This window comes from Rutidosis leptorrhynchoides, chromosome 4 (genome assembly GCF_046630445.1).
Source record: "Rutidosis leptorrhynchoides isolate AG116_Rl617_1_P2 chromosome 4, CSIRO_AGI_Rlap_v1, whole genome shotgun sequence".
Classification (NCBI taxonomy): Eukaryota; Viridiplantae; Streptophyta; class Magnoliopsida; order Asterales; family Asteraceae; genus Rutidosis; species Rutidosis leptorrhynchoides.
The window spans coordinates 185,026,683-185,098,771 of NC_092336.1; the positions used below are offsets into that span (position 1 = coordinate 185,026,683).

General features: G+C 37.4%; 3 protein-coding genes across 3 annotated transcripts; 1 reads left to right on the forward strand and 2 right to left on the reverse strand.

Moving 5' to 3' along the window:
- Positions 1–9,346: 9,346 nt before the first annotated feature.
- LOC139841278 (uncharacterized) lies at positions 9,347–10,165 on the reverse strand. The gene has a single exon (XM_071831503.1). The coding sequence runs from the start codon at positions 10,163–10,165 to the stop codon at positions 9,347–9,349; it is 819 nt and encodes a 272-aa protein (XP_071687604.1).
- A 9,869-nt stretch (positions 10,166–20,034) lies between these two features.
- On the forward strand, positions 20,035–27,964 carry LOC139841279 (uncharacterized protein At4g26485-like). Its single transcript, XM_071831504.1, has 4 exons — positions 20,035–20,208; positions 26,931–27,039; positions 27,366–27,600; positions 27,682–27,964. The coding sequence occupies exons 1-4, from the start codon at positions 20,035–20,037 to the stop codon at positions 27,962–27,964; spliced, it is 801 nt and encodes a 266-aa protein (XP_071687605.1).
- A 10,248-nt stretch (positions 27,965–38,212) lies between these two features.
- On the reverse strand, positions 38,213–40,256 carry LOC139843267 (uncharacterized). The gene is made up of 2 exons (XM_071833335.1): positions 39,597–40,256; positions 38,213–38,905 (listed from the first exon to the last, which is right to left on the reverse strand). The coding sequence occupies exons 1-2, from the start codon at positions 39,657–39,659 to the stop codon at positions 38,459–38,461; spliced, it is 510 nt and encodes a 169-aa protein (XP_071689436.1). The 5' UTR covers positions 39,660–40,256; the 3' UTR covers positions 38,213–38,458.
- Positions 40,257–72,089: the final 31,833 nt, after the last annotated feature.

The window sequence follows — 72,089 nt, forward strand, 5'->3', positions numbered from 1 at the left end:
TGATGAATTTTGTTAAGAAACCACGCTAACTGTTCCTAGCTAACTGTTCCCAGCTAACTGTTAATTCCGTATTACATTTGATTTATTTCAATTTACATTCTCGCAATTTACATTCTCGCAATTTTATTTATCGTCATTTAATTTCTGTTATTTACTTTTACGCACTTTAAATCGGGACACATGTACACAATACGTCGGATTAATTCTGAGACAATACGTTGTACACGAGTCATGATATATATTTATTTATTTTACGTATTTTAAATAACGGAACACGTATACAAGGTTTCGACCTATCATATCGACCCATATATATATATATATATATATATATATATATATATATATATATATATATATATATATATATATATATATATATATATATATATATATATATATATATATATATATATATATATTTCGGAACAACCATAGACACTCTATATGTGAATGTTGGAGTTAGCTATACAGGGTTGAGGTTGATTTCAAAATATATATATGGTTTGAGTTGTGATCAATACTGAGACCGGTACACGGGTCACGAAACGTATTAATTAATTCGAATATTATATATTAAATTATATATGAATATATTGGATTATTGGACAATTGGACTGCTAACTTTGGACAATTAAAATGAATTAAAATATTGATTATAACATATAAAACTAAACAATTCTTCAAGTTTGCCACTTGATTCCATCTTAAACCTCATTTGTACCTCGACAATTACAATCCGCATTCAAACCTTTCATGATTCTTGGAAATACCTCAATCGAGAGGTTGAACCAACCGCACTTCATCTACGAAAGAAAAGATTTATGCATATAGTTATGCACCTGAAAAACTCTTGAACTCAAAGTCATAGTTTAACACGTATCCGTGTTGAATCCTTTACCATTTATTAGCAAAACCAACCTTACGATTTCTTTTCAAGGTAGCCAATTTTGTCACAGCTTCAGCGAGTCAACTTCGACTTTTCAGTCGAACTAGTCTTATTATAACCTCGACATATATACGTTATCCTTTAGCCGTCGTTACTGAAGAATCTTTTATATTCCACGACATCATCAGCGGATGTACCAGCAGCTCGTCATCTCTTGGCGGAATCAACAATCGGTATTTTGAAATCTCGCAGCATTTTATTTCAGCAGTTACAAATATTTACAACGTCTATCCCTAAGAATTACATACTTCGAATGTGAAGTTTCTGAAAAACACCCTGAACTGCGAACTAGTTCTTGAAATACTGATGAAGCAGCAAAAACTGTAAACGACTTTAACAGTTAAAAGCTTGAGGATAAAGAGTAGTATGGTTGGAACCGGAAAACGGATTGAGCAAAGTATAAAGGAGGCTGTGGACAAATCACAAGGACTGAACCTGCTTTCAAAGGATCCAAATGATTCAGTGCCTGCTGAAATCATTAGCAAACACTTTACTCCTTATTCTAAACCTTCACAGACAAATCTTCTTCATCATCCATTGATGATAGAAAATCTAAGATATCATCGTGCCTTTCATTATAAATATCCTTGATATTTCTGAAGATATTTCCATAAGCATTTTTTATCTGAGATCATTTATCTCTCCGTAATATCTGCGTTACAACATAAAAGAAACTGTGTTAGTTTCTAAATTCTGAAATCTCGGAGTTTAAAATTTGAATGTTTTGAGGTAGTGTTGGGAACTGATGCATGAATTAGTATAATATAATGACACTTGATCAACGTCATTATATTACAGTAATTCATGTTGAGTTTCTAATGAAGCATGATGATTCACAGTACCATCATCATGTGCCATTTACATGACTCTTACATTCTATCTAATCTCTAAACAAATCAAGAAAATAATTTTCTAGATGATTCGGTCTTTTCCAGGATATTCTGGTAAATCACTAAAGAACCAAATCTTATTACGTAAGATTTTCTTTAAATCCTTAAATCCCGAAAGTCAATAGTAACTACGTCATCGGTTGAAACGAATATATTTATTTACTCATTTCACACTTTTGCGATAGCTTCATTTATATTCTTCGCGTAATCGAATCGTTTTATCCACATTACTTAATGATGATAAAACTCCATATTCACCTCATATTCATCATGAAAACATTCTTATTATTATCCATGACGACCTCTATCAAATTTCGGGGACGAAATTTCTTTAACGGGTGGGTACTGTAACGACCCAGAAATTTCTGACCAAATTTAAACTTAATCTTTATATGATTTCGATTCGACAAGCTAAGTCTGTCAAACTGAGTCTACAATTGTTGAATTATTTAAATAGATTCATTTATACCTTTGACCATCTCCGACGATTCACAAACCATTATTTGTAAATAGTTAAATATATATATAAACAAGTAAATATAAATAATTCGTCTGCATTGCATTACTGTGTTATTAAGATTCACATGTTTTATTTATATCATATTAAAATTTAGATATTATATATATACACTATTAAATTTACACCGTGAATCAATAATAAATGTGATGTGTTTGTTGTTTATCTCTTTTATCTATCATTCTCTTATGATATATACGCATATATCATATATCATATGCATATATAGGAGACACATAAATATATACATATACACCCATTGATCTACTGCAACTTTCACAATCTTCTTCACCTCTATACCTCGTGAACCACTCTCTCTCTTCCTATTTCAGTTTTGTTTAAGAACCCACCACCGTCACCATAACTCGCCACCCTAGCTACACCATCGGCTCACCCTCACCATCACCCATAAAACACTACAAACAGCCAACACCACCACTTTTTACCACGACCACCCAACCACAACACCACCATGAACTTTACCCTACAAAAACCCACCACCTTTGTGGATGGTAATCATCGAACTACCTTTCTATACCTCTTCTTCTCTCTTAGTGAACCCGTCACCTTCATTTAACAACCACCAACTTCACCTTCATTTTCGTAACCACCTCCCTTGAATATCTGCAATAACCGTAACTCTTTTTCTACTATTAATGACCTTCGGTTGTTGTCACTATTGTGGTTGCAATTTGACAAAACCCATTACACCTCTCTCTCACTTCGTCTCTCTCTCTTCCATGTTTATCCATCAAGAACCACCTTACCACTTAAAACTCTCACCCACTATGCTAGACAACTATCACCACAAAATCCATAGACAAACCATTTGTTTTCTTTTCCTTTTCATTGAAAACGACCACCAATCTCACCACCACCATTAGTTTTCTGTTTTCTGTTTTGGTCCCCATCGTGAACACCACCACCATTGTTAACCACCTTCACCCCACCATGAATAAAACCGCAACCACCAATTACTCTCTCTTTCTCTCTCTGTCCGAAACCATGAACACCCCACCCGTCTCACCATGTTGATAAAACTTGCTGTGTTTTTCTGTTTTGTCCAAACAACCACCACGGCTCATGACTATTTACTACTACTGCTACTGCTGCAGCACGTTTGTATTTCCGTTCATGTTCCAGTGATTGCTATGCTTTGATCTTTTGTTTGCAGCCATCTAAATGAAGAGATACTGCATCGTTTTTCTGTTTCTTCTTTTATTTAAATAACGATGAAGTTTGGTAGTAAAATAAGATGAATATGATGAAATGATGAGAGTGATTAAATAAAGATGATACATTTAATATGATATTGATGATTGAACAACTTTGATGATGATGTTTTAGTCGTTTAATTAAAAAGTGAACCGGCTAGACCCCACGTTCATTAAACAATACCGATTTTGGATCCAATGTTTCTCTTTTCGGTTTGAAAACGGATTTAGTTCAACCAAACGAAATGGGTTTTTGATTTTGGGCTTCCTTTTCGTTATTAAATGAAATCGAGCTTGGGCCGTGAACCAGCTTGAATTGCTGTCGGATCAAATAGTAACAGATAAATGATGATGGTTAAGTTTGAGTATGATGATGATATGGGTTATATAGATGTAATTCCGGATTAAAACAGAAAATCGAAATAGATCGGATGGTTAAGGGTGTTTGCGTGGAACGAGGGGGGTGCGGGTTCGAGTCTGGTCTAGGGCATTATTTTTAGGAACTCACTCTTCTAAGGTTGTAAACTTATTCTTATTCTTCTTCTTCTTCTTCTTATTATTATTATTATTATTATTATTATTATTATTATTATTATTATTATTATTATTATTATTATTATTATTATTATTATTATTATTATTATTATTATTACCACAAATATTATTACTATTAACATATAAATTTTTTTTTTATTTTTTTTTTAGTAGCATTATCATTATTATTAAGATTAAAAATATTTTCATTTTTCATCAACGTTATTATTATTATTATTAGATTTATCCTGATATTTTTAGTATTATTTTTATCATTAGTATTAGTAGTATTATTAATTAATCAAATAAAGATTTTTTTTTTATAAAAATATAATTATGACATAAAACATGACTATATTAATATTTTTGTAATAAATATTAATTATCTAGTTTAAGTATATAAAAATAAATATATCTAATGAGGTTATTAATGACACATTAAAATAACAACTATATTACTAATATAATGAAAAATTTGTTCGAATACCATTATATGTGTTAATATATATATATATATATATATAAATGATATAGGTTCGTGAATCCGAGACCAACCTTATACTTGATCAATGATGTTATATGTATTTTTACTACAAAATACAGTATGGTGAGTATATAGTCCCTTTTAAACTCTAAATATTTTGGGATGAGAATACATGCATTTTATGATTTACGTTATGGACACAAGTGATCAAAAATAAATTCTATGTTGAGTTGTACCATGGCATATTTCTTTATACTTGGTAGCTAATATTTACATGGGCCAGTGTAAACGCGAATCCTGTTGATAGATCTATCGGGCTTGACAACCCCAACCGGGCTGGACCGAACTAAAGGGACCATTGTTGCCAAGAGAGCAAAGAGGTGACTAGGTCAACTAGTCAACCCTTCACTCTCATCCATTCATTATCTCTTTCATTTCCCTTTTTCTTTAATACTTCCACAAAATCTCTCAAACACCAATCCAAGAAATCATCATCTAAATCAAATCGAGCAAGCATCAATCAAAACAAATTACATTTTTGGAATCCTTGCAACTTCCTCTTCGATTCCATACCGATTACATCTCATTTGGATAACTTTCTAAAATCACTAGATTTTGTGTTCTTGATTTTTATAAGTTATAAAGTTGTTAATTAGTGTCTATGGCTCAAGTCTAACATGAATATATGATTTATATGTTCGATTTTGTTATTTGAAGTAACTAGCATGAACATAAACTTTGGTGTGTTTGATTTGGTGATTTGGTTGTCTGAATGATGTTAAATGTTATAAATGCATGTATTAAATGTGTTCCTAACATCACTAACTTCAATTTGATGTGTAGGTTGCTTTAGAAAACTTCATAAACTTGATTAGTGATTTTGGTGAATTTGGGTTAGGGTTTTGTTGATCTTTAAATGCATATTTGATGCATTGAATGCCATGAATTATTGTTAGTAAGTAGTTAGTTGAATTACATGCTTGATTATCTACAAAACGGCGTATTATATGTATGCATTAAATGTCCGAATCATAAATGTGCATTTATGAACTTGAACATTAAATGATGAGCATTAATTTGGCATTTAAGTTGGAAAGTCGATTATTGCAATTGATGTTTTTGGTTGACGAAATGTGCTTAGTCGCGTTCTTTGTCAAATTACCTTTCCAACGATATAAGATGCGTGTCATAAGTATTTACGGTTTGTGATTTGTGTTTGATCGAATTTCAGAAAAAGACTTGAACAATTGAAACTGACCGGGTACCAGCACCCGTTAAATGCTGCGGCGCGGCAGCCTTGGGTCGCGGCGCGACCTAAGGCGTGTTCAGGTTCTGACCTACATGTCAATTATACAAAAAATGTTTGGCATGCTATGAACCTCCGATTCACATGTAACTTGTTCTAACATACTTATATATGACTCCTAACCTCAAAAAAATAGTTCGGGACCCGACCCGAACGCGTTGACTTTTTCGTTGACTTTGACCGACAAAAGTTTGACTTTTTGTCAAACTTAACCAAATGATTATGCAATCTTTCTAACATGATTCTATACTTGCATCTTGCATGAAACTTGACAATTTGATTCACATGCTACATAATCGAGTCGTATTGAGCCATAGGACTAATTGAACATCTTTGACCAATCGTGACTATCGTTATTGATACAACCTATTTGTTTAGGTCGAGACTAGCATTGTTCTTGCACACGTTACTTGTTGGAGTAAATTTACATTCATACACTCGAGGTGAGATCATAGCCCCACTTCTTAAATACTTTTATACTTTTAAAACCGTGGGATGAGAAAACATATACATTACATACTTATATATACTTTTCACATGTATATATATACTTTTCATACTTTGATACTTTGAATACTATACGAAAGCAAAGAGACATACGAGTTAGAACGAAAATCCTCAAGTTCAATTATCATTAGTTACACTTGTAGGGTGTAAGCGAGAAATTATGTTGTGTGGCCATGCGGGTTTGACGAACCCTCATTCAGAGGAATGAAATGTACTTTCGATGTATAGTGTAGGTTCTAACACTATTATGCAGAGGTAAGATTCAGTTAAGCTTGATAATTGGGTGTTCGTGATACAAACACATCTTTTGAGATGTATACGCTTGATAAACGATTTATACTAAACCTTGTGATACAAATATACTTTATGCATACAACTATGATTTCACCAACGTTTTCGTTGATAGATTCTTTTATGTTTTCTCAGGTCCTTGAATGCTTAATGATACATGCTTCCGCTCATTCTTTTTGATACTTGCTTTGGATGTCAAGTATACTTGCATACGTGGAGCGTCTTTTGACTACTTTCAAATTGTATCGCATATGTTTCATTTGTACTTTAAACTTGATTTGTAACTAGTTGTCGAATTACTTCGTAAACTTTGAAACATCCATACTTATGAAATGAATGCAACATGTTTTTTGGTCAAACGTTATCTTAAAGACTTATGACTATGAAATGGGACCTACGTAGACGGCGCCGTCAAACATGATTTGGTTGGGTCGCTACATCCACATCATCCACTGACATTGCCACCTGCATCACATCACGTTATAAACATTAAGGAAAACTGATCATTCCTGAGCACGTTTTGCCAATAAATTGTAGTGGCGTTTAGGTTTTATAAGCGCAACGGCTTGATACCTGTACCACATCAGTAGATTTTTGTTCGATAAATTCAATCCATACTTCCTTAGCAAAGTGGTTGAACCTCAACGAAGCAAGCTTGCTGAGGGCGTTAGGTTTCTTGTTCATTGACCGTGGCACTTGTGTGATTGAAAAAGAGTCGAACTTGTTGGCCATTTCCTCTGCTAGTTTCAAATACTTTTGCATGGCTGGGTCTCTGGCTTCGAAAGTTCCGTTCAGTTGATTCACTAACAGCTGGGAATCAACCGCAACTTTCAATGCCTTAATACCCATTTTTTCTGCTATGCGTAACCCGGAAAGTAACGCTTCATCTTCGGCTTCATTGTTAGAAACGGGGAATGCAAACCGTAAGGAGTAAGTGTGTTCTTTGCCATCTGGGTTGGTGAGTATCAAGTTGGCACCAGCTCCCTCTGAACTAGACGCTCCGTCAGTAAACAGTTCCCATGTCACGGCATGGGGTGTAGCTTCATCAATAAGTTTCAGTGGACCCGGATTGATGAATTCCACCATGAAATCATCCAGGATTTGTCCCTTAATAGCGTTACTCGGTGCGTAGCTGATATCGTGTTCTCCCAGTTCAATTTCCCATTTCGCCATTCGGCTAGACATCTCCGGTTTGCTTAAAACCTGCAATGGGAATGTAAGAAACGTTCTTTGTTGAACTTGTGCGTTCCAATGGCATCTTACCTGTTTGATAGGTGAATCAGTTAGCACCAAAATGTGATGCACTTGAAAGTACCGCCTTAACCTCATTGTGGTATGAACTAAAGCGTAGACAAGTTTTTCAACAGGGTTGTAGTTGACCTCGCCATGCTGCAAAACTTTACTGACGAAGTACACTGACATCTGGTTCCCATCACGTTCTTCTATGAGTACTGAGCTGATTGCTTCGGCACCCACTCCTAAGTACACAGTCAAAGTTTCTCCTGAAATTTTGAAAATGTTAGTGAACAAATACACAACGTTGGTACCGTTAGCCGAAACGAATACTTTACCCGATACCGGAGCTGTTAGCGTAGGTAGGGTTTTGAATAAGGCTTTCATTTCCTGGAAGGTGCTTTCTGCTTCTGGTGTCCAATTGAAACTTTTTCCTATACTCGCCTTTAATACTTGAAAGAACGGTAGCGATCGTTCCGCTGCTTTTGACAGGAACCTGGATAACGCTGCCAGATTCCCATATAAACTTTGAACCTCCTTCTTCGTTCGTGGTGCTACCATGTCGTCTACAGCTTGAATCTTTTTTGGATTTGCCCTAATGCCGCGTGGCGTTACAACGTGACCAAGGAAATTGCCCTCTTCAAAACCGAAATTACACTTCTCTGGATTAAGTTTCATATTAATCTTTCTCAAAGAATCAAATGTTTCTTGGATGTCCTTAAGGAGAGCAAGTTCCGTATGACTCTTGATCACAATATCATCAACGTAAGCTTCAACGTTGCGTCCGATCTGGCGTTTGAAAGCAGCGTCAATCACTCGCTGATACGTTGCTCTGGAATTCTTTAGTCCAAACGGCATCTTGGTGTACCAAAAGATGCCATGGTCGGTGTGGAATGATGTCTTATCTTCGTCTCCTTCAGCCATCTGGATTTGATGGTATCCTTTATAAGCATCGAGGAAACATTTGAAGCGGTACCCAGCAAGCGACTCGACTTTCCAATCAATTTTCGGTAACGGATAATTATCCTTTGGGCATGATTTATTGATATATTTGAAGTCAACACACATGCTCCATGATCCGTTAGCTTTCTTGATTAGGACTGGGTTTGCCACCCAGTTTTGGTAGCGGACCTCCCTTAAGAAGTTTGCATCAACAATCTTCTCCATCACTCTGGGTAGAAACGCGTTGCGTTCCGGTGCTATTCCTCTCTTTTTCTGCCTTACTAGTGTTATGGTTGGATTTGCATTCAAACGGTGTTCCGCTATCTCCCTTGGAACTCCTGTCATGTCTGACTCTTGCCAGGCAAAGATGTCCGTGTTGTTGGATAACAATTCACATAGGGCACTTTTAGTTTCCTCCGAAAGAGTGTTACCAATTTTGATGATCTTCTCGGGAAATGCAAGATTGACTATGACGCTCCCTACTGTTTTATGGGTGTCGTCTGAATAACAGGTTGACTAACCTCAGCGCAAACTGGGGCGCGATCCGAAAATAAAGTTACAACGCCTGCCATGGTGGGGAATTTCAACATTCCATGAACCGTAGAAGGTATGGCGCCCAACTCTTGTAACGTTGTTCGTCCTAGAATCACGTTGTACTTGGATTGGCTACGAACCACCACAAACGTCAGCTGTACGGTACAAGACCGGTGATCATCTCCTAACTTTACCTCAATACTTAAACATCCCAAAGGCCAAGTTGTTTCACCTGTAAATCCCGCGACGGGGTGCAACGACGGTTTAACCTTATCCCACACGTCCTGTGGTAACTGCAAAAAATAATGTGTGTAGATAACATCTACAGCGCTATCCGTATCAATGTAGATTCGTGATACGCGACAGCGTCCGAGCTTAGCAGTGACTGTTAAAGGTAAGTTCTTCGGACAGACTTTCCAAAATGCTGGGAACGTGATTGGTGCACATTCCCATTCTTCTAGCGCTTTGGCTTTCCTAACGTGACCTGAATGCCACATTTGTATCATGTGAATGTGTTTTTCAGGTGCTTTATCTTTACCTTTTTTCCATGCAAACTTTCTAGTTGTGGAACCTCCTTTGTTTGAAGGTTTCAAAGGGTTAAACTCCCCTAGCTTAAGTCGTTCAATGATAATCTTCTTCAGTTCCTGGTAGTCGTCGACGTCATGTCCCTTATCCTCGTGGAAAATGCAGTATTGGCTTTGGTCTACCTCGAAGCGTGGCTTCATGGGTTTGGGTGGCGGGAAATCTCTGCTTACTTCTTCCATTGCCAAGATCTCCTTGGGAGTTTTGGACAAAGATTTGATGAGGGGTTCTTCCTCTGCCGACAATCTCTTGGTGCCATATTTCTCATAAGGGTGGTGGTTACGGCTATCGAATATACTTCCGGGACGGCTTCTACTGCTGCTTCCGTTGTTGCCTTTGTACCGTCCTCAAGAATGCTGGTAGCGACGGTTACCCTTATCCTCCTTGTCATCCTTGTTGCCAAACTTATGATCCGCAACAGTTGCGTCAGCACAATCTTTGGATTGAATATAGTCGCGTACCATTCTGACGGCATCTACGAAAGTTTTGGTAACTTCCGCCTCATGGAATTAACTAACGACAAGTGCCTGATCTGACATATCCCCATTATAAAAGTGGAGATCTGCTGTGATTCTGGAAAATCAGGTATCTTCTGGCATTCGGACGTTAACCTGGTAGTGAAGTAAGACAGTGACTCACGTGGTCTCTGTTTGATTCTGTGTGCGTCTAAATGCGTTAACTCTATCCTCCTAAAGTTCTGAAAGCATTGAATAAACTTTGTTCTCAAATCAGCAAAACTGGACACTCTTAGCGGTGGTAACTTAGCAAACCATTCTCGAGCACTGGATCGGAATTGTCCCGGGAACATATGGCACGCTGTAGCGTTGTTCCAGTGTTGGGTTTTGATTGCGTGCTCAAACTGCTGCATGAAATCCTCTGGGTAGTCACTCCCATCATACATGCCTAACGTGAGGGGCGTTGTGAGGACAGCGGGTAACGGGTGTGTTGCAATTTCCCTGATTAATTTCTCCGACGTCGCGAAAGGCTCAAGCGGTTTCTTCACCTTGTCTCTGTAAGATCCTGTTTTCTTTTTGGGTTTGGACGCCGTCCAAACATTTGGGACGCCGTCCCAGTTTGAAGACCTGGACGCCGTCCAACATTTTGGGACGCCGTCCAGAATGGCTGGCAGGCATGTCTTTTTGCTATTAATTATTTTAGATGGGTATTTTGGTAATTTCACTTCTTGGACGAATTTTAAAGCCCTAGATCAGTTTTGGGAGTCTCATTACTCCATTCACAACCACCAAACATCATCTACTTTAATTCTAGAGAGAGAGTGCTCTTAAGTGTGAGAAAGCTCAAATAGGAGAGGAAGAATCTTGTTTCGGGTTCTAGCTCGAGCATTGAAGTTGTTCATCTCCTCGTTAGCTTTGTTTTGATTGTGGTGGTAAGCCCTAAAATTGATTTCTCTAGTAAATATGTTTAAGGGTTAGGGTTTGGGTTAATGTTGTACATAAAACCCATGTATGAGTGATTTGGGGGTTTTGGGTAAGTTTGGGTCATGAAGACCCAAATGGTGACTAACTTAGGGTTTTGAAAGGGTAAATGGTGTAAATGGGTCTTAAAGACCTAAGTAAATACTAATACACTTATAGTTAATGTTGTGGGTGACCCAAATGGGTGTGTTGACCTAGAAATGGGTCAAATGGGTCTTTGATGACCTAGGTTGTCTTGCATGTATGAAAACGAGTTAACTTTGTGGTTAAAAGTGTGTTAAGACCTTAATTGGCTAAAGTTAGGGTTTTTGGTGAAGTTAACCCATTATTAGGGTTAAAGGTGCAAAATGGGTCGGGATTGCACTTAGGGTCAAAAGACTCTAGATTGTTAAGCGAGTTGCTTGAACGACTTGAGTTGTGAATTGATTATGTGCTAAAATGTAATAGGTACGTTACATTGACGTTGCAAGTTCGGTTATCTTACACGAAGACTTTGAGGTGAGTGGAATAATTATATGCGTATGTATATAATGTATCTATTTGTTGTAGCGTGAAAGGTGTAGTGTCGAGGTGTTAAGACACCACGTTTCACGTGAAGAGTGTAGCATCGAGGTGTTAAGATGCCACTCGGGTGTAGCATCGAGGTGTTAAGATGCCACCTAGGAGTGTAGTGTCGAGGTGTTAAGACGCCACTCCGTAAAATAATGAGTGAAGCATCGAGGTGTTAAGATGCCACTCGGGGTGAAGTGCCGAGGTGTTAAGGTGCCACCCTAGGGGTTAGTGGTGCGAGGTGTTAAGTGCCCTAACGGATGTTATGAACACCGATGGCGTTTTCGCGAGCGCCGTTCCCTTGTACTATTGGTTAACCATGGTTATTTGCGTTGTAAGCATATTATATTATTCGAGTTATATTTATATGCGGTTGTTATGCTAGCTTGGGGGTATTGGTGAATTATAGCTTGTTATGGTGACGATAAGCTAATGATGTATGCTAGCATGTTTGCGGTTGTGTAAGTGTATGCAAGTAGGTATAATTATATATGTATTCGTATAATTATTGCATTCACTAAGCTTTGCTTACCCTCTCGTTGTTTACCTTTTTTTTATAGGCACGGGCATTGACAAGGGTAAGAGCGTTCAATTGGATTAGTGATCTCCCGCTTTTTTTGTTAGGGGATGCTTTTGGGTGTTAGCTTTTGGAGTTCGACCGAGATTGGGTAGTTTAACCCCAAACACCATGCTCTAGTGTCGTTTGGAACTTAAACTTATATTTGGTCGAAACTTTTATTTTTGAACGAAACTCGTAAAATGGGCGATGTGGGCCCGTTGATGTAAAACTTGATTTGATGATGAAAATCTCTTAGTTTCACTCATATTGACTTGTGGTAAAAAGGTTTTCGTTTGAAAGTGTCGGGAAGCGGGTTTTCCGCTCGTGTGAGTTGGACCCGTGATCAGTAGCTGGAAGACCATTGGGACGCCGTCCCAATTGCTTGGACGCCGTCCCAGTTGTGTTGAGCTGGACACCGTCCCAAACTTTGGACGCGGTCCCACCTTTCTGAGCTGGACGCCGTCCAGGATTCTGGACGCCGTCCAGATGCACTGACATACAAAAAAAAAAAAATTTGGTACGCGTTTTGAGTTTACGAAGTCGGGTTGTTACAAGTGGTATCAGAGCATGGTCTAAGGGATTTAGGCGACTTGAGATAGGTGCCTAGACTTAAACTTTATTGTGTGAGCGCCTTATGCGGGACTTGTAGGACTTTGGGTCTAATCGGGAATTGTTAGTGCTTTGGTTTATGAGAATTAACCTTGTGCTAATTGTTTTGTGTTGTGTTTAGCAATCATCAAGCAAGACGGACGTTGTACTAGCAAGTGAAGGCGACGTGCTCGCGTAACAACGAGTAGCTACCGTTGTTACGGGTGCAAATCGTGTTAAACAAGCAATGTACGACGATTGTTGAGCGAGATGGAGTAGTGTGGCATATATGTATATACACATGTAATTGTCCTTTCGTTTTGTGGTTTAACCTATTTCGTTTTATAGAATGAAGACGAGAAACGGTCCCGATCATGATAACGGAAGTACAAGCGAGGACGCCGAGTTTTCGGCCAAGGTTGAGGCCGTCTTTAAAAAGTTAAAAGCGGATTTTCTTACGGACGTCCGAAAGGTCTTTCAAGATTCGGTCGATGGGCAGGTGACCGATTTGATAAATGAACGAATGAAGGCCACTATCGAAGAGGCCCTTGACGCTAGGAATATCTATCCTCGCGGCGAAGGAGGCGAAGGAAGGCGGGACTTCCACTACAAGAACTTCAAGGATGCTCAACCCTCGATGTTTAATGGGGTGCGAGATCCCTTGAAAAGTACTTGTTGGATCTCCGATATTGAGGGAGCTTTCCGTACCGCGGAATGTCCTCCCAAAAAGAAGACGAGGTATGGTACTAGCATGTTACGCGAAGAAGCTAAGTTGTGGTGGGACGATAAAATCAACTTGTATGGTGAGGAATAATGTATGGGCTTGACGTGGGAAGAGTTTAAGAAGGAGTTTTTCAAGGAATACCGAACTTCTTCCGATCTCGATAGAATCCGGGACGAGTTGCACCATTTGCAACAAGGCTCAATGGACTTAGTTACTCTTAAGTCTACATTCTTGGCAAAGACTCGTTTTTGCCCAGAATATGTGGGTGATGATCATAAGCTCATGAAGAATTTCTACCGTACTTTGAATGATGAGTACAAGGGGAAGATTAGTCGGGGTATGGCTAAGTCTTTTAATGAATTGTTCGAGTTGGCTCGGGGTTTTGAGCCGGAGGTTCCAAGAAAGAGTGATTTCATGTTTTCCAAAAGAAAATTTGAAGGTTTTAATTACTCTAACGCCTCAAGCAAGAAGAGCAAGAGCAAGAGGGGGGCCGAAAGTGTCAATAGTGCAAAGAAGGGCACTACCGGCGGGTTTTCTTATACGTGCTACAATTGTGGGCAACCGGGTCATATGGCTCGTGAGTGTCCGAAACCACGTTCCGGAAACAAAGTCACTTGTTTTAATTGCGGCAAAGAAGGGCATAAGAAGCCGGAGTGTCCCGACTTGCGAAACGACAATGTGAAACGGTTAGAGAAGGCGGCGGGTACGGCTAGGGGTCGCAACTATTTGATGACCAATGATGAAGCCAAACAATCGCACGAAGTTGTCTCAGGTACTTACATGGTTAATTCTAATCCGGCAAGGATTCTTTTCGATAGCTGTGCAAATTTGTCGTTTGTGTCTCCTAAATTTGTGCCTAAACTTGATAGACCATTAGCTAAGTTGAGTCGTCCGGTAGAAGTCGAAATAGCGAACGGCAAGACGGTGCTAGTGGTTGATGTGTGTGAAAATTGTGATGTTGTTTTTGGTGACGAAACCTTTAAAATTAATCTTATTCCAATGACCTTGGGCGATTTTGATATTGTCGTTGGTATGGATTGGCTCGATCGTTATAGAGCCGATATTGCATGCCATGATAAGTTTATTCGTGTGAAGACCCCAAGTGGGGGAGAGTTGATTATTCATGGTGATAAGCGAAGGAGACCGGTGCCGATATGCACTTTTGCACGGGCACGTCGTCTCGTTGTTACCGGTGGCATGGCTTTCCTTGCTCATGTTGTTGATACTCGTAATGAGCCACCACTCATTCATGAAATTCCGGTGGTTAGTGAATTTAAAGACGTTTTTCCGGATGAATTACCGGGTGTTCCGGCGGAAAGACAAGTTGAATTTCGCATTGAGTTGGTTCCGGGGGCTACCCCCATTGCTAAAACTCCTTATCGTTTAGCGCCAACGGAGATGCAAGAGTTGTTAAATCAAATTCAATAATTGCTCAAGAAGGGTTTTATTCGACCGAGTGCTTCACCGTGGGGGGCTCCGGTGTTATTTGTGAAGAAGAAAGATGGTAGTATGCGTATGTGCATTGATTACCGTGAGTTGAATAAAGTGACGATCAATAATCGTTATCCATTACCTAGGATTGACGATTTATTTGATCAACTTCAAGGTGCAACGTATTTCTCTAAGATCGACCTACGGTCCGGCTATCACCAAATGCGGGTCCGTGAGGAAGACATAGAGAAAACGGCTTTTCGAACGCGTTACGGGCATTATGAGTTTGTAGTTATGCCCTTTGGTCTTACGAATGCACCGGCGGCATTCATGGATCTTATGAACCGAGTGTGCCAACCTATGTTGGACAAGTCGATAATAGTGTTCATTGACGACATACTAGTCTACTCGAAAAGTATGAACGAACATGAACATCATTTGCGTGAAGTATTGAAGACGCTACGAAAGGAGAAGTTGTATGCAAAGTTCTCCAAATGTGAATTTTGGCTAAGGGAAGTTCAATTCCTTGGTTATATTGTGAACGAAAACGGTATTCAAGTAGATCCGGGGAAGATCGAAACGGTGAAGAGTTGGGGACGACCGACTACGCCTACGGAAATCCGAAGTTTTCTCGGATTGGCCGGTTATTATCGTCGGTTTATCCAAGATTTTTCTAAGATCGCTTCTTCGTTGACGAAATTGACAAGGAAAAATGCGAGGTTTGTTTGGGAGAACGAACAAGAAATTGCTTTTCAATTGTTAAAAGAGAAGTTGTGTCAAGCTCCAGTGTTAGTGTTACCGGAAGGTGTTGAAGACATGGTGGTTTATTGTGATGCTTCCTTAAATGGTCTCGGGTGTGTTCTAATGCAAAGAGGTAAAGTCATCGTTTATGCCTCTCGACAATTAAAGGAACATGAAACGAGGTATCCGACTCATGATCTTGAGTTGGCGGCGGTTGTGCATGCGTTGAAAATTTGGCGCCATTACTTGTATGGTGTCAAGTGTACGATTTATTCGGATCATAAGAGTTTGAAACATCTCTTTAATCAACGAGATTTGAATTATCGCCAACGTAGGTGGATGGATGTGGTGAAAGATTACGATTATGAAATACTTTATCATCCGGGTAAGGCGAATGTGGTCGCGGATGCGTTGAGTCGAAAGAGTCAACATCCGGCGATAAAAGTGGGGTCGTTACGTTTAATTATTACCAACGATTTTCTTGAAAAGCTTGGTGAGATTCAAATAGAGGCTTATGTTTACAACAAGCATACGGAGCGAATCGTGGGCCAATCGGAGTTTATTACTATGGGTCCGCGTGGTTTGTTGTCTTTCCAAGGAAGGGTGTGGGTGCCTAAGATGGGTGATTACCGACGAGTGCTACTTGATGAAGCACATAAGTCAAAATACTCCATTCATCCGGGCGCGACGAAAATGTATCTTGACTTGAAGAAAGATTATTGGTGGCCGGGCATGAAACGTGATGTTGTGAAGTATGTTGAGCAATGTGTCACGTGTTTACAAGTAAAAGCCGAACACCAAAATCCGTATGGTAAGTTGCAACCGTTAGAAATCCCGAAGTGGAAATGGGAACACATTACCATGGATTTCATTACAAAGTTACCTAAAACGGTGAGAACCCAATTCGATTCGATTTAGGTTATAGTTGACCGATTGACAAAAAGCGCTTTGTTTCTTCCCATTAAAGAAGCGATATCGTCGGAGGCCTTGGCTAAGTTGTTTATCAAGGAAGTGGTCTCGCGACATGGGGTTCCTATATCAATTATTTCGGATCGAGATACCCGTTTTACATCTCGGTTTTGGGAAAAGTTTCATGAAGATATGGGTACGCAATTGAAGTTGAGCACGGTGTATCATCCTCAAACGGACGGTCAAACCGAACGTACGAATCAAACTTTGGAAGATATGTTACGAGCGTGCATCATTGACTTCGCTGGTAGCTGGGATGAGCATTTGCCTTTAGTGGAATTCTCGTACAATAATAGTTATCATACTAGTATCGGGATGCCACCTTACGAAATGCTTTATGGGCGTAGGTGTCGAACTCCCGTTTGTTGGGGAGAAGTGGGTTAAAGAGAGATCGGGAGTACCGATTTGGTTTTAGAGACAAATAGCAAGATCGATTTGATTCGGGAACATTTGAAGAAGGCTCAAGATAGGCAAAAGTCGTATGCCGATAGACGTAGGTGATTGATTGAGTTCCAAGAAGGCGATATGGTGATGCTTAAGGTTTCGCCATGGAAGGGTATTATTCGATTTCGAAAACGGGGAAAGTTAGCTCCTCGGTTTATTGGGCCGTTCAAGGTTTCAGCTCGTGTTGGTGAAGTTGCATATCGATTGGAATTACCCGAAGAGCTTGCGGGGATCCATAATACATTTCATGTTTCCCACCTCCGTAAGTGTCTTGCGGATGATTCCTCATGGATGCCTTTAGACGAGATCGAGCTAAACAACAAATTAGAATATGTCGAGGAACCGATTGCTATCCTTGACGAGAAGGTGAAAATGTTGAGGAATAAAGAGGTGAGAACTTTCAAGGTTCAATGGCGGCAAAGTAAAGGTTCTGAGTTCACTTGGGAGCCCGAAGAGTTCATGTTAGTTTATCTTCCCTCGTGTCATGCGGCTTGGATTGCGAGGTCGCAATCCGGTTCAAGTGGGGGAGAGTTGTAAGATCCTGTTTTCTTTTTGGGTTTGGACGCCGTCCAAACATTTGGGACGCCGTCCCAGTTTGAAGACCTGGACGCCGTCCAGAATGGCTGGCAGGCATGTCTTTTTGCTATTAATTATTTTAGATGGGTATTTTGGTAATTTCACTTCTTGGACGAATTTTAAAGCCCTAGATCAGTTTTGGGAGTCTCATTACTCCATTCACAACCACCAAACATCATCTACTTTAATTCTAGAGAGAGAGTGCTCTTAAGTGTGAGAAAGCTCAAATAGGAGAGGAAGAAGCTTGTTTCGGGTTCTAGCTCGAGCATTGAAGTTGTTCATCTCCTCGTTAGCTTCGTTTTGATTGTGGTGGTAAGCCCTAAAATTGATTTCTCTAGTAAATATGTTTAAGGGTTAGGGTTTGGGTTAATGTTGTACATAAAACCCATGTATGAGTGATTTGGGGGTTTTGGGTAAGTTTGGGTCATGAAGACCCAAATGGTGACTAACTTAGGGTTTTGAAAGGGTAAATGGTGTAAATGGGTCTTAAAGACCTAAGTAAATACTAATACACTTATAGTTAATGTTGTGGGTGACCCAAATGGGTGTGTTGACCTAGAAATGGGTCAAATGGGTCTTTGATGACCTAGGTTGTCTTGCATGTATGAAAACGAGTTAACTTTGTGGTTAAAAGTGTGTTAAGACCTTAATTGGCTAAAGTTAGGGTTTTTGGTGAAGTTAACCCATTATTAGGGTTAAAGGTGCAAAATGGGTCGGGATTGCACTTAGGGTCAAAAGACTCTAGATTGTTAAGCGAGTTGCTTGAACGACTTGAGTTGTGAATTGATTATGTGCTAAAATGTAATAGGTACGTTACATTGACGTTGCAAGTTCGGTTATCTTACACGAAGACTTTGAGGTGAGTGGAATAATTATATGCGTATGTATATAATGTATCTATTTGTTGTAGCGTGAAAGGTGTAGTGTCGAGGTGTTAAGACACCACGTTTCACGTGAAGAGTGTAGCATCGAGGTGTTAAGATGCCACTCGGGTGTAGCATCGAGGTGTTAAGATGCCACCTAGGAGTGTAGTGTCGAGGTGTTAAGACGCCACTCCGTAAAATAATGAGTGAAGCATCGAGGTGTTAAGATGCCACTCGGGGTGAAGTGCCGAGGTGTTAAGGTGCCACCCTAGGGGTTAGTGGTGCGAGGTGTTAAGTGCCCTAACGGATGTTATGAACACCGATGGCGTTTTCGCGAGCGTCGTTCCCTTGTACGATTGGTTAACCATGGTTATTTGCGTTGTAAGCATATTATATTATTCGAGTTATATTTATATGCGGTTGTTATGCTAGCTTGGGGGTATTGGTGAATTATAGCTTGTTATGGCGACGATAAGCTAATGATGTATGCTAGCATGTTTACGGTTGTGTAAGTGTATGCTAGTAGGTATAATTATATATGTATTCGTATAATTATTGCACTCACTAAGCTTTGCTTACCCTCTCGTTGTTTACCTTTTTTTTATAGGCACGGGCGTTGACAAGGATAAGAGCGTTCAATTGGATTAGTGATCTCCCGCTTGTTTTGTTAGGGGATGCTTTTGGGTGTTAGCTTTTGGAGTTCGACCGAGATTGGGTAGTTTAACCCCAAACACCATGCTCTAGTGTCGTTTGGAACTTAAACTTATATTTGGTCGAAACTTTTATTTTTGAACGAAACTCGTAAAATGGGCGATGTGGGCCCGTTGATGTAAAACTTGATTTGATGATGAAAATCTCTTAGTTTCACTTATATTGACTTGTGGTAAAAAGGTTTTCGTTTGAAAGTGTCGGGAAGCGGGTTTTCCGCTCGTGTGAGTTGGACCCGTGATCAGTAGCTGGAAGACCATTGGGACGCCGTCCCAATTGCTTGGACGCCGTCCCAGTTGTGTTGAGCTGGACGCCGTCCCAAACTTTGGACGCCGTCCCACCTTTCTGAGCTGGACGCCGTCCAGGATTCTGGACGCCGTCCAGATGCACTGACATACAAAATTTTTTTTTTTGGTACGCGTTTTGAGTTTATGAAGTCGGGTTGTTACAGTCTCCGCCCATCATGGCGTACCAATTGTTTATCATTCCATCCGCCACACCAGGTTGTTCAATTTATGTCGTCATAGATGGCGGAGCGCCTAAGATGAGGGTTGGATTAACTCCTGACGCGCCCCGTCTTTTATCTTGCCGGGCTGTTTTCCAAACTCAGGCGTTGTCCGCGTCGAGTCATGGTGAGGTGCCTTTGACGCTCCCGTCTGCTTATCATTCCCTCCTGCCGTGAGCATGGGCAGGACGAATCCTCCTTTCGCCAAGAAGCGGATGGCTTCCTCTCCATTGATTGTTTTCAGACTGGAACTAACAATTTCAGGGCTGGTCGGGGCCTGAAACGTAGGGTCCAGTGTTGGTGTTATCTTCAAAGTCGAGCCTAGTTCGGTGGATGTTTTCAGTTGGGGTCATATAATCACTTTCAAAATTAGGTCTCAAAGGATCACATTGCTCCCCAGCGCTTGAAAACGGTAACTCGGAACCTCCTGACATTTCATGAAGACTGATGTACTCGGGGTCCCACGGATGGTGCCAAATGATCAAACCAAATTTGTTTTGTTCGAGTGCATGTGGATAAAAAGGATAAATCTAACCTTCGGAAGGTGCTCCTCCGGTTAAATGGAATATGAGGGGTCTGGTGTTGTTTGTCTTTTGCTGAGCCTCCAAGGTAGAGATGAAAAGAAGATTAGCGTGTGTCCGGATTGATTAGTCTTCAAATGAGGGTTAGGGCGACTATTTATAGATAGATAATTGGAGGTTATGCATAATAACCGCTATGATAGTGCCCACTCTCCATAACTGCCATTAGAAACTTCTAATCATGCCTACAACCTACACCACGTCCTCCACATTCCTGATATGTAGGATTTTAGTCCAGCTCAGCAACACCAAGTCATGCGTTTCACGTGGCGCAACACGTGACATAGCGTGGCGTGACGTACGCCATTAATATGTATGTATGTATGTATGTATGTATGTATGTATGTATGTATGTATATGTATATATATATATATATACATATATATATATATATATACATATATATATATATGTATAGAGAGAGAGAGAGAGAGAGAGTTATCATCAAGAGAGAAAACACTTTTTTGGGGGAAATGGAGAAGGTAATTTTTTTTGTTTTTCTTTTTTTTGAATTTTTTTTAACATTAAGATCACATGAAAATATGAACATTTAAAAAAGACACTTTATGACGAATGCCATTGACTTGTACACAATAAATGAATAGATATATCCCATAGTAAGAAATTAAAAGTTCCATGGCACTTTTTCCGGATGGCCATCGGTTCTAGGGTGTTAACGAGCCGAGTTTTTAACGAGCAACTCGAGTTCGAATTCGTTTAAGACGAGTTCGGGCTTGATAATATTCGAGCTCAAAAAAAAATTGTCCGATTAGTTTCACGAGTCGAGTAATAAAAACTAACATTCGACTCGACTCGTTCGATAAAATCTAATCGAGCGAGTTTCGAACTAGCTATTCGATCGAGCGAGTTTTTCGAACTAGCTATTCAAGCGAGTTTGTCGAAAGAGCTTTTAATAACTCATGCAATTGAGCTTATAATAAATCACTTTTTAACCATCGTAACACTGATTATGCTCATTCATAACATTTAAGTATTTAATAAGATGTGGTTAGTATAATAAAACGTGATGAATGAGAGATTCTTCACTAATTAGCGGGAGTCATAGTATTAAGGTAGGGATGATAATATGATATCTATATTTGGAATTGTGTTATTAATTAATAATATAAATAAGTAACTCGTATTTGCTTTTATTTTATTTTTACGGCAAAAAAACGAATAAACTTTTATATAACTTAAGTAGGTTCATAAAAAAAAATGAAACCTCCCTAAAACTTACAAACTAAACAACCCGAGCAAAACTAAATAAAACCTAAACTAAGCTCGTAAAACCAACTACAAAGACAAAGGCATACGAAGAGCACAAAAGACGACAAAACAAAACGAAAAAGATGAAGTCCAAACTACCTGACAATCATTTAAAATCTAAAGACAAAGAGGAACCGCAATCACCCGAACCAAAAACGCTTAAGTGTCTTTGATAAAATCGTCGAAGACTTTCAACTTTTCATCGTGAGTCATTTTCTTTTATGTATGTGACTAAATAATCAGTTTTAAGGTATGCACCAAAGACAAAACACACCAAGATAAAAAATTAATAATAATAAAAAAGTAAAAGTAATATAGTAAATCAACAAATATTTCTGTTAGAATCTTCACACCACCACCATGATCACTGTGTAGCTACTACTAGCCTACAGATCAAAACACAATGCTACTACTAGCCTACAGAGCAAAACACAAAGCTACCAGCATAAAATCACACTCTTTTAATACTACCAGAGTGTCTTTACCATTTATGGTAATAATGTTAAAATATGTTAGTATTTCAGAATTTTCTTCCAATCACTACCACCACCAAGTAATTAGATAAAGACAGCGTGTAAATAGAATTTACATATTAACACATACGAACCTTGATTTATATTGTTTCATAATGTCATCAAGAGCAATTAACGAACTAAATGATTTATATTGTTTCATATATTGTTTTCTTTTCAATTCTCTGCGATTAGTTACCAAGCAACTCAGGTCCCGCGATTAGTTGCCAAGCAACCTGGATAATAGTTTCCTTCTAACGTGTGTGGGTGCAAATGATGAGGGTTGTTGAAATAAATGATCCGCTGATGCAAATTCGTCATTCAAAAAAAAAAAAAAAAAGCAATTAACGAAGCAAGTCTAATACAAGGCTTGTAATAAAACTAAAACGTAATTTAGTAATATCGACCAATATTATACCACCTTTTTTGAATGACGAATTTGCATCAGCGGATCATTTATTTCAACAACCCTCATCATTTTTTGAATATGCGTAATTTAGTAATAAAACTAAAACGTAATTTAGTAATATCGACCAGTATTATACCACCTTTTTTGAATATGCGTAGTAAGAAGTGTAGAGTTTCATCAATAAATTTGAATTCGACACATTTGGCACGATGACATTGATATAATCGAAATAAAGCATAATAGGGTCAACCCTCAAAAGTGAGTTGATAGGTTCGAATCCACGAAACTGAAAAAGTTAATTCTCTCGTGACCATCGAGGTTCACTCGCTATCACTCCGGGCTACCGTTGAGCAGTAATCGCCCTGCAATCGACTAGAAAAGCACGCGGAAAACGAAGATATACTAAAAGAAATGATTGAGACATCGATAAGGATTATTCGGATGCACACATCCTACCCACTTACAAAATAATTAGGGGTGTTCAATAATTAGTTTCAAACCGAGTAATTCGAAAATCAAACCGAATGAAAAATTAAAAAATCATACGGTATCAAAATTCGGTTTTTAGTTCGATTTTAAAATTTATCAGTTTTCAGTTTTAATTTTTAAATTTGGTTTAACTGAAAATCAAATTAATTTAATAATATATTAAACTATCAATATAAATTGACGGGAAACTGATTTTAAAATCAAAAGACGAATTAAAAATTGATATTTTATTACGCCGTTAGTTGAATGTTATCTTTCTTCATTTACGTTTTTGTTCTTTCGGAAAAAAAAAAAAAAAAAAAAAATCAAAAAATGTCTTTGTTCATTTATGTTTAAATCCCGTCATGAACGTATATTAAGAACGGACATATTCATACTAGTCATTCGTAATCATAATGTATTCAAGGAAACACACACACCTATATTACATACTCCCCTATCTAAATTGTGAGGTACGTGATCCTCGTAAATGACTTTTTGATTCTTTTGGAGGCCGGGGCAAAAATCCGAAAAAAGTAAATATCAATTTTTTAGGGGACAAAACCGCTTTATTTATCTTAAGTAATTTGTCTCATTTCTCCAAAATTACTATATATATGTACGTTTTCGAATTTTAGTGGGCGAGTACCCTTCCTCGTCAATTATCATTTGCTCGATAAAACGTTCTATGATATTTTTCCCGAATGACCATTAATTGGTCCTCTAGAGTCGATTGTCTGGTACCATAGGGTGGTGTCCAGGTTGGAAGGTGTACGATCCACAAGGTGGAAGGTGTATGATTCAGCCCTGTTTTTTTTTTTTTTTTTTTTTTTTTTTTTTTATAAATTTAGCCCGGTTTAGAGATTAGGGTTTAGTATTTTGGGTTTACTCCCAAAACTATAAACCCTAAATCCGAAAATTTAAACCGTTCGTGTTAAAATGTTAATCTAAACCCTAACTTCTAAACCACAAACCCTAATTGGTATGGGGTGGGATCCAACTTAGGGTACTGACAACCTAGGTTCGATTCTCACTCCAAGCAGAGAATTTTCAACCTTTGATGGTATTGCCAACATCAATGTGATTCGGGAAGGTCTCTAGGGTGTTTTCCCAACCTTCAATGGTACTGCCAACATCAATGGCGAATCTATGTATATACTCGTGGGGTCATAAGACACCACTAATTTGCAAACTTTTAGCAGAAAATATATTTTAAATTGTATAAGATGCCACTAAATTTAAATGAAGGACCCCATAAAATTTCCAATTTTATAGTTAATCTTTTAAAGTGTATATGACACTACAAAATGTAACTACTCGGACCCGATATATTTATCGAATTCGTAGTTATTTTAAGTCAAACTACCATTAAAATAACATTCAAATATATTTGGTACCCGAAAAAGAAAAATCGGGACACCGTTAAGTTATAATCCTGCAATCGCCACTGACCAACATCGTCGCGGATTGGGTTTCCTCCTAACGCTCGTGTGAGTGACAAATGAGATTTTTCGATGTTTATATTGTCGTTCGAAAAGAAATATTAATTATAAATGACATGTAAAATCATGACATAAATAAAGTATGAAAATGAGATCAAAAATCGAACTAATAAAATCACATTACAACTATACATATACTCCGTACAATAATAGGAATATTTCAACAAATTTTATGACAACAACTTTGTACGTTCATTTCCATACCGTGCACACTAACGTGCGCATTATGTGTACTACGGTCAGGCTATAAAAGCTGCATATACTCTCTCACTCTATAAAGTTAGCAGGCACACACTCACCTGAGAAACTTCTAAACTCAGAAAACCAGAAAAATGACAATGAGTTTAACGGCGTTAAAAAAGGTTTCATCACCTATTCAGAGGTTTGCATGGAAGATGCTCCCTCAAATGAGTAAGCAAAATCCTTTTTTTTCTTCTTCTTCTTCTGTTCTAGCATTTGGAGTGTCTTTTCTATTAGAGATAATTAAGGTTTTCAACTCAAATTTTGTGCATAAAACTTTGAATCTGTTGGGGTTGATAACTGAGAAAAGTAAAGCAAATTTGGGTGCCAAATATATATCCGGAAGTTCCAATATTCGGAGCTTTTTATCATCTTGATAGTATATATGTATCAATTTTGCAAGTTTAGAAGCATTCTTGTATGCAATTAGTACTACTACTCCGTATAATTTACTAAGTGGATGACATTAACAATACTAGCTACCTCCCTCTTATAAGACTATAATTACAAAATGGATTTTTATATATTTTATTTATTATTATATTTTATAAAATCGTATAATCATTAGAGCATATAGGTTGGGATGATGTTATCATAAATCTTTTGTTTATATGTGCTATTGTTTGACATCAATAAAATGAGAATCTAGTCTAAAAAACTTGTTATGAATAATTGTTTCTAGAACTTTAGATCCATAACTTTACAAGCACTATGATTTTACGTAATGATCCATTAATCAATTTTTTTTACTTGAAAATTGTTATACTTGATGATTTCTTGTAAAATCAAAAACATCTTGGGTATGTATGTATATATCTATCTATGTATGCATGTATAAATCATTTTATTTTATTTATATTTATTTATTTGCTAATTGTTTAGAAGTGATAAAAGTACCAACACCAAAGCCCAACCAAACTTTTTTCTTTGGGCCACATTATATCTTGAGGCCCACTAGATTTGATGCTTTTGGGCTCACTTTTCGTAAAGCATAATAAAACATAATTGGACTCAAACTAAGCTTTGTTGCTTCATAATAATTGGGCGAGTATAAACAGAGTCGAATGTTTTAAGAGAGTATTATTATTCATATACTCCGTACTTGATTGAAGAATGTAGTCTGCTATATATGTTTTTAAAGTTTGATATAGTTATAGTTTGTTTATGTTTTATGGTTGTAGGTAGGGATGGCAATGGATCGGATATGGATCGGGTGAGGCCGTATCCATATCCATATCCATTTATTTTTTTTAGTTTTCATCCATCCATATCCATATCCGTCGGGTGAAGCGGGTTAATGGATAATTATCCATATCCGTTTAAATTTATCTTATTTTTAACAATTATAAGCGGTGGTTCATTATATGCTTTCAAAAGTAATATTTTTTAATAGTTTATGCGACCGAAAGTCACATTTTTACTAATCTATATAACAAATATTCAATAAATAGCTTATTAAATGTGTAAATATATCGACATGTAAGTTGCTTACTTTTAATTACATGGAATCACATTTAAACCACCAAAGTACGATAAATACATTTAAATTAAACAAAACAAAATATAAGAATAAAGTTATATTTTTAGAGAAAATATAACGAAAGATGAATATGAATATAATTAATGAAATATCACTACATAAATGATACTAATTTGAGTGATAAATTTATATATTTAATTATTTCGGGTGAAAGCGGGTTCATCCGGATGAATTTTTTTCGTCCATATCCATATCCATATCCATTTAGATCGTCCATATCCACGAATAATCGGGTGGATCGGATGGATATCCACTGGATCGGGTATCCATTGCCATCCCTAGTTGTAGGTCGTGGATATGCGACTAAAGGGCCTAAAATAGACTACGAGCAGGGCCAAAGCATACTCCTCGTTGGGGAGGCGGACTTTAGTTTTAGCATGTGCGTGGCTAAAAGTCTCGGGCAAGGTCAAAATATCACGGCAACCTCATTGAACACCAAAGGTATGGTAATCTTATTATCATTCATGTTTTGTTTTTCCAAACTTTTTGTAGAACTGGTGTATTACTAACAAGACTTAAGAACATAAACATTGATACATACATACATACATTTAAATGATTATTCCAGAAAGTAAGTAAACCAATTATCTTAAAACATATAAATGAAACTTGTTTGTTGTTGTTGTTATAAATACAGAACACAAAATATGAGCAGAGCTAAGCAAAATAAAGAATATATGCGCACACTGAGAAGTTCTCTCAAGTTATTAGTTACTTATTGAATTATTTGGTTGGTTTTGGTTTCACTTTGGACTGTTAATATACAGATGAGTGGGAGAAAATGTTCTCCAAGGCAAAACCAAACATACAAGTGTTAAAGAGGCTTACGGCGACTGTGATTCCTCGCGTGGATGCGACTAAGATGGCACAACACCCAGGTTTTAAGGCACCCAACGTCAATGCCACTAAACCCACACTGCTCAAGTTTCAGAGGATCGTTTTTAATTTTCCTCATGCGGGGTTCGTTAAGGGTTCAAACGAGGCGGATGAAGACATGATTAGGTATTATTTAATAAAAAAAACCTTAACTTTGTGTTAATTTATTAATTCGATTTGTGTTAATCTGTTAATTTGTTTATGCAGCCGCCACCAAGAACTTGTGTCAGGGTTTCTTAAGAATGCATACGAGATGCTAACGGAAGATGGCGAGGTCCATGTGAGGCATCACTCTGCTGAACCATTTAAGCGTTGGAAAGTCGTCGATTTGGCAAAAAAAGTCGGGCTACATTTCCGAGAGCAGAAGCCTTTTAATCTCGCAGCTTACCCGCATTACACACCAAAAAAAGGAGCCGGGAATGATCCGGACGGGCCTCTGACACTTCACAAACCCAGCCTTTTTAGGTTTGACCAACTTGACCAAGCGTGAGGTATAATGATTTATCATTATTTATGGCTATTTTGTTAGTTAACAACAGATACAGCCTTTTTTGATGGTTCTGTGGAAAAGACTTGATGGTTATTTGGAAATTTGTCTGATTTTGTTTGTTGAAGGAAAATGGGTAGTTTGATGTTGAAATCTTATCTTATGGTAGTATACTTTGATTTTGTAGCAGAGAAATTTGAGTTCTGTTTCATTTTATGGAATTGATTGATGGGGTAGTTTGATACATCTTTGAATGATACATATTTTTATATGTTGTTTCTCTTTACATTGTTTCTAAAGATGTTTTTGGTCAAAAGGCACTTGTATTTATGGTCACTTGAGTTGATGAAAGAATAGGACTTCAATGTGGAGGGGGTGCTTTGGTTGTACTGGAAATATTTTAAGAAGAATAATAAGAAACTTCACTTGATAGATGTTTGTGCTTCTGTAGTACTAAAAACTAAATAGAAAATGGAATTTAACTTTCGAAAAACCGAAATGACCACGAATGGAAAATCGAATCCAAAAAGTGGTCACTCACGTTGGCGATCAAAAAGTTGTCACTAACGTTAACCATTTGTGACCAAAAATGTGATTGACCATTTGTGCCTAAAAACTTGTCACATTCTTAGGTCTCTCTTCCATCTAAAATATTGAACATTCAACTAAAATTCCAAAAAACCAACAAATATCAAGTCTCCACTTTCTTAGGTCTCTCTTCCATCTAAATAATCCAACATTCGAAAAAACCATCACCTCAACTTCACCACTCATCTTGAATTGATCTTCGTCCCCAATGTTACCTCTAGTGGCACCATCCAAAGCATTCAACCTCTTAACTTATGTACGAAAGAGCCATTTGACTAGCGGTATTGTGGTGACTCTTCTAACCATGAGATCGAGGGTTTTAAGTCATGATATGGAAATATTCTTGAATTATTGTATATTTGCGTTAATGAGTGTGTGTGAGTTTGTCATTAAGAAGAAAAGAAAAAAAAAAAAAAAAAAAAAAAAAAAAAAACCTTTGCTCTCACTCATCACAAGTGAGCTTCTTTAAACTTATATCCAACATGATAAACCATTTCTTAATGATTATCATCACAGCGTTGTATATGTACTTGTATATATCCGTTAATTACTCAATTTTAAACGGACAAAACCATTCTATTTATCTCAAGGTATTCATTTATTATAGTTTTTGTTTATTCATATTTATATCCGTATCCATTTAAATTCAGTTAATCCATACATATTCACTGGATTAAACGGGTTATGGATATCCATTGAATATTCAATTAAGCTTATAATATTTCCGAATATGCGATGAAACAAAAACCTAATATTACCAAAAAAAAATATGTTTTTCGAAAAGCAACAATTTTATAAATAATAACCACAACGATTACAAGGGGGACGAGGCCAACTAAACGCCCAAAATGTTGGGTTTTAATTGGTTTTCATTTATGAGCAAGTGTTAGTCCAAGCCCAAAACCCAACAAAATAAGCCCAAGATGTTGTTTGACCTGGTCAACATTGGAGGGCATCATTAATATCTCAAAGTGTGTAGTTGTTGGTCATTAAGAGAGTAGATAGATCAGAGAGATCAAAAAGAAAAAGAGAGATTCTCAATTTCCGTCTAAAAATATAGCAGTTCAGAAAATCGACGATCCCCAGAGATGTAACCGTTGGATCTTCATCAAATTTGGGCTGTGTCTTTCTGACATCAGTTCCAAGGTTTTCAACCGTTGAATTTGTCTAAAGAGGCCTGTAGCTCGTGTTCTCGCTGCTGGAACAGAGGACAGTTTATTGGGTGAATCATTCATCTTTTGTCTTTAATTTCTTCATATACTTGTTGATTATTGTTGTTCAAGAGTATGATGATGTTGTATACCTCTAGTTGATCTAGAGAAGGATTATTGTATTACTCTCTTTGTTGATGATAGTGGAATTTAAGTGGCTTACGAGTCACGTGGTTTTTACTCTCGATTTTGAGGGGTTTTCCATGTAAAAAGTCTCGTGTGTATTGTGTGTGCTTGATTATTGCTTAGCTACTGATTTGCTACTGATTTGGTATTGTTTAGCTACTGATTTGGGTTGAATTTGGTATAGCTTGTTTGTTAGCATCCTCACGGGTTCATACGAGTCGGGAAAGTATTGGTCAAACGGGTTTGTTTCCGCTTTGTAGATTGTCCGTTGTGATTATTTTCCCATCAAATTGGTATCAGAGCTAGGTTATTTGATTTGACTTGTGTGAAATATGGAAGCTAATACAAGTAAAATGATTAGTTTAAATGGTTCAAATTATCATGTTTGGAAAGGCAAGATGGAGGATCTTCTTTATGTGAAAGATTATTATTTGCCTGTTTTTACTGAGGATAAACCTGAGGAAAAATCTGATATTCTCAATGAAAAATTTTGCATAGACAAGTATGTGGGTATATTCGGCAATGGGTTGATGATAATGTTGTGAATCATATTACTGGGGAGACTGATGCTAAAGCCTTATGGAAAAAGCTTGAGCAGTTATATGAGTGAAAGACTGGGAATAACAAGTTGTTCTTAATTAAGCAGATGATGGCTTTGAAGTATCATGATGGGACTCCTATTACAGATCACCTAAATGCATATCAGGGTATTATAAATCAGCTTGCAGGTATGGGTATCAAGTTTGAGGATGAGATTCAGGGTCTCTGGTTACTTGGTACATTACCGGACTCTTGGGAGACTTTTAGGACATCTTTGTCCAACTCTGCACCGAATGGTACTATCACCATGGAATTGGCTAAGGGTAGTATTTTGAATGAAGAGATGAGAAGAAAGTCACAAGGTTCCTCTTCACAGTCAGATATCTTGGTCACAGAAACGCGGGGGAGAAGTCATAGTAGAGGTCGGGGTAAAAGAGGCAATCATCGTAGCAGCTCACGCAAAGGCAAATTTGCTAATGTTGAGTGTTATAATTTTCATGAAAAGGGGCACACAAAGTGGTATTGTCCAAAGTTGAAGAATGAGAAGAAAAAGGCATATGACAAGAATAAACAAAAGAAAAGTGATGGTGGTGATGATGATAAGGTTGAAGTTAACGCTATCACAGATGAGTTCTTTGTTTGTATTGATTATGATATGATCAATCTTACTCATGATGACACGAGTTGGATTGTTGATAGTGGTGCTACATGTCATGTTGCAATTTGTAGATATCACTTCTCATCTTACACTCCAGGTGACTATGGATTTGCTAGGATGGGTAATGCCGGGTTATCAAAGATCGTTGGTATTGGAGATGTTTGTTTGAAATTTGACACGGGAATGGAGTTAGTTTTGCATAATGTAAAACATGTTCCGGATATGAGACTTAATGTTATTTCAACAGGCATTCTTGATGATTATGGTTATTATAACGGTTTTGGTAATGGTATTTGGAAACTAACTCTTGGTTCTATGATAGTGGGAAGAGGCAAGAAAGACTCAAGATTATACATCACGCGTCCGAAGATCATCCAGAACATTGTTAACGCAGTGGACAATGTTGATTCTATTGAGTTGTGGCATAAAAGACTTGGCCACATGAGTGAAAAGGGGATGTCTATCTTGTTCAAGAAGAATGTGTTGTCGGGTGTTAGTGGTATTGATTTGAGTAAGTGTTCTCACTGTTTGGCAGGGAAACAGACCAGAGTTGTGTTTAAGAGTCATTCTTCTTTTCGAATGGAGAACGTACTTGATCTAGTTCATTCAGATGTTTGTGGACCTATGAAGACTAGAACACTTGGTGGATGTTCCTACTTTGTTACATTCATTGATGATCATTCCAGGAAGGTGTGGGTTTACACCTTAAAGTTAAAAGATCAAGTATTTGAGAAGTTTAAGAAATTTCATGCACTAGTTGAAAGGCAAACGGGGAAGAAACTCAAGTGTATTCGGACTGATAATGGCGGTGAATACATTGGCAGATTTGATGCTTACTGTAAGGAGAATGGTATTCGGCATCAAAAGACTCCACCAAAGACACCTCAGTTGAATGGCTTAGCAGAGAGGATGAACAGAACTTTGGTTGAGAGAGTTAGATGTTTGCTTTCACATGCAGGGTTGTCTGATTCCTTTTGGGGTGAGGCTTTAAATACGGCAGTTCATATTATTAATCTAACCCCTTGTGTTCCTTTGCGTTTTGATGTTCCTAACAGGGTTTGGAGCGGCAAAGATGTTTCTTACCATCATTTACGAGTTTTTGGATGTAAAGCTTTTGTTCATGTTCCCAAAGATGAGAGGTCAAAGCTTGATATGAAGATTAAGCCATGTGTATTCCTCGGCTATGGTGAAGATGATTTTGGGTACAGGTTATATGATCCAGTTCAGAAGAAACTTGTACGAAGCCGAGATGTTGTTTTTACAGAAGATCAAATGTTAAAAGATGTTGATAAGACAGATTCAGTTCCTCAACCTAGTACTGATCTTGTTGATTTGGATCCAGTTACTCCACAACATGTTGGAGATGATGTTCAGAATGATGAACATGGTACTGATGTTGGTGATGCTCCGGAGCAGGTAGAGATTCCAGTACCAGATATGCCCCCATTTGTCCCACTTAGGCGGTCTACCCGAGATCGTCATCCTTCTGTTAGATATTCTGCTGATGAGTATGTATTAGTTACTGATGGGGGAGAGCCAGAATGTTATTCAGAAGCAATGAAAGATGAGCATAAGAAAGAGTGGGGTGAAGCTATGCAAGATGAGATGAATTCTTTGTATGAGAACAATACTTATGACCTAGTGAAGTTACCTAAAGGCAAAAGATCTTTTAGAAATAAATGGGTATTCAAAGTGAAGACATATGAGCTTACTTCACAACCAAGGTACAAAGCTAGGTTAGTCGTTAAAGGATTCAGCCCGAAAAAGGGTATTGATTTTGATGAGATTTTCTCTCCGGTCGTGAAGATGGGATCTATTTGAGTGGTTCTTGGGTTAGCTGCTAGTCTTGATCTTGAGGTTGAACAGATGGATGTCAAGACTGCTTTTCTTCACGGTGATTTGGATAAGGAAATCTACATGATGCAACCTGAAGGTTTTCGGGTTAAGGGTAAAGAAAATTATGTTTGTAGACTTCAGAAAAGTCTATATGGGTTGAAGCAAGCACCGAGACAGTGGTATAAGAAGTTTGAGTCGGTTATAGGAAAGCAAGGCTACCGAAAGACAACTTCAGATCATTGTGTTTTCTTTCAGAGGTTTGGTGATGATGATTTCATCATATTGTTGTTATACGTTGATGATATGTTAATTGTTGGTAAAAATATTAAAAGAATTGTGCAGTTGAAGCGAGAATTGAGCAAGTCTTTTGCTATAAAAGACTTGGGACCAGCAAAACAGATTCTTGGCATTCAGATTTCCAGATAGAGAGGTGCTAAGACGTTACATATATCACAAGAGCAATACATTGAAAAGGTGCTTAGTAGGTTCAACATGAAGAATGCTAAAGTGGTTAGTTCTCCTCTTACTACCAACTTTAAGCTAACAGATAGAGATTACCCTACTTCAAAGGAGGATGTTGAGGAGATGGACAAAGTTCCATATGCTTTAGCGGTTGGTAGCTTGATGTATGCTATGGTGTGTACTAGGCCTGATATAGCTCATGCGGTAGGTGTTGTTAGTCGGTTTATGTCAAATCCGGGTAAGAAGCATTGGGAAGCTGTTAAATGGATTCTGAGATACTTAAGAGGTACTTCTAAGTTGGGTATCACGTTTGGAAAAGGAGAGCCGATGCTCGTTGGTTATACAGACTCAGATATGGCAGGAAACAAAGATAACATGAGGTCCACTTCTGGATATTTGATGACCTTCGCAGGGGGAGCGGTTTCATGGCAATCAAGGTTTCAAAAGTGTGTTGCATTGTCTACAACTGAGGCTGAGTATATGGCAGCAACAGAAGCGTGCAAAGAACTTTTGTGGATGAAAAGATTTCTACAAGACCTTGGGTTTAAGCAATCACGATATGTGATTCTTTGTGATAATGAGAGTGCGATTCACTTGGCTAGAAATTCTATGTTTCATAAGAGGACAAAACATATTGATGTGCGGTATCATTGGATTAGAGAACGTCTTGAAGATGGTTTGTTTGAACTTGATAAAGTTCACACCGATGATAATGGTTCCGACATGTTCACAAAGGCTTTAGCAAGTGAGAAGCTCCAGGTATGTTGCTCGATCACCGGGATGGCGATTCCTTCCTTATAATTGAAAAGGGGGAGATTTGTTGGGTTTTAATTGGTTTTCATTTATGAGCAAGTGTTAGTCCAAGCCCAAAGCCCAACAAAATAAGCCCAAGATGTTGTTTGACCTGGTCAACATTGGAGGGCATCATTAATATCTCAAAGTGTGTAGTTGTTGGTCATTAAGAGAGTAGATAGATCAGAAAGATCAAAAAGAAAAAGAGATATTCTCAATTTCCGTCTAAAAATACAGCAGTTCAGAAAATCGACGATCCCCAGAGATCTAACCGTTGGATCTTCATCAAATTTGGGCTGTGTCTTTCTGACATCAGTGCCAATGTTTTCAATCGTTGAATTCATCTAAAGAGGCTTGTAACTCGTGTTCTCGCTGCTGGAACAGAGGGCAGTTTATTGGGTGAATCATTCATCTTTTGTCTTTAATTTCTTCATATACTTGTTGATTATTGTTGTTCAAGAGTATGATGATGTTGTATACCTCTAGTTGATCTAGAGAAGGATTATTGTATTGCTCTCTTTGTTGATGATAGTGGAATTTAAGTGGCTTACGAGTCCCGTGGTTTTTACTCTCGATTTTGTGGGGTTTTTCACGTAAAAAGTCTCGTGTGTATTGTGTGTGCTTGATTATTGCTTAGCTACTGATTTGCTACTGATTTGGTATTGTTTAGCTACTGATTTGGATTGAATTTGGTATAGCTTGTTTGTTAGCATCCTCACGGGTTCATACGGGTCGGGAAAGTATTGGTCAAACGGGTTTGTTTCCGCTTTGTAGATTGTCCGTTGTGATTATTTTCCCACCACAAAATACACAAGTCCTACTACACGAATATACTAAACACATGACACGATAACAAGATCAAAGATTGCATCTTAAAAAGACATTACACAAAATACACCTTCGGATCCAAAATCCACACGTCCAATCGATTTGAAGGCCTTTTACTCTCTTAGAAATCCAATCAAAGAGATCGCTTGAATTTCATTGAGAGCAACCGGCGCGTTCCAACATTTAAATCGAAAAAGTTTGTTATTTCTATTCTTTCAAATCAAATATGAGCTAACCCAAATAACCACTTGTAGAATTTTGAATCTCGCGCTTGAGTTGGGATGATTCGGTAACTCCCGGAGTAACTCATTGATTGTGAAAGAATTGAAATTTCCAATGTTCTACCATCTATAAATACGCGACCAAATATCTTGAGCACACGAACAAAAAATGAGAGCATGATCCACCGTTTCAATGTCGTTATCACAAAGAGGACACCGAACGCTATGTAAATCAATACGTCTTTTATCCAACTTGATCCTAACCAGTAATCTCTTTTGCAACGCCCACCAAACGAAAATTTGAATCTTTTTAGGTACCAAAGAATTGAGTAGTGTTTCATCAAACCCACTAGCACCATTTGCGAATGATTTTTCTTCAATTAATTCGGTTAACTTTTTGACGGTGAACCTCCCGTTTGTTGACAAATTCCACTTCCACGAATTGACCTTAATTTGATCCAAGCTAGTTGACTGTAATAACAAGATAAGACCCTGCGATTCAGTTAGTGTCCGACACGATGGAAGCCGAACCCAACCCCATGAAAAACCCGAAGAAGCAGCACCAGATTCATCAGCAACAGCAGCTCCAAAACCTTCAGCAGCAGCAGTACCAGACAGTATTGTAGTGGCAGCACCAGGCAGTGTTGTAGCAGCATCAGTACCATACATCAAATTAGCAGAAACATCAGCATCAGGGTCTGATGTAGCAGCAGCGGCCGAATCCCCCAAACGTTCTTGAACAAAAATTTCAGCCTTTGATTCTAATCGAAACACCCTCGGAAATAGAACTTTGAAGCAATTGTCATCGGCCCAATGATCATTCTAAAAAGAAGTGGAACTACCATCCCCAATGACTTTCACAAAAGAAGACTTGAAAAGAACTTGAAGATCTTCAATTAAATTTCCTGCACGAATGATGTTATTCCAAACACCTAACGCCGGACCATGTATTGACTCATAATTCGACGTTAGGCAACCATGAATTCCATAAATGCTACGGATTACTTTGACCCATAATGAGTTGGATTCGGTTTTAAACCTCCACCACCATTTTCCCATAAGAGCAAGATTTTTAATTTTTAGACTCCCAAAATTTTGTTCTCCGTCTTTTAGCAAGATGGGACAATGATCCGATAATTTTCTTTCCAAAGCCACAACGGACAAAATTCTGCCACATGACGTTAAAATCTTCGGAGATTAAGAACTGGTCTAACTTACTATACTTTAAACCATCATCGTGACACGAGTGAATTTATGTCCCCATGAGTAAATCAATTATTTCGTTTGAGGAGATGAAATCATTAAATCTTTTAGCTCTACTATGAAATCCATCCACAAAAATACGTAATTTTTGTCGAAATTAGAACACAATTCATTAAATTTACTATTAAACGTAAATCAAGACAAATTAAATGTGTAGTTTTTATGTTTATTTCGTTATATATACATGTTTTATTATATTATAATATATATCATAGTTAATTCATTATAAGGTTGTAAGCAAAAAGTATGTGTAACGAACGGTAAATTTATTTATAATAGTAAATGTGAATGCATATGTCTATATTTAATTATTTGTATATATGTATTTCAGGTCATAATGTATATATTGATAGATGAAACTTTTCATTCATATTCATATCAATTTAAGTTCATTCATATCCATTTAAGCTCATCCACATCCATTAATTAAGATTCCTCAATTGTCATCCCTAGTCACGATTTTCAGAAATTGCTACCTCTATAACAATTATGTAGAATGTTTTGCAGCAGTATTGGTAATCAAATATATATAATCTAATCACGTATTTGTACATAAAAATAAAATTTCATCTTTATTAAAAAGCGAGAACAAATAGTTTTTCCAACTTTTAATTGTAAAATCCCAAAAAACATTAGTCAACAAACAACCATAAACTATAAAATAAACACCGCTATTATGATCTCTTCTTAGGAGCAGCCCTTAGATAATAGATATTCTTCTAACAAAAATAACTCCACCTTAAAAGCTCCACTTATAAGGCAAAAGTGTAATGGAGTGTGTTCTTGTTGGTAAAAACATTTTTGCTGCTCCCATTTCGGTTAGTGGATAGGGACTTAGTTGATGATTCGGTCTGTGATTGTGTGCAAAAGTGCAATAGAGGGTGTCATGTTGGTAATGATATTCAAGTGTCTTGCGTTTCGACTTAAGTGCAATCTTCTTGGAGGCCATTTTACAAGGATGTTTTGGTTGTGATCGTTCCTTTTTCTATGTCGGTATTTGATCCGGTTACCATTTTAGAGGAAGAGAGCGAGGTTATAGGTTCAGATAATTGGGTAATGTCGGATTTTACTTCGTTATCGGATCTTAAAAGTTTGATCAAGCTGGGCTAGATAGTGCAAAGGTACCCGCTTCGTTGTAGGCATCTCAATTCGCGGCGTTTGATGAAATTATGAAGAATATGGATGTCGATAAAGTTGAGGCTATCACGATCAACTCTCACGACCCGCCCAAGGATCCGGTTAAGGTTAAAAAAACATAAAAAGGGGAAAGCTTGTTCAAGGGGCCGAGAAGGAAAAAATCGGTAAATTTATAAAGGATACTTGATTTCGATGACAATGGGTTATTTTCAAGAGTTGCTTTTGTGGTTTAGAATTTAAATGGTTTCTAATCTTCCGTTCGATTAGTAGTTTAGTTGTTGTGAGCTAACATTTCGTTATGTACATTGATTTGTTTAGCTCAAACGCTTCTAAGCGTTTGGGGTTACATCTTTTTATGCCCTCCTATTTTGTTATAAAAGATTATATCGTTTTTTCGCCAAAATAGATAATTAAATAAGGCAGCACAAGTGAGACTTTTAACAAAAGTATTATTTACTGAAAGCCTAAAAGTACTCTTTCTTTGATTTCAGGAAACATGCCTTAGAGATGCGAATAAAACACTAGATTTAAACATATCATTCCTAGAATTTAACAATCATGTAAACTTGTACATACATTATTATTGTTATTGTTATTGCTGGTAATGCACCATACTAGAGCTAAAAAATAGACCATATCGAGTAAACATGGTTGTTAAGTACTCTGTATTAAAAGTACACTTGAAAAGCTTATGACATAACTTGTGTTCCAGATATTTCTCCCCACATTTTAAATATGGCTTTTCAACTAGACATAACTCTAGTTTAAACAAGTGATAACTTTACGATCTGATCATGATATAGAAATGATGATGATATATGTTTTACAAAAAACATTAGTAAGTGAAAACCTCGTTCGTCTTCTTTCTTGACCTCAGATTAACATCACTAAGAATACATCTTGAAACATCTTTATTCAGTACATACCACGCCATACAAAAACCGTCACACGAGGGATCCTCGCAATCACAATAACATCTACCATTACGACCAATCAAAACCGGTTTAGGCCTTTCATCCTTCAATTCACCCCTTCTTTTTGCCAACAATTCTTCCTTCTTTTTCTCCTTTTTCAATCGATCCAACCTAACCGTAAACGTAACGTTATCATCATTCGGCTCGAAGACATCAAGATAAACATCATTGGCCCCTTCGACTAGCTCCTTATAATGAACATTTGACTTCGAAATAACTCCATTAGAGGGCCTCTGCCCATTAACAAACAGAACTACACCACCAGCTTGTGTTGTTATATATTTGTATAATATAATATTGCATTTCAACTGTGATAAACCAATGCCTTATGTATAAAAAGATATAGAAATGATGATAAGTTTACGATCTGGTTTCAAACCAGTGACAAACAACAAAAAGATCTTTTCATTAATAATCTCTCGTTTCAATCAAGTGATAACTTTATTTACAGTCTGATGGTGATTTAGAAATGATGATGATAAATGTAAATAACACCCATCCAATTGTTAGAATATAGAACCAAATTATACAACTTTGGTTAAAAGTTTGACTTGGGATCAGATTATTGACTCATAATTTCCCTTTTTAGATAGTGCCAAGTTTAACGGGTCAAGAATGCTCAAGGCTGCAATTTTCCTTTTGAGTAATGAGGGTTCCAAAAGTTCTCTTGGAGCCTTTCCCATTTAGGAAGTAGCTGTTACTTGTTTGTGTGCATATAACACTTATTTGTTGTAATCAATGAACACAATTCAGATTCATATAATCAATAAAACAATTATATTGCAATCGATCATACCCATTCATACAATCACATTATCAATTAAAACATGGTATCAGAGCTGAAGGCATCGATTCATTAATCAAGATACTTCTATGGCTCAATCATATACCAAGAACCAAGCTACCATGTCCATTGACGGTAGCTCAGGAATGAACCAAGCTGCCATGTCAATTATGGACGGTAGCAGGTTCAATAACCCGGAAAATGAAAGAACATACCTGGATGTTCTGTGTCAAACACCAACCATTGTCAAAACTGAAAACACCCCTGCAAATCGTCATCAACCACAACCATTGAACTGTGTCTATTGCAGAAGATTAAATCACACTGTAATCAATTGTTTCAAGCTTATTGGTTATCCCAAGGGATGGAACAAACAAGGAAACGATGGAAAGGTGATGAGAGTAACAGAGGCTGCCGACGGCAACCATGAGGTCACCCGGAATAGCAGCTCTGAATCATCTCAGAAAATAACAAGAGGTACTCTTAATTCATTGCCTCAATCTTACAAATCAACCAAATGGGTGAGGATTAAACCCTCAAACCCTAAATTCGTTAAACCCATTTATATATCGACCAAAACAACATGGGAAAATCCATGTGTTCAATCGACCAAAAAGGGATACCCAAATTGGTTCCCCAAATGGAATCCTTTCAGTCACCCGAATAAGTTCGATTGCTTACAAACGATCAAAGAAGAGGGATTAAACCCATGTCTTCGATCAGAAAACCCAAAAACAAGGGTTAAAATTGATGAACAGAAAACCCAATCGACCAATTTTAGAACCCCTGATAAAGAAAAGAGAATTAAATCTCTCTTGTAAATCAGGTTTATCATGTATCGATAAAGAAAAAAAGGTTAAAGAGGATGAACAATTTGGGGGGTTGAACCCATGCGTGTATGGGGAAGATGAATCTGGGGATATTCACAAACCAGGGAAAACAATTTGGGGATATACACCAAGGGAAAACAGAACGGGTAATAACCAGAAAGTGGAGTTGGGCCAAGTTAATAAGGTTGGGCCAACACAAAGGGATAGTGGGCCACAAAATAAAAATGGGTTGATAAAAGGTATATTTATTATTGGGCCAGAACAAGAGAATGCTATTAATAAATGTCAGGCCCAAAAGTCAAAGTATTTTGTTAAAAAGGTACAAAAGTCTAGTTTTTTCGAAAATGAAAATTTAACTAATACCTCACGTTTTGTCGGAAACGCCAATATCGTTTCAAATAACGTTAAGAATAACGAATGGATTTTTGATTATGGTGCTACCCACGCCATGAGTTTTGAAAAATCCGATTTTTATGCTCAATCTAAACCTCGGGTTAGTAAAATTCAAACGGCCAATGACGGTGTTGTACAAGTTGAAGGAGGTGAAAAAATTGAAATTACTCCGACTACGAAATTATCTAATTGCTTATATATTCCAACCCTGTCCCACAAGTTGTTGTTTGTTATCCACGTTACAAAGGAACTAAATTGTTCTGTCTTATTACACCCTACCTTTTGTATTCTTCAAGACATTAGGACTTGGGTGATTATTGGGCGTGGTACCGAACGGGGTGGGTTGTACTATGTGGACGAAGTAACCCAACAAGGTACCGTGATGCTTGCTCACGGAACAACTACGAGGGAACTTGGTTATGGCATAGGAGGTTAGGTCACCCATCTGCCGGATACTTACACTCTTTATTTCCAAGTCCTTTTCCATCCAATGTTACGTTAAATTGTGAAACTTGTATTTTGGCTAAAAGTCACCGAAATACGTTTAAACCTAGTAACACTAGGAAAGAAATTCCTTTTGCTTTAATCCATTCTGATGTGTGGGCAACGGGTGTTGGGGGAAATTGTTTTTGATATTTTGTCTTATTTATTGACGATCATACCCGAATGACTTGGATTTATTTTCTAACCCACAAATCAGAAGTGTTTGAGAAATTTCTCACTTTTATAAAATGGTTGAAACCCAATTTAATAAAAACATACAAATGTTAAGATCCGATAATGGGGGTGAGTTTGTAAACTCATCAATGAAATCTTTTTGCGAAAACAATGAGATTATTCATCAAACCCCGTGTGCACATACCCCCGAGCAAAATGGCGTAGCCGAACGTAAGAATCGACTACTTTTAGAAATGACAAGAGCTTTATTAATTGAATTCAAGGCTCCGAAAAGTTTTTGGCCCGAAGCCCTTGCTTCCGCTACCTATCTTATCAACCGGTTACCTACTAAGGTTTTGGGCACAAAAACCCCTAAAGATACGCTTTCCCAATTCCATACCCTTCCGACTTCATTTAGCATTGAACCTCGAATATTTGGGTGCTCGGTCTTCGTCCATATTCCAAAACATGAGCGTACCAAACTAGATCCATGTGCAGAAAAATGTGTCATGGTTGGCTATGGAATAAACCAAAAAGGATATCGGTGTTACAGTCCCAAAAGACGTCATGTTTTTACTACAATGAACTGTGATTTTGTTGAAACTGAATATTTTTACAAGAATACCCAACTCACGAGTGAGGGGGAGAACGAGGGTAATGACACTCTTAGTTAGATGACATGGGTACCACCTCAAAGCAACTCGGATCATACTCTCTTTTTTAAACGAAAAGGAAATTTAATTACATGCTTAATCATTTATGTTGATGATATGATAATAACAGAAAATGATAAAGAGGAAATTTCTAATTTAAAAATGAACTTATTTAAAGAATTTGAAATGAAAGACTTGGGCAGACTTAAGTATTTTTTGGGAATTGAGGTATTACGATCCCAACAGGGAATATTTATTTTTCAAAAGAAGTATGTTCTTGATTTTCTTGCAGAAGCATGTATGATTGATTGCAAACCAGCTGATACTCCAATGATTCCAAACCAAAAGTTATATATGGAAGACAAAGCTGATCTTGCTGACAAAGGGCAATACCAAAGGATGGTGGGAAAACTCATATATCTTGCTCACACTCTGCCAGATATAGCACATGCAGTCGGAGTTGTGAGCCAGTTTATGCATCAATCACAGGTTCACCGTATGGAAGCTGTAATGAGGATCATCAGATACTTAAAGAAAACAGCAGGCAATAGAGTTGTATTCAAAAAGAATGGGCACCTTGAAGCACAAGTTTATACGGATGCAAGTTGGGCTGGAGAAAAAGGAGATAGACGATCAACTTCGGGTTTCTTCACAATAGTTGGAGGAAACTTAGTTGCGTGGAAGAGTAAGAAACAAAAGGACGTTTCCTTATCAAGTGCCAAATCAGAATTTAGAGGAATCGCAAAAGGAGTAGTTGAAGCGCTATGGATTAAGAAACTGTTGACAGAAATTAGTTTCCCTCCAAAAGAAGCCATTCAAATCTTATGCGACAACGAAGCCGCCATTTCCATTTCAGAAAATCCGGTTCAACACGACAGAACTAAGCATGTTGAAATCGACATACATTTTATCAGAGAAAAGTTAGATGTCGAGATCATTTTTCTTCCATCAATTAGATCAGAGGATCAGGATCAGCTAGCCAACATCCTCACCAAATATGTTAATGGAAGACTCTTCAGCGAAGTTCTCAGCAAGTTGAATATTGGAAACCCCACTATTCAACTTGAGGGGGAGTGTTAGAATATAGAACCAAATTATACAACTTTGGTTAAAAGTTTGACTTGGGATCAGATTATAGATTATTGACTCATCATTTCCCTTTTTAGATAGTGCCAAGTTTAACGGGTCAAGAAGGCTCAAGGCTTCAATTTTCCTTTTGAGTAATGAGAGTTCCAAAAGTTCTCTTGGAGCCTTTCCCATTTAGGAAGTAGTTGTTACTTGTTTGTGTGTATATAACACTTATTTGTTGTAAACTAGTACTAAAAAATAGACCATATCGAGTAAACTAGTACATACATTATTATTGTTATTGTGTAACAACCCAAACCGTAACCGACCAAACACGACGAAATTTCAAACCATAAAAATTTTTTTGCTGGAAGTCTGTTTGCGCGCCGCGCGCCCCAGCTTGCGCGCCGCGCAAAAGCTGGCTGTTGCCGGTTGCCTTTTATGCGAAAAAGATGAGCGACTTCCCGACACATTTAGCCAAAACGCTTTTAACCTTACATTAATATATGTAAAACTAGCACATAACTAAGGTTTGAGCGAGTTTTACAAAGTGGGGCCCACACGTGCCCAAATTACCCTTTAAGTATCAAAATACAAATTTTAGACCATAAGACTCTTAATACAAAACAAAGCCGAGCATGGCGATTGGGGATACACTACCCAATCCTAATAAATCCAAAAGCAAGCCTTCTACGCAAACTATGCAAGTCCTCTAATCCTCGCGCTTACCCGAGCCACCATCCGCATGCAATCTATAAAAAGAGTCAACAACGAGAGGGTAAGCTAACGCTTAGTGAATGATAATATACTACATACATATATATGCATAAAATGGACACGCCACATAAATAAACAAATACCGCATACCGGAGCGTCCAAGCCTAAAGGCAAGCTAATCTAAGTATACCGTACGATCACTAAGCAACAAGCTAATAATACCATCAATAAGGTAAGTTCACCAACGTCAATGTGAACAACGCCAATAACTACACCCGGAGGGTTAACTACATCACGACAATACAACATTAATCACGAATTAGCAATTCGACAATCATGCAACATATCGTGCATATACCAATAACCGCAAATCCACATTAGCTAGCAATACCAATAGCATATAGTTCATAATTAAATATGCCAATACATAATTCATACAACCATGGTTAACCAATTCGAACAAGGGAAACGGTACATACAAGACCGTTGGAGTTCATAACATCCGTTAGTGCTACTTAATCAACGCGTAGTCACTAATCCCCCGGGTGATGTCTTAAACAACGCGACTCACTCACCCTTTCCAATGTGGCGTCTTAAACAACGCGACGATTCCACATGCCATTCAATACGATGGGTGGTGTCTTAAACAACGCGACATCCACTCCAATACATTGTGGTGTCTTAAACAACGCGACATCCACTTCTTTACCATGTGGTGTCTTAAACAACGCGACATCCACTTCTTTACAATGTGGTGTCTTAAGCAACGCGACAATGCCACATTCATACGACACAAATAAATACATTATATACACATACGCATAATTATTCCACTCACAACCACGTGTGATAACGTACACCCAAAATGTGTACTTTGCCAAAGGTAGTCAACCAAAACGCACAACCGTGCCAATTGGACTCATACACAAGTCCTTCAAATCCACCTATATGTGAAGTGAGCTCTATAACCGAGAATCACTTCACCCGACCCGCACCCATCCTACACATACATATGCATATAGGATATTATCACTCACCTTGAAGTCTTGAAGAAAGCTTCCAAGTAAACCGCAACTCGCCAATGGAAAATACCTATTCCATTATCACAAATACCACAACACAATTAGATTGGATTCACAAATTAACCCAATTCGTCACTTAGTGCCATTTCGACCCAAATGCACTTCCAAGCACAAACCGTACCCAAACCAACCAATAATCACTAACACAAGTGAGAATGATCATAATATGCCAATTAAACCCGAACTCAAGTGTTAAACACGTGTCATACCCATTTTGACACTTAAACCCTAGTTTTGACCCATAAAGGCCAAAATCTCATCCTTTACAAGTTTTGACACCAAAACACATTTAACTCGGTTCTATACTTCAACTTAATCCATTTTAAGTTTATAAACCTCATTAAGTCGCCAATCGGGTCATAGTCACCACCAAACCCTAATTTGACCCAAAGTCAAAGTTAGTCAACCAAACAACCTCCAATGGGTTCCAATACTTCCATAATCGCTAACTAAAGTGATTAAACTAAATTTCAAGTTCTAAACATGGCCAATTTGTTCACCAACCCAAAATCCACCAACAATTAACAATAAACCCGATTACTAGCATCACTAAACCCATTTCATCACTTAAAAGGGTTACACAACAATCTAACTCAAAACCCTAACTTGAATATCAAATCAAATAAATGAAATTCGGAGTTTGAGCTTACCAATACTATCACCGCGTAGCCGAGAACGAAAGGAACAACTTTAAAACCCTAGACTTTGAACGATTCGAGCTTCTTCTTCCCCAAAACCTCAAATCTCTCTCTAGACTTCTCTCTCTCTCTAAGAATGGATGAGGAAGATGAATGGATGTGAAATGATCCAAAGTTGGATCTAAACCAACTGAAAATGCCCACAAATCCGGCCCCATGTGAAATTACCCAATTGCCCCTCATTAAAACAATTAAAATAAAGAGTGTTCTGTCAGCGCCTATTTGCGCGGCGCGCGGCCTCATTGCGCGGCGCGCAGAATGCCAGCATCAGATCCTTTTGCTTTTTAATTAAATATAACGAAACCTCATTCCCAAAATGTCATTAATACACAATTACGCGAGATAAATATTCGGGTCTTACAACTCTCCCCCACTTAAACTCGATCACGTCCTCGTGATCCTCATCACTTAATCAAAAGGACCTCACTCAACGGTACTCATCATAAGTCCCAAATCCGACTTCCCTAGGCAATTCTTCCCAACGAATCGCCTTCAACAACTAAATCGTCACCCGTGATTTATCCAAATCACCATCCGAGCACTAAAACCATGCTCATTCCCTAACATCGGGGGAAACTCAACCAAATCTCGTATCGAGGTATAAATCCCTTAGCGTACTATTACCGAGTACAATGCTAAAGCGACCAAGTCTCAACTTGAAGTCAACAATCCGAACGTTGAAGATCGCACCACATGAATCCTTACGGGTTACACTTACCACTAAACATCCTTTGTAGCGTGCAATATAACAAATATGCCACTATCCTAACATCATAAGCAGCGGCTAAAACCAAAAGCGCCCAAAACGACTAAGGCAACGCTAAACCTAAGGTATACAAAATCGACTATTGTCACACTCGTAACAACATGTGAGCGAAACACGGCTATCACATCACTAATCACACAACATGGTCCTCACGATCCCACCATCGGCGTATAAACAACCGATAGTTCACTCAACACCGGATGAAGTCAGCGGACCCTGTCAACGGTCATGCTTCATCAATATATCACTACTCTCATGATGAAGTCAGCGGACCCCGAAGGTCATGCTCCACCAATATAACAATACCTCATGATGAAGTCAGCGGACTCCGAAAGTCATGCTTCACCACTATAACAAATCCTAACGGATACCACTAACCATCCACACTATCGAGCAAGAACCACCTATATCAAACACAGGCACAAAACAATATTTCTCTAGAAGAGAATCCGACACGCACATCCCTTAACCGAGGGATTTCACCTTGCTCGCCAAACACGCCCATTATCTCTCAACGAGATTTACCACGTTACCACCTCGGTGATAATTTAAATCCAAACCATAAGTACAACTTAACCGTAATTGTATTCTACCACAAATCGACCAAGACTAGGTCCCAACACAAGTTTTGGACCTACCAAAAACGTCATCCGAAATCTCACCCTAAGGTCTCCTCGTGCGGGAGTGTAACTTCCCTACTTGGAACTACGTTCCATAACCACGTCATGTACAACCGTACAATGCTACCAAAGGTAGACTTTACCAACAATTGGGTTCACACGACCCATTACCATAACCTGCTCCAAACCTTGAGCATACTAAGGATCTTAACCTATCCTTAAACACTTTGAACGAAAAGTGTACCACAGATTACACGAACTATACACTCGCAATTATCCAATTGCTTTAGTTTGTCGAATTTCAACCTAGTCACTCATGTACTTAAGGGTTTCTCCCGGTACCCTACGTACAATGTAACTACAACACAATCGGAGTCGACACCACGCTAGCAGGTATAAAAGAGGCACCTAATGTCGCGTCATAAAGACTCCATTACCAACATACATCGAGATTTTAAACACTCGGTCTCAAGGGTTCCAATCACCCGACGAACCTCATGGTTCATCACTTCACATAAAAGCGAACACGCGCTTAACAACCGAAAACCAAAACCCATTTCCATGGCTTGGTAGAAACATTTTCCAAATACTAAGGAATGCTTGGTTGCACCAAGACTTACGCCCTTCGCCCGTCAATCAAACATCAACATAGGATACTTCCATTAGGAACGTCACCCGTAACCACAATATGCATAACACATGGCATTTAACAACTCAAACTCAAACGACATCGAACATTCCCAAGACTTGTGACCCCTCATGCCACCATTGTAACATCTAGACGCGCTAGAATTCGATATACTCGTCCGCGTACCACCCGTGCTCACACTCGGACCCTTAGTCCTCTCACTCGGAGCACCATAAGAAACAACCCTTCTCTCCCTTGAAGGCTCACCCTTCTTCGATCGTGTATGCGACTCAAAACCCCTAGCCGAGTCGAATAATTCCGAAAACGATTTCGCTTGACCATTACTAATTTTACTTTTCAAGTCATCATTCAAAGTCCGATAGAAATCCCCCATTAACAAACGATCATTCCCCAAATATTCCGGACAAAAACGAGCCTTCGCCATAAAGGTCGTCTTGAGAGTACTTAAATACATAGATCCTTGTCGCAAGTTTCGCAACTCATTACGCAATTCCCACAAATCGGCCGAAGTCCGGAACTCCTCGAAGAATTCCTCCTTAAACTCGTCCCACGATAAGACCATAAACGTTTCACCACCAACAAGATCAATCTTACCATCCAACCAATCCCTCGCCCTACCCCGCAACAAACTAGTTGCGAGCCTCGTCTTCTTCTCGGGAGGGCAATCAATCGTGCGAAAACGCCCTTCGACATCCGAAATCCAAGTTGTGCTTACCAATGGATCCGGTTTCCCGTCGTACATCGGTGGTTTAGTCCTCATGAAGCTCTTAAGATAACGCTTCATTTCGCCACTACTTTGAAGTTTGGAATACTTCCTATCCATTTCTTCTCGAAACGCTCTCATTTGCTCCGCAACGGCGGCCGCAACTCTAGCGTTAAACTCCACGTTATTCGCCTCGATCTCGTTTCGCGTCGTCAATCTCAAAATGCAAAACGATTAGATCACGAACGTATAAAATCGCACGCACAACACCGTCCCATCTTGCTAAACACTCGTCGTACATCACTTGTTAGACACGATTTGCACCCGTAATAAGGTTTGCAAGTTCTTATTACGCACACACGCCGCATCGACTCGTTAGTACAACGACCGCCTCGCTCGATGATAAGAACAAACACAACCAAAATTCTACGCGATACAAACACACGCGAGAATTATTACCACAACACAAAAGCATATTAATAATATCCGCATTACTAATACAAACGTTAGTCAACCTATAACAAGGTACTAACTAAACCTATTCCTGACCCGTAATCCTACAAGTCCCGCAACAAAGTAAGCACACACAAAGTCTAAGTCTAGGCACCTATCTCAAGTCACCTAAATCCCTTAGACCATGCTCTGATACCACTTGTAACAACCCAAACCGTAACCGACCAAACACGACGAAATTTCAAACCATAAAAATTTTTTTGCTGGAAGTCTGTTTGCGCGCCGCGCGCCCCAGCTTGCGCGCCGCGCAAAAGCTGGCTGTTGCCGGTTGCCTTTTATGCGAAAAAGATGAGCGACTTCCCGACACATTTAGCCAAAACGCTTTTAACCTTACATTAATATATGTAAAACTAGCACATAACTAAGGTTTGAGCGAGTTTTACAAAGTGGGGCCCACACGTGCCCAAATTACCCTTTAAGTATCAAAATACAAATTTTAGACCATAAGACTCTTAATACAAAACAAAGCCGAGCATGGCGATTGGGGATACACTACCCAATCCTAATAAATCCAAAAGCAAGCCTTCTACGCAAACTATGCAAGTCCTCTAATCCTCGCGCTTACCCGAGCCACCATCCGCATGCAATCTATAAAAAGAGTCAACAACGAGAGGGTAAGCTAACGCTTAGTGAATGATAATATACTACATACATATATATGCATAAAATGGACACGCCACATAAATAAACAAATACCGCATACCGGAGCGTCCAAGCCTAAAGGCAAGCTAATCTAAGTATACCGTACGATCACTAAGCAACAAGCTAATAATACCATCAATAAGGTAAGTTCACCAACGTCAATGTGAACAACGCCAATAACTACACCCGGAGGGTTAACTACATCACGACAATACAACATTAATCACGAATTAGCAATTCGACAATCATGCAACATATCGTGCATATACCAATAACCGCAAATCCACATTAGCTAGCAATACCAATAGCATATAGTTCATAATTAAATATGCCAATACATAATTCATACAACCATGGTTAACCAATTCGAACAAGGGAAACGGTACATACAAGACCGTTGGAGTTCATAACATCCGTTAGTGCTACTTAATCAACGCGTAGTCACTAATCCCCCGGGTGATGTCTTAAACAACGCGACTCACTCACCCTTTCCAATGTGGCGTTTTAAACAACGCGACGATTCCACATGCCATTCAATACGATGGGTGGTGTCTTAAACAACGCGACATCCACTCCAATACATTGTGGTGTCTTAAACAACGCGACATCCACTTCTTTACCATGTGGTGTCTTAAACAACGCGACATCCACTTCTTTACAATGTGGTGTCTTAAGCAACGCGACAATGCCACATTCATACGACACAAATAAATACATTATATACACATACGCATAATTATTCCACTCACAACCACGTGTGATAACGTACACCCAAAATGTGTACTTTGCCAAAGGTAGTCAACCAAAACGCACAACCGTGCCAATTGGACTCATACACAAGTCCTTCAAATCCACCTATATGTGAAGTGAGCTCTATAACCGAGAATCACTTCACCCGACCCGCACCCATCCTACACATACATATGCATATAGGATATTATCACTCACCTTGAAGTCTTGAAGAAAGCTTCCAAGTAAACCGCAACTCGCCAATGGAAAATACCTATTCCATTATCACAAATACCACAACACAATTAGATTGGATTCACAAATTAACCCAATTCGTCACTTAGTGCCATTTCGACCCAAATGCACTTCCAAGCACAAACCGTACCCAAACCAACCAATAATCACTAACACAAGTGAGAATGGTCATAATATGCCAATTAAACCCGAACTCAAGTGTTAAACACGTGTCATACCCATTTTGACACTTAAACCCTAGTTTTGACCCATAAAGGCCAAAATCTCATCCTTTACAAGTTTTGACACCAAAACACATTTAACTCGGTTCTATACTTCAACTTAATCCATTTTAAGTTTATAAACCTCATTAAGTCGCCAATCGGGTCATAGTCACCACCAAACCCTAATTTGACCCAAAGTCAAAGTTAGTCAACCAAACAACCTCCAATGGGTTCCAATACTTCCATAATCGCTAACTAAAGTGATTAAACTAAATTTCAAGTTCTAAACATGGCCAATTTGTTCACCAACCCAAAATCCACCAACAATTAACAATAAACCCGATTACTAGCATCACTAAACCCATTTCATCACTTAAAAGGGTTACACAACAATCTAACTCAAAACCCTAACTTGAATATCAAATCAAATAAATGAAATTCGGAGTTTGAGCTTACCAATACTATCACCGCGTAGCCGAGAACGAAAGGAACAACTTTAAAACCCTAGACTTTGAACGATTCGAGCTTCTTCTTCCCCAAAACCTCAAATCTCTCTCTAGAGTTCTCTCTCTCTCTAAGAATGGATGAGGAAGATGAATGGATGTGAAATGATCCAAAGTTGGATCTAAACCAACTGAAAATGCCCACAAATCCGGCCCCATGTGAAATTACCCAATTGCCCCTCATTAAAACAATTAAAATAAAGAGTGTTCTGTCAGCGCCTATTTGCGCGGCGCGCGGCCTCATTGCGCGGCGCGCAGAATGCCAGCATCAGATCCTTTTGCTTTTTAATTAAATATAACGAAACCTCATTCCCAAAATGTCATTAATACACAATTACGCGAGATAAATATTCGGGTCTTACATATTGTTATTGTTGGTAATGCATCATACTAGTGCTAAAAAATAGACCATATCGAGTAAACATGGTTGTTAAGTACTCTGTATTAAAAGTACACTTGAAAAGCTTAAGACATAACTTATGTTCCAGATATTTCTCCCCACATTTTAAATATGGCTTTTCAACTAGACATAACTCTAGTTTAAATCAAGTGATAACTTTACGATCTGATCATGATATAGAAATGATGATGATATATGTTTTACAAAAAACATTAGTAAGTGAAAACCTCGTTCGTCTTCTTTCTTGACCTCAGATTAACATCACTAAGAATACATCTTGAAACATCTTTGTTATTAGGAATTTATGGACCCAACAACGATCACCAATCAATAGATTGTGATCCCACAAACGACAAACGGACAAAATAAATGCAAGAAAAGTAAAAGACACAAGAATTTACGTGGTTATATGCAATCGGTATGATTGCTTTAGTTCACGGACAACTAGAGAGCTTTTTTTTTATTGATTTTCATACATAGGGTTACAGAATACAAAGGGTATATTTATAGTGCTAATCAAAATTAAGAAACAAATCAAATAACTTGCTGGCCACGAACAATGTCGCGTTTCGCGACACCCCATCGCGTTACGCGATGAACTGCATCCACACGCGACAACCTTGATCAAAACGCGATAGACATCAAGCCCTGATTACTGATTGATATGTCGTGTTCCAGCTCCACATGCCGCGTTCCAAACTGTCGCGTTTCGCGACAAACCATGCCCGAACGCGACCTGGTACATGTTTCTCTGTTTTGATCTTCTTTGCACATCCAACAATCTCCCACTCAAAGGAGAGCAAAACCCAGAAATCTCGTCAACCCAAAAAACCAACCATTTCAACCAAGAACGTCGAACCACCTTTCATACCGCCAATCAAACATGGGACACGCAAACTCAACATCGCTGGAAGAGCAGACTTTCGATACAAGGTCTTCAACACTACTTGTCGAAATCAAAACCAATAACCCTTAGAGCTCTCTAGTTGCCGTCTTCTTTCATCAAGTAACAAGAAGACCAGTTGAAGCTATGCAAAGCTTCAACTTTCTGATCGTAACCACCTTAGTACACATATCAGCAGGATTCTCCGTACCAGGAATTTTCTTAACAACTAAAGTACCATCTTCAATAAGTTCACGAATTTTATGATACCTTAGTTTTATGTGTTTCGTACGACCATGAAACACCGGGTTCTTCACCAAATGAATAGCACTTTGATTATCACAGTGCAAGACATAATCTTGTTGAACTCGTCCCAACTCAAACATAAAATTCTTCAACCATACAAGTTCTTTGCATGCTTCTGCTACCGCCATATACTCAGCCTCCGTTGTTGACAGTGCAACACAACTTTGAAGTTTGGACATCCAACTAACCACCATCTTACCAACCGTGAAAACATACCCCGTAGTGCTTCTTCCCGAATCGTCACAACCACCCAAATCAGCATCAACGTACCCTCTCAAAATGGAATCACCTTTAGTGAATTGCAACCCCATTTTAGAAGTACCTTTCAAGTAGCGCAAAAGCCACTTTATACCTTCCCAATGCTCTTTACCCGGATTCGACATAAAACGACTCACAACTCCCACTGCATAAGCTATGTCGGGTCTTGAACAAATCATTGCATACATAATACTACCTACTGCCTACGCATACGGAATTTGAGCCATCTCCTCTTTGTCTACTTTCGTTGTAGGTGCTTGACTTTTCGTTAACTTTAAGGTACCGCCTAAAGGCACGAATCTTGCCTTTGAATCACCCATGTTGAACCGCTCTAACACTTTCTCGATATACTTGGTTTGAGACAAAGTTAAAGTACCTTCAACCCGATTCCTTTCAATACTCATCCCAAGTATCCGTTTAGCAGCCCCTAAGTCTTTCATCTCGATGAAGGTTTTTCGTATGCCCGAGAGACATATTAAATTAATGTGGCTAATATGTTATGATCCAAGTTGGGTCATACCCAATAACAAGCTTACCGACACCTTGAACGTATTCGATCTTAACGATTGGTTCATTAAACAAATACGCGACACTTGGATTTTAGAAAATCGGATTTCTAAAATGTTATCACTTGAGATAAATTACTTGGATAATTTATACATTAAGGAATTAATTATTTAAAGGTTTAAATAATTAACTTGTGTTATATTTTATAAAAGGTTTACAAGATATATATATATATATATATATATATATATATATATATATATATATATATATATATATATGTTACTAAACTATATTTAAGTTTTATACAAGTTTATATATGTAAATACAAGTTTATATATATAATTCTTGTTATAAAATAAGTAAGTTAGTGGCAGATTTTGGGACTCCAAGAGAGCATCTCATGCTTGCCTTTGTTGCTCCCTATATACACAAGTCCTTAGAAAAATGTCCACTCTTGTACCAAGACTTTGACTCACTCTCTCAAGTGCATAACTAGAGATTCAAAACAAGAAAAACAAGCAGAAAAATTCTACTACTGCAGCTGAAAAAAAACGTGGCCTTTTTCACTCAAGAAAGGGTTTTTAATTTTGTTTTGCAAGCTCTATTCAAGTATCATTCAAATCCTAACTAAAGGCAAGGGTGTGGAGATTATTGCTTGGGGTATTACTTGCTTGAGGCTTCAAGTTAGAAGCTCATTTTGCATCATCTTCATCATCATTTCTGCTGTCCAAATTCAGCTCACTACTCATAATTGAGGAGGTATAATCTTCTTCTTTTACTTGTTTTATATGTAAGCATGATTTCATGACTTGATATAAATATGGAATTTAACAAAATGGCTTTACAAATATACTTGTTCTATTAATGCTTCCGCTTGTATTAACTATCTTAAAATTGGTTTTATGATCGTGTAAACTACATGAACATGTTGTTTTGAAACTTGTTAAATTCCATCAATGGTATCTAGAGCCGAAGTCTATGGATCATGCTTCTTATATGGTCTTTAAACCCACTATATTTGCATTCCATGTACATGCATGAATATGGAATGTAAAAATGTTCGGATTTGGGTGGGTTTGTGAGTTTGGCCGAATTCTAAAGAGTTTCCAAGAGGGTTTGGAACTTGCAAATTGGTCATATTTGTTGTATGTAGTAGTTCACAATCAATGCCTTGACCTTTTGATTGAATGCATGTGTGTTTGAATGATTTGTATTTATTCATTTGGTATGTAATAATTAATTCATTCATTTGGTTGTAATATTCATTCATTTGGTTATGTAATTTATTTTATATTTGGTATGTAAAATAGATTAGGTTGTATTTTCATTTTCTAGAAAAATGTATTAGGATATATTTTTTTTGTAAAAATGAAGATGCAAGATGAAGACAAGGAAGAAGCAAGATTAAGTGGGAGATTTGAAATCTCCTACTTTGTGTTATAACCCTTAACCGGTGACATTTGTTTTCGGCTAAACAAATGTCTACCAAATTGGCTGGATTGTGAACACATTTGTTTTGCATGCGTGGTTGTTTTATTTCTTGTATGATTGTGGATTGTGTATGTTACTACAACAAGTTATCACACAAGTTAACAACAAGCAAAACTACAATTTAATTGGTTAAATTATTAACTATATGCAATGAACAAAACTACAATTTAATTGGTTAAATTGAAATGGCAAAAGATGTTAATAAATGGTTATTAAGAACTTGAAACGGATTGCACATATAAAATGGTTTATATCATAGTAATAAAATTGGCATTATTACATGACATAAAAATGGATTTTCATAAGTACCATACACTAAATGCATGTTGGTGTATGGCATAAAAGTTTTCTCAAACTAGAAATAACGAAAACTTATAAATCCCTTTTAACAACAAGGTAAACAAGTTTAACGCCATCCCATTGTGTAACACTTAGGCGTATTAGGGAACTCATGATGGGATAAAGGTCACCTAACCGTTATGAGCAAACTAATATGATTAAGGTAAATGTTGCACACTTGTAGGATAAAGGTCACCTAACCACTTGTATGTTAAGTTTACACGTTTACACAAGTAGGACGACTTGATTTGGAAATCATGAACTTAGGGTCACCGAAGCATGATGAACAAATAGGCGTTGATGGGATAATATGCCATGCAAAAGGATTGCATGATCCCATAACTTAGAAGTTGTAAAAGGATTGCAATTGTCATATAATGACTACCTAGCTAAATCAAATGACGAGCTAAAGGTCACCTAACTGAAATTTGGTTTACCGTTGGATTCTAAAATTTAATATATATCAATTGGATTTAAAGGGTATTGATTGTTAAATTAAAATTAATACTTAAACAACTTTGTTAAATTTTGTAGATGGCCGCCAACAACAACAACAACATTCCAAACGCACATATCAACTTTAACAACCTATCATTGAGGTCAATCCTCGAAAAGGAAAAACTCAACCATACGAACTTCATGGATTGGTTTCGCAATCTAAGAATTGTCCTCAAACTTGAGGACAGGGCGTATGTGTTGGAAGACACCATTCCCGATCAACCAGACGAGGATGATACGGAAGGCATGGCATATTGGGAGAAATATTGCACCGATTCGTTGCAAGTTTCTTGCCTCATGCTTGGGACTATGATACCTGAACTCCAAAAGGATTTTGAGCATCATAGTGCATATGAAATGATCACACAGTTGAAGGAGATGTTCCTTCAACAAGCTCGTGTCGAGCGCTTTGAAACGGTCCGAGCACTTCATGCATGTCGGATGGACGACACCCAATCCGTTTCATCTTATGTCCTTAAGATGAAAAGCCTGATTGATCGAGCAAAACGTCTAAATTTCAACGTGTCTAATAAATTAGCCACGGACCTTATCCTTAACTCATTGTCTGTAACGACCCGCACTTTTTCGATCATACTATACTTATAAGATTAATATTTACATAAATTAAACCTTGCCAACATGATAAGCAATCCAAATTGTCGAGATTTATATTTCCGAAAAGAGTTTTACACAACGTTTGACCGTCTAATTTGACCGATGATATCACGAACTATACAATATATGATAATTATACGTTTGTGTATATAAATGTATATATACATATTTAACATGATTAATAAATGTTTTAATATCTCATTTTGTATTAATAACAACAAGTTATATGTGTATTTTGAAACTACTAACTTAAGTTTTCAAAACGATAACAATACGTAACGTTATTTGACTTAAATACTTAAGACTATAATGTTTATACATATATTGTATAAGTAATGTATTTAATCACTTTTAAGAACTTAAATACATAAAATCATATAAGTGTATTCACAAAAGATAGCTATATTTGAATCCTCATTCCATTTTTCACAAAATTTCTATACGTATATTTAGAGTATTTGTACTCGTATCATACCTAGCTCCTATACGTATTTACTAATAGTAAATACACATCAAAATCACCACCTAACCAGCCATTATTCATGCCCTTAGAGCTAGGTAATTACTTTTGAATCATTGCAAGACTAATTACAAAAATACAAACTAGAATTTTGTCATGTTATCCTTAAAGATCACATTTTTAGGAGTATATATGTATCATCATTTTTGATTCATTTTTACTTCAATCTCTTAACTAAAAACACACACTCTTTCTTACTCTCTAAACTCCATAACAATCCAGCAAAGTTCCATAAAGATCTAGCTTCAAAAACCATACTAAAACACCATAAGAAAACCATACAAAAACATTTCAAGAAAACCCTCCAAGAACACCAACTTACTTCCAATCTTTCATACACTTCTATCACCCTTTTGATTCTAACTTCTTACTTCTCTTTTACAGCAACTTCATCCAAGGAACTTGAGGTAGAATCTATGTTCATAACCTTATTCAATTCATATATATATAGCTATCTTATTTTGTGGTACAAAAGTTTAACAACAAGAACATAGTTTGAATGTTTTCAAACTTGTTTGCAAACTAAATAGATCCTTCTAACTTAACTTTTAAAATACTTCAAGACCTGTAATATAACTTATGTATATGCTAATTTAACAAGGTAAAACTTAGTTTTTCAAAGTATAAGTATTTTTAGAAAAATGGTCATTAAATGATTTTGTTGTAACAAAAATGTTTAACTTCATATGTTTCACTAATGTTTCACTTATGCCGTATGATTTTGAATACAAACCAAGGTATTTACAGTTCATAGTCTTAAAGAAGAACTCGATCCAAGAAGATGGCAATTTGAATCAACGAAAACGGATTTGTAACGAAGAAACTATGACCGAAACAAAATTGGTTATCCTAGATCATTTCAACTACGGGATCAATTGGAAAAAAATGATATAAATCACATATTTCTAAGATAACATGATATTTTATATATATGTACTTATAATTCAATTTCATATGGTTCAGGATCACCCGTAAACAATACGAGAAGATTAATCATAAGATCCCGTGTTTGTACGCAACACGTCATTTGACAACACCGGTACTTTATGTACGCAACACGTCATTTGACAACACCGGTACCATGGGTCAAGATTAATCTCGACCAATACATATACGATGGGGTTTTATTTATTTCGTTGGGGGTTTTATTTATTTCATTGCGGGTATATTAAACATCTAAAAATGAACCATTAAAATTGAATTACTAACAACGAACTGCTAACTACGGACTAAGGAAATATTCAAAATATTAAAAGTATAACAAGTATATATATATATATAACGTTTGTTTTAAAATGAAAACATATTGATATATTATATATGGATAGGTTCGTGATATCAACCGGAAGACCGAGTCAAAATATATATATCATCAAGACAAGAGTGAGTATATAGTCCCACTTTTAAACTCTAAATATTTCGGGATGAGAATACATGTATTTTATGTTTTACGTTATGGACACAAGTAACTGAAAAATATATTCTACGTTGAGTTGTACCACTGGCATACTTCCCTGTAGCTTGGTAACTGTTATTTACAGCGGTATTGTAAACGCGAATCCTGTTGATAGATCTATCGGGCCTGACAACCCCAATCGGACTGGACGACCAGTATTCAACGGTTGCACAGTACTTCGTTTTGTGACTACACTTGGTACGGTGTAGTAAGATTTCATATTAAAGGGAATATGCGACGTGAAAATGTTAAGTATGGTTACCAAGTGCTCAACCACTTAGAATGTTTTTATTGAAATGTTTATATACGAAATCTTGTGGTCTATATATATATATTGCTGCGCACTAAACCTATATCTCACCAACTTTATGTTGACGTTTTTAAACATGTTTATTCTCAGGTGATAATTAAAGCTTCCGCTGCATTATGTTGAATCTAGGCAGGATCATGCGTACTCATATTTGTGTCAAAAATAAAACTGCATATCCGATGACGTGTGTTGTAAAATATGCTAGAAATCGTGTTGTTATTATCATTTGTAAAGTTTGTAAGTCGAAGATTATCGTTAAACGATAATCATCTTTTTATTGTCTAAAGCTTGTAACAAAAATAATGGTTTGGTTTGTAATGTATAATATATGCAGTTTTCCTTTTTAAAAATGTCGCATATAGAGGTCAATACCTCGCAATGAAATCATACGTTATCTAACACGTTCTTATGGTTAAGGACGGGTTATGACATGTGGTATCAGAGCGGTGGTCTTAGCGAACCAGGTTTGCATTAGTGTGTCTAACTGATAAGTCGTTAGGATACATTAGTAAAGTCTGGACTTTGACCGGGTCTGATTTAAAAAAAAAAAACCATTGCTTATCACTGTTGGTTAAAATTTATATGTAAATATTATATAAGTACTAATGGGTTAGTTGTTGTGTGATAGATGTCGAGCTCAAAAATTGTTATCACAATCAACGACTCCGAATCAGAATCTTCAGATGGCGTTCCAGTCATTAACCTGTCCGATGACGAAAATGATATCCTTGGGGAAGACTCACAAATTCCGGATGAACCAACTATAAAGAACCCGGAAAGTGAACCCGAGGAGGAAAGTGAACCCGAGGAGGAAAGTGAACCCGAGGAAGAAATACAGGAAATTACAAAAGACGAGTTCGAACTAGGAAAGAAACGAAAGGCTAATGAATTAGAAAATCCAAATCCCGAGTTTAATGAGAATGATGTGGCACCAATTCCACTCAACACTACCACCCCTATCCCCGCTATTCCTATTCGTTCTGTCCCGGCATCCAGTTCTTCAGTCCCACAGCCAAAATATAGGCAGACAGTTAGGATAAGCGTTAAGCAAATCTTTGTGTCTAAACGTCCTAGAAAATAGATCAAACGATGCGCTGCTGTGTCAAACCATGGAACCGAATAATGTTTTGTATAATATTAATAGTGTGGTTTGCTTAATGTTCGATGTAAGATAAGCATATGTAAAATATTGAAGTATGAAATGCAATAATTTTCCATGGTTAAGTATTATTTAGATTGTAGTAATTGATTCTGTACTAAGCTATTAAGTATGAACATTAACGGGTAGGTACTACCCAAGATATAATTATAAAACGCTAATAAGAAGAAAAGGCTTTTATAATAATACCTAGTTCATATTATTAATAAGCTATAATGTACTATAAATACACACTACATCTATAATAATCCATGTGAATAATTATTTTCTTTCATTAGGAAATGGCGCGATTGAATCGAATGACGGAAAAAGAACTCGAGGAACTCATCAACCAGCGAGTGAACGACAGAATGTTATGGGTTGAGGCTGCAAGAGCTGCTGCAGTTAATCCAAATCCTCGTGTAGGATGCTCCTACAAGACGTTCCAAGCTTGCAAGCCATCATCATTCAGTGGAACGGAAGGACCTATCGGTTTAACCCGATGGATAGAAAAGATGGAGACGGTGTTCAAAATCAGCGGTTGTGATGAAAAAGACATGACCAAGTTTGCATCGTGCACTTTACAAGATAGTGCACTCACATGGTGGAAGAATTATGTGAAGGCGGTAGGAGGAGATGTAGCTTATGATACTCCATGGGAAGAATTCAAAGCAATGATAATCACCGAGTATTGTCCAAGGAATGAGGTTATTAAGTTAGAAGATGAGTTACGAAGTTTGAAGGTGGTTGGTACTGAAATCACCAACTACAACCAGCGATTCATGGAATTAGTTTTGCTATGTCCTGAATTGGTTCCAACCGAAGAACGGAAGATTGAAATGTACAAAGCTGGTTTGCCCAAAAAGGTCAAGGCAAATGTTACAGCATCGAAACCTAAGACAATTCATGAAGCTATAACCATGGCAAACGAGCTAATGGATCAGGTCATCATGGATAAGAAAGTATCCAATACTGATGTGAAGGTATCAGGTAACAAAAGAAAGTGGAATGGAAATTATGATCGAGGTAACCAACAACAATCTTTTAAGAAACAAGAAAACACGCAAGGTGCGGGTAGTGGTTTAAGCTTTGGTTATAAAGGACAAAATCCTTTATGCAACCGTTGCCACAAACATCACTTTGGTTACTGTAGTGTGTTATGCACCAAGTGTAATCGACAAGGTCATCTTGCGGAAGATTGTAAGGCTCTCGTTACAAATGGCAACAAGACTCCTGCCACCAACGCAAATAGAACTGCTTTGGCTACCATTACTTGTTTTGGTTGTGGAAAACAAGGTCACTATAAGAGTCAGTGCCCGAATCAGAATGGCGGACCTGCACGTGGAAGAGCGTTTGTTATTAATGCTAGAGAGGCACGAGAAGACCCGGAGCTTGTTACGGGTACGTTTACCATTAATAACTTATCAGCATCTATTTTATTTGATACTGGCGCCGATAGAAGTTACGTGTGTATAAATTTTTACACTAAATTGAATTGTTCATCATTACCTTTAGATGCTAAGTACATGATTGAGTTAGCTAATGGTAAACTAATTAAAGCCGATAAAATTTGTCGTGATTGTAAGATAAATTTAGCCGGAGAAACATTTAAGATTGATTTGATACCCGTAGAATTAGGAAGTTTTGATGTAATAGTCGGCATGGACTGGATGTCCAAAGTAGGAGCGGAAGTTGTTTGTGCCAAGAAGGCAATTCGTATTCCTGGTAAGGATAAAATGCCGGTGATGATTTACGGAGAGAAGGGTGATTCAAAGCTAAAACTCATTAGCTGTTTGAAAGCCAAGAAGTGTTTAGAAAAGGGATGTTACGCTATTTTAGCACATGTTAATAAAGTCGAAAAGAAAGAAAAGTGCATCAACGACGTGCCTGTGGCAAGAGATTTTCCTGAAGTTTTTCCGGAAGAATTGCCGGGATTACCTCCATTTAGATCGGTAGAATTTCAAATAGATTTAGTACCAGGAGCTGCACCAGTGGCTCGTGCTCCATATAGACTTGCACCGTCCGAGTTAAAAGAACTTCAAAGTCAGTTAAAAGAATTACTGGACCGTGGATTCATACGACCGAGTACTTCACCGTGGGGAGCTCCAATTTTGTTTGTTAAGAAGAAAGATGGATCTTTTAGGATGTGTATAGACTATCGTGAATTAAATAAGTTAACTATCAAGAATCGGTATCCACTACCGAGAATTGATGACTTATTTGATCAATTGCAAGGATCATGTGTTTATTCAAAAATCGACTTAAGATCGGGCTATCATCAACTACGCGTCAAAGAAGAGGATATTCCGAAAACTGCTTTTCGGACACGTTATGGTCATTACGAATTTTTGGTTATGCCGTTTGGATTGACGAATGCGCCAGCTGTATTCATGGACCTCATGAATCGAGTTTGTAGTCCGTATTTAGATAAGTTTGTTATCGTTTTCATTGATGATATTCTTATCTATTCCAAGAGTGAGCAAGAGCATGAGCAGCATTTAAGGTTGATATTAGAGTTGTTGAGAAAAGAACAGCTATATGCTAAATTTTCTAAGTGTGCTTTCTGGTTGAAAGAAGTACAATTTCTTGGCCATGTTGTTAGTAGCAAAGGAATTCAGGTTGATCCAGCAAAAATTGAAGCCATTGAAAAATGGGAGACTCCTAAGACACCAATGCAGATACGCCAATTTTTGGGTTTAGCCGGTTATTATAGAAGGTTTATTCAAGATTTTTCTCGAATAGCTAAGCCGTTGACAGCATTAACGCAAAAAGGGAAGAAATACGAATGGACCTCGGAGCAGGAGAACGCATTTCAAATACTGAAGAAGAAGTTAACTACGGCACCTATATTATCGTTACCAGAAGGGAACGATGATTTCGAAATATATTGTGACGCTTCGCGACAAGGTTTTGGTTGTGTTCTTATGCAACGGAAGAAAGTTATTGCATTCGCATCCCGACAATTGAAGATTCACGAGCGAAATTATACGACGCATGATCTAGAATTAGGAGCAGTCGTGTTTGCATTGAAGATGTGGAGACACTACTTGTATGGGGTTAAATTCACTGTGTTTACTGATCATAAAAGCCTTCAACATATTTTCGATCAAAAACAGCTGAACATGAGGCAACGTAGGTGGGTCGAGCTGATAAACGACTATGATTGTGAAATTCGTTATCATCCCGGGAAGGCGAACGTGGTGGCCGATGCTCTAAGCAGAAAGGAACGAGAACCAATTCGAGTACGAGCGATGAACATAAAAATTCGCATGAATCTCAACTCACAAATCAAAGAAGTTCAACGAGAAGCACTTACTAAAGAAAATATAGGAAATGAAATAATGAAGAAGTATGAGAAGCAACTCGTTATGCGGGAAGATGGAATTCGATATTTTGCAAATCGTATTTGGGTACCGAAGTTGGGTGGATTAAGGAAGTTGATATTGAACGAGGCACATAAGACAAGATATTCGATACATCCTGGAGTTGGAAAGATGTACCAAGATCTTAAGACGCATTATTGGTGGCCTAATTTGAAGACAGACGTTGCAACATATGTTGGGGAATGTTTAACTTGTTCCAAAGTCAAAGCAGAACACCAGAAGCCGTCAGGGTTACTTCAACAACCAGAAATTCCAGAATGGAAATGGGACGGTATTACCATGGATTTCATCACGAAGTTACCAAAGACTGCCTGGGGATACGACACCATTTGGGTGATTGTTGATCGTCTCACCAAGTCTGCACATTTCTTGCCTATAAAGGAAACGGATAGAATGGAGAAACTATTACGATTGTATATAAAGGAAGTTGTTTCAAGGCATGGAATACCTATTTCCATTATATCCGATCGTGATAGTAGATTTACCTCAAAATTCTGGCAATCACTACAGGAGGCACTAGGAACTCGGTTGGATATGAGTACCGCATATCATCCACAAACCGATGGACAGAGTGAAAGAACGATTCAGACTCTCGAAGACATGCTCAGGGCATGTGTGATCGATTTTGGAAACGGATGGGATAAATATCTACCGTTAGCAGAATTCTCGTATAATAATAGTTATCATGCGAGCATTGGAGCTGCGCCATTCGAAGCATTGTACGGAAGGAAGTGTAGATCTCCTATCTGTTGGAATGAAGTAGGAGATCGACAATTAACTGGTCCCGAGATCATACACGAAACGACCGAGAAGATAGTGCAAATCAAGGAGAGATTGAAAACAGCCCGTAGTCGCCAAAAGAGCTACGCCGATGTTCGAAGGAAACCATTAGAGTTTCAGGTTGGGGACATGGTTATGCTAAAGGTGTCACCTTGGAAAGGTGTAATACGTTTCGGCAAAAGGGGTAAACTGAACCCAAGGTACGTAGGCCCGTTCAAGATCATCGAACGCATTGGACCGGTAGCTTATCGACTCGAGTTACCGCAACAACTCGCCGGAGTACATAATACCTTTCACATCTCGAACCTTAAGAAGTGTCTTGCAAAGGAAGACCTTACCATTCCTCTTGAAGAAATTTATGTCGACGAGAAACTACAATTCGTCGAAGAACCAATCGAAATCATGGACCGTGAAGTTAAACAGCTCAAACAGAGTAATATACCGATTGTTAAGGTTCGTTGGAATGCTAGAAGAGGTCCCGAGTTTACTTGGGAACGAGAGGATCAGATGAAGCAAAAGTATCCACACTTGTTTCTCGATGACGCAAAATAGGTACAATTTTAAAATTTCGGGACGAAATTTATTTAACGGGGAGGTAATGTAACGACCCGCACTTTTTCGATCATACTATACTTATAAGATTAATATTTACATAAATTAAACCTTGCCAACATGATAAGCAATCCAAATTGTCGAGATTTATATTTCCGAAAAGAGTTTTACACAACGTTTGACCGTCTAATTTGACCGATGATATCACGAACTATACAATATATGATAATTATACGTTTGTGTATATAAATGTATATATACATATTTAACATGATTAATAAATGTTTTAATATCTCATTTTGTATTAATAACAACAAGTTATATGTGTATTTTGAAACTACTAACTTAAGTTTTCAAAACGATAACAATACGTAACGTTATTTGACTTAAATACTTAAGACTATAATGTTTATACATATATTGTATAAGTAATGTATTTAATCACTTTTAAGAACTTAAATACATAAAATCATATAAGTGTATTCACAAAAGATAGCTATATTTGAATCCTCATTCCATTTTTCACAAAATTTCTATACGTATATTTAGAGTATTTGTACTCGTATCATACCTAGCTCCTATACGTATTTACTAATAGTAAATACACATCAAAATCACCACCTAACCAGCCATTATTCATGCCCTTAGAGCTAGGTAATTACTTTTGAATCATTGCAAGACTAATTACAAAAATACAAACTAGAATTTTGTCATGTTATCCTTAAAGATCACATTTTTAGGAGTATATATGTATCATCATTTTTGATTCATTTTTACTTCAATCTCTTAACTAAAAACACACACTCTTTCTTACTCTCTAAACTCCATAACAATCCAGCAAAGTTCCATAAAGATCTAGCTTCAAAAACCATACTAAAACACCATAAGAAAACCATACAAAAACATTTCAAGAAAACCCTCCAAGAACACCAACTTACTTCCAATCTTTCATACACTTCTATCACCCTTTTGATTCTAGCTTCTTACTTCTCTTTTACAGCAACTTCATCCAAGGAACTTGAGGTAGAATCTATGTTCATAACCTTATTCAATTCATATATATATAGCTATCTTATTTTGTGGTACAAAAGTTTAACAACAAGAACATAGTTTGAATGTTTTCAAACTTGTTTGCAAACTAAATAGATCCTTCTAACTTAACTTTTAAAATACTTCAAGACCTGTAATATAACTTATGTATATGCTAATTTAACAAGGTAAAACTTAGTTTTTCAAAGTATAAGTATTTTTAGAAAAATGGTCATTAAATGATTTTGTTGTAACAAAAATGTTTAACTTCATATGTTTCACTAATGTTTCACTTATGCCGTATGATTTTGAATACAAACCAAGGTATTTACAGTTCATAGTCTTAAAGAAGAACTCGATCCAAGAAGATGGCAATTTGAATCAACGAAAACGGATTTGTAACGAAGAAACTATGACCGAAACAAAATTGGTTATCCTAGATCATTTCAACTACGGGATCAATTGGAAAAAAATGATATAAATCACATATTTCTAAGATAACATGATATTTTATATATATGTACTTATAATTCAATTTCATATGGTTCAGGATCACCCGTAAACAATACGAGAAGATTAATCATAAGATCCCGTATTTGTACGCAACACGTCATTTGACAACACCGGTACTTTATGTACGCAACACGTCATTTGACAACACCGGTACCATGGGTCAAGATTAATCTCGACCAATACATATACGATGGGGTTTTATTTATTTCGTTGGGGGTTTTATTTATTTCATTGCGGGTATATTAAACATCTAAAAATGAACCATTAAAATTGAATTACTAACAACGAACTGCTAACTACGGACTAAGGAAATATTCAAAATATTAAAAGTATAACAAGTATATATATATATAACGTTTGTTTTAAAATGAAAACATATTGATATATTATATATGGATATGTTCGTGATATCAACCGGAAGACCGAGTCAAAATATATATATCATCAAGACAAGAGTGAGTATATAGTCCCACTTTTAAACTCTAAATATTTCGGGATGAGAATACATGTATTTTATGTTTTACGTTATGGACACAAGTAACTGAAAAATATATTCTACGTTGAGTTGTACCACTGGCATACTTCCCTGTAGCTTGGTAACTGTTATTTACAGCGGTATTGTAAACGCGAATCCTGTTGATAGATCTATCGGGCCTGACAACCCCAATCGGACTGGACGACCAGTATTCAACGGTTGCACAGTACTTCGTTTTGTGACTACACTTGGTACGGTGTAGTAAGATTTCATATTAAAGGGAATATGCGACGTGAAAATGTTAAGTATGGTTACCAAGTGCTCAACCACTTAGAATGTTTTTATTGAAATGTTTATATACGAAATCTTGTGGTCTATATATATATATTGCTGCGCACTAAACCTATATCTCACCAACTTTATGTTGACGTTTTTAAACATGTTTATTCTCAGGTGATAATTAAAGCTTCCGCTGCATTATGTTGAATCTAGGCAGGATCATGCGTACTCATATTTGTGTCAAAAATAAAACTGCATATCCGATGACGTGTGTTGTAAAATATGCTAGAAATCGTGTTGTTATTATCATTTGTAAAGTTTGTAAGTCGAAGATTATCGTTAAACGATAATCATCTTTTTATTGTCTAAAGCTTGTAACAAAAATAATGGTTTGGTTTGTAATGTATAATATATGCAGTTTTCCTTTTTAAAAATGTCGCATATAGAGGTCAATACCTCGCAATGAAATCATACGTTATCTAACACGTTCTTATGGTTAAGGACGGGTTATGACATTGTCAAAGAGGTTTGACACATTCGTGTTAAATTATAACATGAATGGATGGGATAAGAGCATTGGCGAATTACATGCCATGCTTAAGACGGCTGAAGCGAGCATGGGTAAAAGGGCTTCACCCACGTTTATGATCAATGAAGGCGGGTCCAAAAACCAAAACACTTCTAAGCCGAAGGCGGCTAAGAGGAAAGGACCCGCCTATCAAGGCAAGGGAAAGGGAAAGGGGAAGATGGTTACCCCAACCAACAACAAGAAGAAAAAGGTTTCCGGTAAAGATAACCCCAAGGAAGATCCGTGCTTCGGTTGCGGTGAAATGGGTCACTGGAAACGAAACTACCCGGTCTACCTTAAGGAGTTGAAGGAAAAGAGGGATGCAGGGCAAACCTCAAGTAATGTATATATGGTATACATTGAGCTTAGTATTACTTCTTCTAATACATGGGTATTAGACACAGGATGTGGAACTCATATTTGCAATTCTTTGCAGGGGTTCAAAAGAAGTGATCAAGATACGGGAACAACAAGTCTCTTCATGGGAAATGGAGCAAGGGTGCAAGTGAAAGCTCAAGGAGACTTTGTTTTGAAGCTACCAAGTGGTTTGGAGCTTATATTGAAAAATGTTTTGTATGCACCCGATTTATCTCGAAACATTATTTCTTTATCCCGTTTGAAACAATATGGTTTTAATCTTAATTTCATTAATGACGATATCCATGTTTCTTTAGATAATGTGTTCTATTTTAAGGCTTCGCCTTCGAATGGTATTTATGAATTGGTTCATGATGACACATCATACAATAGCTCAATGTTCCATGCAAATGCCAAGAAACTCAAAAGGGATTTGAGTGATTCCTACTTATGGCATTGTCGCCTTGGTCACATAAACAAGAATGGAATGCATACACTTCAAAAGAATGGACTTTTGAAATCAAATGAACTAGACTCATTTGATGTATGCGAATCTTGTTTACAAGGCAAAATGACTAAAGCACCTTTCAAAGGGACCTATGAAAGGGCTAAGGACTTATTGGGATTAATATATTCGGATGTATGTGGACCCTTTAAGCCCATAACTAGAAATGGTGAAAGATACTTCGTCACCTTCATTGATGACTTCAGTCGTTTCGGATATGTCTACTTATTAAGACACAAGGACGAAACTTTTGAAGCATTCAAGGAATATCAAAATGAAGTACAAAATCAACTCAATAAGACAATTAAGGTACTTCGTACTGATAGAGGAGGTGAATACCTAAACGATGCTTTCCAAGATCATCTTAGAAGTTGTGGGATTATCTTGCAACTAACTCCTCCTGGAACACCCCAACTTAATGGAGTTTCTGAAAGGAGGAACTGAACCCTAATGGATATGGTTCGATCTATGATGGCTAGAAGCTCATTACCTCTACCTTTTTGGGGTTATTGTCTATGCTCCGTGGCTCGTATTCTAAATATGGCCCCAACCAAGAAAGTGGAACGAATTCCTCATGAGATGTGGTTTGGGAAACCTCCATCTCTATCATACTTAAAGGTATGGGGATTTGAAGCTTTTCCTAAGCGTTATGTCCCTAATAAGTTGAATGCTCGATCCACAAAGTGTATCTTCATAGGATATCCCAAGGATGATATGGGATACTATTTCTATGATCCAACCGAGCAAAATGTATTTGTTGCTCGAAAGGCTGAATTCCTTGAAACTAAGTTCCTAATGGAAGGAAATAGTGAGAGGAAGATAGATCTTGAAGAGGTTCAAGATCAAGTAGATGATACACAATTGGTTGACAATAGCACTCAACATGAAAATGTTGAGAGTGATCAAATGGATGATCAAAATACACAAGACGTTCGCAGATCTGGTAGGATTAGTAATCCACCTGAGAGATATGGGTTTCTCATGGATGGTTGCTATGTGGTTGATTTGGATGAACCAACAAACTACCAAGATGCTTTATCACGGATTGATAAAGATAAATGGTAGGAAGCCATGAACGCTGAGATGCAATCCATGTATGACAACCAATTTTGGGAACTTGTTACACAACCTACTGGCTCAAGGCTAGTTGATTGTAAATGGCTTTTCAAAATGAAAACCAACATACATGGAAACTTGGATACATATAAAGCTAGACTTGTAGCAAAAGGTTTTACTCAAACTCAAGGGGTTGACTATGATGAAACTTTTTCGCATGTGGCAATGCTAAAGTCTATTAGGATATTACTTGCCATTGCTGCTCATTATGATTATAAAATATGGCAAATGGATGTCAAGACCGCTTTCCTAAATGGACATCTTGAGGAATATGTCTATATGGTTCAGCCTGAAGGTTTTGTTGATCTGAAATATCCTAAAAATGTATGCAAGTTAAAGAAGTCAATCTACGGATTGAAACAAGCATCTAGAATGTGGAATCATCATTTTAATGAGGAGGCCAAGAAATTTGGCTTCATTAAAAATGGTGATGAAGCTTGTGTATACAAGAATGCTAGTGGGAGCACTATCATGTTCCTTGTACTATATGTGGATGATATATTGTTATTTGGAAACAATATTCCGGCAATGCAAGGTGTTAAAACTTAGCTAAGTAAATACTTCTCCATTAAGGATCTTGGAGAAGCACAATACGTTTTGGGGATTGGGATCTACAGGGATAGATCCAAGAAACTGATAGGTTTGAATCAAAGTGCATACATTGAAAAGATCTTGAAAAGGTTCAAGATGGAAAACTCTAAGAAAGGTTTGATACCTATTCAAAAGGGAACACTTCTCAGTTCATCTCAGTGCCCCACCACGAAAGATGAAAAGGAGAGAATGAAGAAAGTCCCATATGCGTCTGCCATTGGGTCAATCATGTATGCAATGATATGCACTAGACTGGATGTGTCATGCGCTCTTAGCCTGACAAGTAGATACCAGAATAACCCAGGCAACAGTCATTGGATTGCTGTCAAAAGTATATTGAAATACCTTAGGAGGACTAAGGATATGTTTCTAATATATGGGTCTGGTGAGGAGGAACTCGTTGTAAAAGGTTACATGGACGCGAGTTTCCAAACTGATCGCGATGATTCTCGATCACAATCCGGTTATGTCTTCACGTTAAATGGAGGTGCGGTCTCTTGGAAGAGTTCGAAACAGGATGTTGTTGCATTATCCACTACAGATTCGGAGTATATTGCTGCCTCATTGGCAGCTCAGGAAGCTGCATGGATGAAGAAATTCATCGACGACTTAGGAGTAGTCCCTTCCATTCAGGACCCTCTTGAGATCTTTTGTGACAACGAGAGTGCGATTGCTCAAATCAAATAACCTCATGGTCACCAAAAGACCCGTCACATTGAGCGGAGATTCAACTACATAAAGGATGAAGTTGAAAAGGGAAAGATATGTATTCGCAAAGTTCACACAGATCTTAATATAGCGGATCCTCTCACGAAGCTCTTACATGGAGCAAAACATACTGGACATGTTTGTGCATTAGGGCTTCGATATTCTAGTGATTGGTCATGATCTATTTTAAGTATTGTAACGGAACGAAATTGTTCAAACTCATTAATATAATTATGGTATTAATTTATTTTGAGTTATGTTCCTATTTTGCATATTTTATCCATGAATAAGTAATTATTCTAAATTCCGTAGTCGATCACAGTTGTGGGAACAAGTGTGAGGTTTAGACTATTATGAACTTGGATTGGTATACATTCACGGGATGAATGTGGGGCAAGGTTGCTGTAGTGACCCGAACTTTTCCATGTTTATATATATATTAAATAAAATTGTTATTTACATGATTAAGTGTTTCCAACATGTTAAGCAATCAAACTTGTTAAGACTTGATTAATTGAAATAGGTTTCATATAGACAATTGACCACCCAAGTTGACCGGTGATTCACGAACGTTAAAACTTGTAAAAACTATATGATGACATATATATGGTTATATATATAGTCAACATGATATTATGATAAGTAAACATATCATTAAGTATATTAACAATGAACTACATATGTAAAAGCAAGACTACTAACTTAATGATTTTGAAACGAGACATATATGTAACGATTATAGTTGTAACGACATTTAATGTATATATATCATATTAAGAGATATTCATACATCATAATATCATGATAATATAATAATTTAAAATCTCATTTGATATTATAAACATTGGGTTAACAACATTTAACAAGATCGTTAACCTAAAGGTTTCAAAACAACACTTACATGTAACGACTAACGATGACTTAACGACTCAGTTAAAATGTATATACATGTAGTGTTTTAATATGTATTCATACACTTTTGAAAGACTTCAAGACACTTATCAAAATACTTCAACTTAACAAAAATGCTTACAATTACATCCTCGTTCAGTTTCATCAACAATTCTACTAGTATGCACCCGTATTCGTACTCGTACAATACATAGTTTTTAGATGTATGTACTATTGGTATATACACTCCAATGATCAGCTCTTAGCAGCCCATGTGAGTCACCTAACACATGTGGGAACCATCATTTGGCAACTAGCATGAAATATCTCATAAAATTACAAAAATATGAGTAATCATTCATGACTTATTTACATAAAAACAAAATTACATATCCTTTATATCTAATCCATACACCAACGACCAAAAACACCTATAAACACTTTCATTCTTCAATTTTCTTCATCTAATTGATCTCTCTCAAGTTCTATCTTCAAGTTCTAAGTGTTCTTCATAAATTCTACAAGTTCTAGTTTCATAAAATCAAGAATACTTCCA

Excerpts from the sequence above, each read along its gene's own strand:
- LOC139841278 (XM_071831503.1), bottom strand. The coding sequence starts at position 10,165 with ATGGAAGAAGTAAGCAGAGATTTCCCGCCACCCAAACCCATGAAGCCA.
- LOC139841279 (XM_071831504.1), top strand. The coding sequence starts at position 20,035 with ATGGCGTACCAATTGTTTATCATTCCATCCGCCACACCAGGTTGTTCA. Across the intron at positions 20,209-26,930 it reads CCGCGTCGAGTCATGGTGAG|GGCCAAAGCATACTCCTCGT; the intron begins GTGCCTTTGACG and ends GACTACGAGCAG. Across the intron at positions 27,601-27,681 it reads GCGGATGAAGACATGATTAG|CCGCCACCAAGAACTTGTGT; the intron begins GTATTATTTAAT and ends TTGTTTATGCAG.
- LOC139843267 (XM_071833335.1), bottom strand. The coding sequence starts at position 39,659 with ATGACGATTTGCAGGGGTGTTTTCAGTTTTGACAATGGTTGGTGTTTG. Across the intron at positions 38,906-39,596 it reads GTTTGACACAGAACATCCAG|TTGAAATGCAATATTATATT; the intron begins GTATGTTCTTTC and ends GGTTTATCACAG.